This window comes from Dipteris shenzhenensis, chromosome 32 (genome assembly GCF_047967505.1).
Source record: "Dipteris shenzhenensis isolate YYH24624 ecotype China chromosome 32, Dip_SZ_1.0, whole genome shotgun sequence".
NCBI classification, from domain to species: Eukaryota; Viridiplantae; Streptophyta; class Polypodiopsida; order Gleicheniales; family Dipteridaceae; genus Dipteris; species Dipteris shenzhenensis.
The window spans coordinates 45,278,599-45,350,687 of NC_141627.1; the positions used below are offsets into that span (position 1 = coordinate 45,278,599).

Consider the following 72,089-nt stretch of genomic DNA (forward strand, 5'->3'; position numbering starts at 1 on the left):
CACGTAGTCCTCTTTGAATTTTTCACACATAGTATTTTCTACCCAAGAACATGTGATAAGGAATAATGCATGTAATCCTTACACATACTCCTCTACACAATAACTACTCAAGGATCTTATAGGAATCATTGTTTAGCCTTGCAATAGTATCTTGAGTCGAAGACCAATCTAAAAGCCATTGTAGCCTAAAAATACTAATAAACTTGGAAGTTCACTTTAAGTTAGTTGTACCTTGTAGTAGGTAAGATGACGTGTTAGTACTAGCAATCATGACTTCCCTCCTCCCTTACACCTACGTCACTAAATATACCTTCTATATACTCTCTTAAAGTGTACCTTTCAAAAATGCCCCTAATACAACATTACCTCAGTGATTAATGGATAAAATCTTGCATACTAATGGATTTGTTTGCATTGTACTATGAATACTACACATGGTTGATTTAGGCCCTATTCAATTCACAAACAAATACTTATGGGGTAGGTACCATAACACCAAAAACAATGTATTTCATGAATAAGAGGGGTAATAGCAACCATCCACCCTTAAACATAGCCTGTGGCCCATCCATAGTCAGCAACTTCATTTTTACTTTTTTCGATCATGTTTTAGTGCTAGATCAGGCCAGCTTGCTTGATTTTCACGTTGTTATGTAGGAGCTTAAATCTGCTATGTATCATGCTTACCTCTCCCTATCTTATGGCTTCCAAGTTTCTTCCTACATGCATGGTGAGTCCGATGCATCATTATGGCCATGAATCCAACTAGCCCCTTGTATAGGAACCACCTATGTTTAAGTCCCTTTGCTTAGCATGTTTTCTTCAATAGGTTTTGCAAAAATAAGCCTAGCCAAAATGGCCCTGTGAGAGTGCTCCTTCGATCATAAAAGTGGCTTTTATTAGTTGTTTTCCCAATAGTCATAATCCAACCATTTTCACTACTACTCAGAGAGGTACTTAGCCAAAGATTTTACCCTTGAGTTTGTTTCTTATATCATAAGGTTTGGTAAACATCTGACTAAAGTGGGTCCAAATTTCGTTTCCTTTTTTATTAGAAAACCGGTTTGTGAGGCATGTACTGTGATGTTAGTAGTCTCTATTACATACAAGAACTCTTCCTTAGATATCTAGCACATACCTATCTCGTGGTATGATGATCCTCCCATTCTATTGCGTATTTAAAAAGTGATACCATTCAAAAAAGTGGTATATATCATAACATCCTTTAGAGTCTATTGTATGCCATTATTTGTGGTAAACTTGCTACATAGATCTGCTTTGACATATTACTTTATTTTTACATTTCTGCTTGTTTGGTTTCTTTTGGCATAGCATCAACTCATGGTAAGTGAGTATGCCATAGGATCCATGACAACATGTCTGTTTACCCAATTTCTATTGCTCCTTCTCCTCTTATAGAACACCCTATATAAATAGAAGAGTGTAGATTCTCTTATAATTGGATATGAACGTATGAGTTTGCTTTCAAGTTAGTGACTTCTCCATGAATGACTTTAATAAATTATTGTTTAATCATATTTGTCATCACCCTTTCTTCATTATAAATATAATTATTCACATGTTCTTGTTTAAAGAGTAGTCCCTATTTGTTCACTTTTCTCCCAAGCATACAATGTAAATAAATGTCATGGATATTGTTCTTCTCACTCCCCTAAAGTCCTTGTATGGTTATCCCTTAAAATAATTGTAACGAAAGTCATCACGTTTAGCTTGGCTTGTTCTTCCTAATGTGTCCCTTGATTGACTTACCTAGCGGTCAATGAAACCTTAACATGCTTTATACCCTATTAACCTTGCAGCATATATAACTTGAGTCTAGTTACATCCCATAGTCACTCATAATCAAGTGTAGGTTCTTCTTGTATGCGTTAATCTAAATTTATAACTCGTGTGGTACCACATTAGTAGGGTGACCTTGCATCACTGAGCTTGCAATTTTATCGTAAATGTATACATCAAATCTTGTTAATGTGCCAAGTGAAATCTTTTCTATGTAAATAATATGTGCTCTAATAATAGATTGACTCTCCTTAACACAGACAGTTGGATTAAATCTTCTAACGTGTTCTTTGCGCTTGGGGTAATGACACAGTTAGTGAGGTTTTCCTGAGACGCGTCAATTGTTGGTTGAAAACTAAATTATACTTATTGTAACCAATAAATTTAGTTTCATAACTAATTTTTAGACTACAAGCTATAGCAATAATAAGGGTAATGATTACAGGGTTCCCTCCTCACTCTAAGCTAGATGACCATGGCTACTCTTGGTTAATTTTAGTTTGCTTAAACTATATCCGGCTCTTCCACTTTCTATATTATTTCTCTCTATTGGTTGACACAAATTTTAGTTCATCACATTGTATGGTTCAATTATATAGTCCAAAGCTGATTTCATGTCAACCTAAACACCAATCTGTAGTAAATGATCTAGATTGCAAGATGCATCATCCTCTCAAGTAGATGACTTTTTGTCTCTAAATAATTCGTGTTGCAACTCATGAGCCATAATATTTCCAAGCTTGCTTCGAGTTACATACTCTCACAGAAGCATGTATAATAAGATCATTATCTCGTTTTCTCTATACTAGATAATTAAACTCTTTCAAGTTTATTGATTGCTAAGTTCTTAGCCATTTTATTCTTGTTTCTGGAGTGTTGAGATAGGAAACAATTCAACGCAATATGCGTTGACCTATTTTTCTATAGTTTTCTTAGCTACTACTTTATAAATCCATGGATTCTATCTTGATGTTTTGTTTTAGCCTAAACACCCTTTTTTATATAGGTCATACAGGTGGCCTCCCTCATAAGGTGACATCCTCATAAGGTGACCTCCTTTGAGTATGATTGATTCCTACTTTTTGCATAAATGTGCACACCAAGATCTTTTAACCAATCTGTGTTATTGAGTATGACTAATTAGTAGCCATATTTATTGCGATGTGTGATCATCTACCATCTAAATTTCTTGCTGCTATTTAACTAATCTGAGCAATTGAATATGGCTATATATGTTGTCATCGGTGATTGTTTGCCATCAAAACTTCTTCTAGATGCTAAATATAAAACTTCTTTAGTTTACCTGATCACATGGTATGGCTGACGGTCTTTCTTGAATAAAGCCGCTACCACTTGAACTACAAGATGTGATGTATGCACCGTGCCCTCATAGGTTTACTTTTTTTTCTACAAAGTCATATCATGCTAGTGCCAAAGTGTAGATCAAGCACTAATAGTGCATTCCCAAGCACTGAAAAACATTGCCCTCTTTTTGAGCCGCCAAAAAAAAAAACGTGAATACCGCCACTCCTGTAGGAGCTATGGAGGCCTCCACTATTATCATGTTTGAGCAATGTTAAGCAAAGGTGTGCAATTGGTTGCCTCATCTGACAATAGCACAAAATTCGAGGCACAAGGGAACAACATCCTTGATTTTGGAGGCATGTTGGATGGCTTTTTTTTTGTAAACACGCTCCTAGATGTGGGTATGTGCTGTGAATTGTCTTCCTACACCAAGTCAGTTCCTATATTCCTTCTTTGCTACACATGAAATTGTCTTTTTGGGCTACATAAAGGCAAGCAAAGACAAAGACATCAAGCTCAAGTAGCACCTAACTGAGCATTTTCCATTTAGCAAAAAAGGGTGGCATGCAGCCTGTTGAAAGCAGAAAGTAGGTGGAATGCAATCACCCAAAGGCGAAAAGGGGGAAGAGCCTTTCCTGATGCTATGTTCCATGACCAACGTGTTACCTCCCCTCTATTGCATGGTCCTTTCAAGAATCAATTGAATCGCATGGATCACTCATGAGAAAGAGGAGTGATGTCATAGTTGGGAGGAGACTGAGCTGGTCCATGATCGAGAATACTTGTGGACATTTGCCATTACCATCTCTTCTGCTCTCTCTTCAAGCCTCTCCTCTCATTATCTCCTCAATTCTCTCCACTCTCTCTTTTCTTTCCTATCCTCTCCTCCATTTCAGATTCTCCCTTTTCTCTCCTCTCCTCTCCTTCCATCATGCCCCCTAAGCTTCCCTTGTAGAGAGCATCAACTGATGATTTTGACTTTATTTATCTTACTCATAGATTCATTCTTTTTCGTCTTTTCTTTTTTCTCCTTTCTTTTTTTCTTTTTTTCCTTTTTTAATTAGTTGCCTAACTCTAGATCTTAAGTACAATCGTAAGTATATTCTTGATTGCGACAATAGCTAGTCAAAACTTATAAAACCAGAATCCCATTATCAGAAACCCATTTTGCTCATGTCGGTAACTAGGTCTGATGGTGGAATATACTACTGATTTGCTACTTAAAGATCAATCTCTATTGAATCATTCCCAATAAATGCAATAAAGGCTTCTTCAAACACACACACCCGCACACACAATGCAAGCACGCATGTGCGTACGCGTGCACATGTACACACACACATACACACGTGCATGCTTGTGCACATGTACAAACTCACACACACACACACACATGTACGCATCGAGTTGGTCATGTATTTATATGTCAAATAAGCTTTGCATTATTGCTAAATAACATTATTACTACTCAACTGAAGAGAGTGTACAAACCTACCACTATTCAAGAAGGCTTTTAGAGCTCACTCTCAATTGTGTTCTAGTCATGTCTAAGAAACTATCATGCATTACATGAATTCCATAAAATGGTATAAATAAATTTAAATCTGAATTTGTTATAAGTTGTGTGAATTTATGATCCTAAACTTTATGTTCATGTATGTGTGTGTGTGTGCGCGCGCGCGCATGCGTGTGGGGTGGGGGGTGCGTGGGGGGTGGGTGTGGGTGTGTGTATGGGTGTGTAGGATTGAGATTGTGGCAAGGTCACGTGAAGCTACTCCCATAATTCATATTATTAAATAATGCTTCTATCCTATTCTTATCCCACTATGTGTTAAGGCACAAGTCATCATTGCGAGATGGAAGATGCGCACACCGTCCCAAGACTCATATCATGCCTCTAGAATGGCTAATTCTGTATTAGACCATCCTACACCCCTTAGTCTAGGATCGCACTATCTTTTGATATAAAAAGACAAATTCAAAAATTCATAGACTTTAAAAACACTTGTCTTTGCAATTATGGAAATGATCACAAATCAAGTGAGATCAATCAAGCAAGAAATGGCTACTAATTCCAACAACAAAGTCAATAGAGCGGATCTTTATATGTAAAGTAAAAGAGCAAGAAACCAGAGCAAGAAATAAGACAATCTTGCGCATTGGGGGATTGAAAGATGGTTGCATTCATGATGATGAAGAGAGACATTGATGACATAATCATATGTCTTAAGAAGGAAATACCACGAATTGAATGGGATGAGAATGATACATGCAATATCAATCAAAACAGCACACAAGCACAAGTATATTTCAAAGAGAAGTTAGCAAAGGTTAAGATCCTCCAACAAACACTCATTAGAGACTTCAAATCCAAATCCAAAGACTCTCAATGTTAAACTGATGTTACAAAGGCCACCCTATGATAGTATTAAAGTGTAGCTATGCCCTTGTAATAACTCAAGAGTACCTAGCCTTATGCACTCCGTTGACTCTCTGGCTAGCGAGATGTAGTAAGTCGCTTTTTGGTGTTTATACTTTGTCTCATATGTTAATAGATCTCTCTTTGTCTCTCTCTCCTTCAATTTTTTTTAAAGAATGGACCATTTTTCAATGTGCATGTCATCCTTGCAAGGGTGCCATGCTAATCTCTTCTAAATCATTCCAATTTTATCAAATGTTTCCAAAGAGACTCTCTCTCTCTCTCTCTCTCTACAAGAATCATCCAAAAAAACATTTGCTAAGGAATGATATACATCTTTTACAAGTGTCGCTAGTTCCAAATCCCCGTATCATCAACAAATTTCCTTCAATATTTACTAGAATCCACTCCTTTAGGCTTAAGTTGTCTTTTCAAGTGTTTGCAATCTTTCAAAAACTAAGCATTGATGTGAGATACCCATTAGGGACTCCCAAAATGTCTTGATACTTTCTATTGAGTATACATGTTATCATTAAGCGTGTAAATTATTACGTGTTAAGTAGTTATATGTTGTGTGCCCAAAAATATGGCCCTTTTGCAAAACTCCTTGCTTAATTAACAATAGACACTCTTCATGCATTGGAATATTACTCCTACAATGCATCCATAAGATCTACAAACGGTCAAAAAATGCTTAGCACGTGCAAAATATATCATAGCCTAATGATAGTTCATGATGGTTTATGAGTTTGCAACACTATGAAAGAAGAACCATTTCATGTATCTCCATATCATGTATCTGACTTAAAAATAGGGCTATCCTTGAGTATTAGCCTTATGTCTACTTTCAAGTGTCTATATTTCGAAAAAGAGACCCTATAACAATCACAATCACTAAGCAATGCTAGATAGTTCATCATTGTTTACTAGGCTCCTCTACTTTGGTTTTAGACTCGCCCTCCAACATCAGACGTCATTCAAATCACAAGAATTTTAGAATGCGGACCAACGCAGCAAAAATTTGCAAGTGAATGAGTTGCTCACTTTTCAACCAAAAAAAAAAACTTTTTTTCCTTCATTGAAATTAGGCATTCCCATTGTTCGTATTTGCTAATACTAGGTTAAAAGAATGCAAAATATCATGGTCATTATTGGACACATCTATCCAGTGAAATGATTTTTGAAAAGGGCCAAGCTTGAACAATTCTAGCAATGCATATCCCACTGACACTAGCCCTTATTTTGAAATGCTACATTGCAAAAAACAGTTCAGGATTTCAGCTAACAAAATTACTAGCTTTCTAGCAAAGCAAAAAGTCCATTGCTCTAGTTCAAGCACAAAGGGGTTTTCTGTGAAATTTAAAAAAGGCCATGGCCAATTTTTAAGGATGCCCAACATCCTTGATATTATCGCCACTATTTTCCAGATCAACATGCAAACATAGCTAGAAGCTGTTACAACATTTATGGCTTTCTATCTTTGCAAGCATGTCTAGAAGTCATGGGCCATTCCTACTTTATTAGAAAGCCATTGTTTCTAGCCATATTTGCATGTTTAAACCAGAAACCCCAGAAGAGCCCTAACTAAGAAGGCCTACTGTCAAACCAAGAGTGTCCATTATAAACCCAAGAGTTCCCAAATTTAATGAACCTTACGTGAAATACATAGTTTTACTGCCCTTTCATAGAAGAGTGTCCTCCTTCAAGCATTCTTGTTGTCAAGTTGCAAAATCAAGATCAATTTAGTGGAGCCAAGTTAGCACTGCTCTGTGAATCAAAATGGTGATAGACAGGCAGGCAGCCATGTGAAAGAATAATCGTATTGAACTCTCAGCTCATAAAATGTAATATTTTACAGCTGATTGGCCTAGGAACTGCATCATCTCCATTGTCTGCTGGCGTGAAAGATAATAGCCATCAATGAGTAAAATTTTACAAGAGAATGGCTTTCATTTTGGATATCCTTTTAATCCAAGTAGAATAAGGTCACAATTTTGCGGAGGCCTTTGGCTTCTCTACAAGTCTCAAGGAGTAAGCTGCTGTCATGAAAGGCAAAACATATCACTTGCTGGACATGTGATAGGATATCCATATTGCAAATCCTGCGAGAGTTGACACATTAATTTCAAAAGGTGCCACACTGCAAATGAAGGAAAAAGAAAACGACATCAACACAAAAGAGCATTATTGCAAGCAGCATAACCAGATTGAGAGGAAACAAGCACACGACTGCATTTTGGGTCACTAGAAAGATTTCTTCAATCTGATACAAGAGGAACACCTTTGCCCAAGGGAGCCAGTGGACCACATTTTCCCCCCTTATACCCTCCCTTAAAATAGGCGCTCTGAAAATATATTCACTGGAGACATAAAATGTAGTCATTTGTTTCTGAACAGTGACGGAAAGGAATGAAATTCCAAACAAAGGCAGAATTTAAAACCTAATCAGAAACCTGTACATCACACACTAAGGGAAGAAATGCAGGAAAACATTCAATGCAGGATAACAAACAGTAACTCGTTTAATAACAAACTACCACAAGCACCACAGGCTACTGGAACTCATGAGAAGTGTTAAAGTTACATTGCTTAGCTCATTCCACTGGGTTTTACCCCCTCAAATTGAATAATATTCTCAATTTTATTGACATTAGAGCAGCCAATGCCTTCTTCAGTTATACTTGTAAATTCGGGTTGAAAACGATATCCAAGTTGTTGCTGTTGGAATCTAGTATCTGACCACGTACTTTTAGCTCAAGTCCCAGCTCTAGTACCATGTCAGAACACACAGCGCAAAATTGAATCGTCCATGAGATCACACCTGAGAAATCTAGATCCTACTCTGGATGTGCAACACATATATATCAATGTCAACCACGCTCGGATCTGGAATAGACAACCACATATGACAGCCAATACTTGAATAAACGCAACTCAAAATGTATCACAAAATCGTGCACTCACAAACCACACTAGTGGACAACAGGGTGCCGCCCAATAGTTCTTGAACTGAGGCCGAATATTGCCCTAATCTGTTGTCATCTTGCCTGCTCTGCACCTCAGATGAAGTCTTTAGTAGCTATGGGAGAAGCCCAAAACTTCTCTCAGCTTCCCTTCTCACTACCTGAGCTCCCCACAGTGCTACGGTCTGCTGCTGCTGCTGGTGCCTATTGCTGCACAAGTATCTGGGAACCACTTCTGCACGCTGGAGTGGAAGTCTGATTCTCTTCCATGCTGCTGCCCTATGTCTTCCTTATATCTGGGCTTTTCAGAAGGCTGGACTGCAGCCTGCAAAGGACCTGCTAGAATGACCCCCCCAATGAGGACCTTATATAGGGCAGCAAGTAGCCCCCCGATCCTGCCAACTGGTCTCCAACCCAGTCTACACTCTGCTGTCTGGCCAACCAGACTAGGCCCTTAGGGCCTATAAAATCCTCCATTGCCTGTGCCTTCTGTGCCCAGGTCCAGGGCTCATTGTGCCCTTCCAATGGAGCATCAAATATGATGGAGACCTGCCAGTAATCTAAGCCCACATGTGGCCCAACCCATGGCCAACACCATGGCTGTCTCTTCCAGGATAGACCTGCCCTAAAAGGTGGGTTGAATAAGGATAATCAGTATGCCGCCCATGTGGAGCCTATGTGCTGCCCACATGGCAGCCTAATCATCTGTCTCCCTTCCCCTATTTCACCACGGGTCATTCTCCCATGCTCTCCCCACTTGGGGGCTTACATACGAGGAGTCGACTCTAATTGTCTGGACACCCCCTCTCAATGATCCGTTGCGAACCACAGCTTAGTCCTCAAACTACTCCCAAGAAATCCACTGAGGAACACACCAAAGGCGTCTTCTATGTCTGGTCTAAACACCTGTAGATCAAATATTAGCATCTCTCTGGTTGCACGGACCATGTCATCTGGAAACCACTCCGCATCATCCACACTCCACCTGAGTCATACTCGGTGACTCGTCCACGATGTCGCCCTCTCCAAGTGGTCACGACCATCTGATTAATTTCTTCATGGAAATCCCTGTCCAGAAACTCGACTGTCTCCAGATTGTCTCTGACATGAAGTCTTTGACAGAGTCTGCTGTAAAACCGTCCAGCATCACACACCTGGAACCTTTTGGAACAGTTTCTTCGACAACTGACTAACCTTGACAGCTCTGTGTCCTCCAAGGACTCCACATCACCACCTTTCTCAGTCATCGTGCAGGGGGCGTCGCATGCCTCTGCTCTGAAAATACCCCCCAAATTCATGAAAAAATAGTACCCTGGATGAGAAAATAGTATGTTTTTGCAAAGCCAGGCACCTCTCCTCAGTGCTGCACTCCTGTGAGTCTGGAGCCATACAAAGTCATGGTCATGTTGTCCTTCTGTGTGTACACGTGTATCCCCCTCACTGTCAATGGCTCCGTCCTCAAAATCTAAAACACCCAGGCTCTCCTCCACGACAAAATCTGAATTGGTACGCCAGCACTCAATATCTGACATCCTGTGTCTCGAAATGCTTGGGGCAACTACAAAAAATAGTTCTCCTGTCACAACATTTGCTCAGAATGGTCCTCCTTCCTCTTCTGTTGATCAGACTTCTTTGGGCTTAACTTGTCCAGGTTTGCCTTTATTCGCCTTTCCTTTGCTTGCTGAAAGAAGGGTCTTGTCATGTGTGCTCCTTTCTCATACATTTTCTCTCCGTCTTCCTCTTGTATGAGCATTGGGCCCAGCTCCTCAAAACTGAGTGGCTTTGATCGTTCTACAGGGGTTAGTGTCATGACCAAACCCCTAAAGGTCTTGGGAAGCATATGAAGCACTAGCCACACACGTTGATTTGTGTCGACCTTCTCACCTACAGCTGCCAACTGATTTTAAACAAATGGTTGTTTAAGCAAATGATCCTTGACAACCTTGACTTTAATCAGATGGTCACTTATACACACGCAAACACGCGCACACACAGACACACACATTCTTTTGGTGAAATCCATTTGTCATTATATTACAAAGAAAAGTCCCAAAGAAAGGAACAACTAACTACAAACATCAAAAGATGTCATTATATGACAAGAAGATGCTCGGAAGAGCTGGTATTTAGCTAGAGGGGGATCGCAAAACACCAGATGAGTGCGGTCCTTTCATAGGGTCCAAAGTGCCCAATAACGAGCCCAATAAAAAGAAGATCATAGCTCTGCCTCGCAGCCAAAGATTCTAGCCAAAGGAGGCATTGGGGAAACGAGCCTGGAGTCATCGTTGTACGAGAAGGAAGAAATTGTTAGACTCTGGGCAATGCCAAAACACGAGGCATAGACTCCCGTATAGATAGACATCATTGACAAGTGGCGAGAGCATCACACAACGAGCTAAAATCTATCCAAAGGGAAGAACCTCACGCATAACCCGCCATCATAAGAACTTTTGCCGAATGGGGAGTTTTAAAGCCCAAAGGTGCTGCAATCTTTTCCGTCACCACCAAGAGGTGCATCGCATAGACCAAATCATGAAGTGAAGCCTAAGGGGTAGGCAACAAAACCCAATACAAAGATGCCACGACGATATCGGCTAACGGTAATGCACGGCAAACACAATCATCCGATTGAAGAACCCAATCTTTGAGGCGGTCAAGGATCTCAAGATGCGCGCACACAAACACACACACTAGACCTCCTTCCTCCATTTTCATTGTAAACAACCGATTCTAGAGCGCAAGAATCCCACCAGCATTATTTGTCATGTATAATATACCTTTGTAAGACTAGAATAAGTCCAATCATACAAATGTAGAATTTTTGTTGTTCTAAAGATAAAAAATCTACAAAGAAAATGAAAGAGAAAATGAAAGAGAAGAAAATGTTGGAGAAGTGAAAGGAAAGCATGGAGCTGAACACAAAACAAGAGAATGCTTATCGAATGAAGAAGGATGAGGTCCATATGTAGGCACCTCTACATGAGCCACCAAGCTCCACAATCATCTCTTCAATCAGCTCCTAGAATCTCTGAATCAGCCTATGTGGCATCTACCACCACCTAACAATGCTTATGGGCACCTAACTGTGCCTCTAGCACACACACATAGAGCCCAAGGTGTGTCTGGGGCATACACCTTGGGATATCCCAACAAACCCCCCCTCAAGGGAATGCCTCAGGCTATGTCAAGGATACATCTAGTCACATAGTGTCTCAAGCCATCTCATGGTGGTCAAGGATAAATCTATGGCTAGGATCTCATGCTAGCAAGGGTTCCCAAAGGTGTGAAGTCAAACAAAGGGATACATAAGATCCCCCCAATGGTTATCTCCCCTGCATGTACATGCACTCAATGTCTGCACGAGGTACCATGGAGCTAAACACATACACATGGCCTACATCATATGGTGACCAAAGGTGTTTACAAAGAACACAATAGTTTATTCCATTCATTTTGGAGGACTATCCAGGCAGAGTACCTTGACTCAACATAAAAGAGAGATATGGAGCATATGTGGAGCTGGTTCAAAAAGCATAATCATCATAGGGGGCCTCACCTTGTGAAGGCACATCAACCGAAAGTAAATTGGCAGTTTCTAGTTTTGTAGTTGCTTTCTTTTTTGCCTTACAAAACTTTTCATGGTGATTGTTTTTGCCACAATATTTGCAAGGATTGATCTTGAAGCAATCTTTTGAGAGGTGATTGGTCTTCCCACAATGTTTGCAAGGTGGAAACTTGCCCATTTGAGTTTTTATGGCATAGGCTGTGTCATTGCCTCTCCGAAGTTCCTTGTGCCTTTCTTCTTCTTGAAGGGCAGTAATAAGACCTTCAAGAGTAGGATTAGGAAGATTTTTCAATGTGGTGACAACATGATCATAATCTTCATACTTTTCAGCAATACTGCCATTGCATCATCCGTAGTGATTGGAGAGTTGATAGAAGCAAGTTGAGTCATGAGACTCTGCATGTGATTGACATGGGCAGCCAAGGGAGTGCCATTAGCCATCTTCAATTCAAAGAAAGCAATCTTAAGTGAAAATTTTGAGATGTGAGAGCTAGCACCAATAAGAATATCAAGCTTTTGCCAAGCTTCAGAAGGAGACTCCATATCAGAAATGTGATGAATATAGTCATCTCCTAAGCCAAGAGCAATAATGCCATAGGCTTTCTCCTCTTTAGTAGGATCTCGTGCCGGGCGTGTAGGAGCTGAGGATTCTCCAGCATTAGAGGCTATTGAAGAAGAAGTTGAAGCAGGTTTGACAAGCCCCCAGAGGTTTTCCCTCATCAATGCAAACTTAATTTTCATCTGCCATGTGTGAAAGCCTTTACCATTGAACTTATCAATATGCAAAAAGGTAGCCATGAGAGGGTCTAACCCAAAGTGGGCACTGTCTACTCTCTTACAAGGCTAGAAAAAACTGAAAAGCTTCAAAGTATAAGCATTTGGTGTAGAAAAGACTTGTAACCAAATTCCATAATAAAAATCATAGTGAAAATGATACTTCAACTTGCATGCTTCATAGAGGTAGCTAAATGAAAGTATTCCAAGCAAATCCAGGTATAGAAACCTAAAAGAAAGTTGTAGCCACAATTGTACTGATGCTACTCAACACTTTAAAATATTAGAAATGCCAAAGTAGCATCTAATGTAGTACCAAATTCATAATATTGTCAAAACTGTCCAAAACAGAGTCCTGATCTTGGAGGGCTTCGATCTCCCTCTTCAAAGCGAAGGAAAGAGGGCTTTCTAGCTCAAATGAAAGCTCACATATGGGCAAATCTCTAGTACAGAGGTTAGGTGTAATGTCGCGCGGCGTTGCTGGCTGGAACGTCGTCAATGTCGACTGGTTTTTGGCTATGTTCTCCTCGAATATACAACCATTGCTGCTCAAACTTGGATACAAGATATACCTTTGTAAGACTAGAATAAGTCCAATCATACAAATTTAGAAATTTTGTTGTTCTAAAGATCAAAAATCTACAAAGAAAATAAAAGAGAAAAAAAGAGAAAATGAAAGAGAAGAAAAAAGAGGTAAACAAAAACTTTTATGAAAAGCAAAAGAAAGACATACTTAGCAAGCAAAGCAACACTTATGTCGTCATCAGTGCCCAAGCATAAGCAGCTATACTTGGATACAAGATAGTCCAAAGTATGGGAAAGCTTTCCCTAAAAGGAATTGGAAAAAGGTGGAGCAGAGAAGGAGAATATGCGAAAGAGAGCTTCGACAAAATTTGGGGAGTGGCGACCAACAGCAACGATCATTCTCTAGTTCCTTGCATGTGGAAGGTCGTCTATACGAAGGGTCTCCCCAGCCAGAAGGACTCTAGAAGAGGTCGCCTGTAGAAAAGAATTCAGCCCTCCAAGTGGTTGGGCAAAAAGGAGCAAAATGGAGACGAAGGTGGAGGTGGGGAAGAAGATGATGACATGGCATAAATGGGCTCAAGGAGGATCATAGTGCTCTAACTCCATGTTGGAGAAGTGAAAGGAAAGCATGGAGCTGAACACAAAACAAGAGAATGCTTATCGAATGAAGAAGGGTGAGGTCCATATGTAGGTACCTCTACATGAGCCACCAAGCTCCACAATCATCTCTTAAATCAGCTCCTAGAATCTCTCAATCAGCCTATGTGGCATCTACCACCACCTAACAATGCTTATGGGCACCTAACTGTGCCTCTAGCACACACACATAGAACCCAAGGTGTGCCTGGGGCATACATCTTGAGATATCCCAATAGAAAAAAGAGGTAAACAAAAACTTTTATGAAAAACAAAAGGAAGACATACTTAGCAAGCAAAGCAACACTTATGTCGTCATCAGTGCCCAAGCATAAGCAGCTATATTGGGTTTCTAAAGACCCGCGGAGTCTCTTGGGCAAACCTAGTGCTTACTAAAATACGTCAAATAAAAGAAACCAAGTAAGTGACTAAGCGAAAATAAACAAGCAAGTCAAGAAACAAAAACTTCCAAAAAACTCTCTCTCTCTCTCTCTCTCTCTCTCTCTCTCTTATTTAAAACATAAAAAGCTAAATGGCCCTTTACACTTATGTATCGTTTCTACAAAGAGGCAAAAATACATTTCTAACTTAGAAAGCACAAGTATACTCAAACAAACTCTCTTTTGAAACTTAAAAAAAACGGGCAATTCAGCTCCCCGCTTTTTGTTTTCAACTTATGTTCAATCATTCTAAACAAACCTAAGGCCGAAACACCATAGATAAAAGACTTCATATCTAAGAATGTGCGAACTTTTTTCATTCTTTTCCTTGGATTATACCTCTTGTGTAATAGTAAAGTGATCAAATTACTACATTGAGTGATAAAAGACTCCTTAGTTGTACAAAGGCGGGAAGAAATGACTCCATATTTTGCCAAATCAGAAATGTTTGAGTCAATGTGAGGCATTTTTATAATGTGTAAACCACTATATTCAGGTTGTTCACGTTTATCGTATATATCAACCTCTAATCCTATGGTAGATTGAGAAAGTCTAAGATCTAAGAAAACACAAGAATCCCCTCTTGAAGTGCAATTCAGTTCACAAGAGTCACGAGGATAGATTCCTTCTCCAAAAGCTCTAGCGTCTTTGTACATAAAGTCTTGAAAGTTAGGAACATCTGGTACAAATAAATCATCTATAAAACGCCTAACTTGACTAAGCTTATGTAAAATGATAGGGCAGGTATTGATAGAAATAAGATGTTGCATAAACTCAAATCCATAAGTGAAAAGATAAAAGTTTGCTAAAAAGACGGCACAATTAGTGCCCATGGGGATTCCTATAACTTGTTGAAACAAAGAATCACCTATTGTGATGTAAAGATTATCTAAAAGAAAATCTATCCAAGAGCAAACATCTTCTACACTTACTACCTTTGTGTATCTTTTCTTTTTAGAACCTATGTCATGATCTTTATTTTTTAGCCACAAAAAGGCTGTTTTCTCAACTTTTAGCACTTTGCATCTATCTTTGTCAAATCTCAGCTTGAAAACTTCAGCCACTAGCTTTTTAATTCTAAACTTCAGGTCTTCCAGCTCAATCTTTGTGTAAAGCGTGGTAAAATCATAGGTTTAAAGGAGAATAGGAGACTCTTTTTCCTGAATGCTTCGAGAGGAATCAGAGGAATTAAAAAATTTTACAACAGGAATCACTCCTACAGAGTCATTTAAAATCCAGCTTGAGTTCGAGGGGACATCTGCCTCTTTTAATGAGTCCCTCCAAAGTTCATGGACACTAGGCAACATAGCTTTGAAGCAGTCGCTTAGCCATTTAGAGACATTCGTCAAAGTAGTCTCACAAGCAGTTGCAATAAATCTTGGCTTTTTTGGAGTTTTGTGAAACTTCCAAGCAGCACAAAGAAAAGGTATGCTTGGATTGCAAACAAACCCAGAAGACTTGCAAAAACTATGATGTTTTGAGATCAAATCCTTTTGAGAAACTAAGGCACGGGTGTAAGTTTTGGGGCAGACAAGTTCACTTCTCTGAAAAGACATTCTAAGTAAAACTTTTTGCAAATAAAAACAAAGTTATTGGAACATTTGTCCACATAAGAAATGACAAAATTACTATGGAATTTTCGAAGAAGAGTTTCATCTTCTTTAGAAAGATGGTTACTTTTCTTTGAGCAATTAACCGAAGGGACTTCTTCTAGTTTCAAAGCAAGTTTCTTCAAAATCTTCCCTTTCCATTCTGATAAGATATTTTTAACTCCTAAACATTCTTCTAATTGCAAAACAAACTTTGAGATTCCCTTATCAATAGCTTTTAAAAGGCAAGAGTCTTTAAAAGAGTACAATCGAAATTTCAGTCTTTAAAAGAGTACAATCGAAATTTCGTGCCTTTCATGAAAAGGTCTCTTAGGTTACTAGAAAGCAAAATTGAGGTATCAGTTGTGAGTACATGTCCTAAATCAGCATCAATAAAGCTTTTTAGTATGGTCCAAGCCTCCACTAACAACTGGCACCATGAAAATGATCAAAGATAATGCCTCCGAGTCCTCCTCCCCTTCTTCCACGCTCTAGGTTATTTCTCGTATCCTAGAGGACATGCAAAAGGGTAGAGGGTAGATGCATATGTGCATGACACATGGTAAGCAGCCACGTTTCACAAAAGAACCTTCTAGGGAAATCAGGGTATGGTCTAGTCCAGGAGATCATCGATCAATGTAGATGACTGTGTGGATGACTGTGTGGAAGTGGAACTAAGGTCACAATGTCTTGGGTGGTGATCCTGTCTCAATTCCTATTGGTTTGCATGCAGGGGAAGTCACTTAATTACAGCTATAGGTTGTGCTTGCAAGAGGGATGATTGGTCATAACATTTTGGTATCAAAGTCAGCAATCCTAGCTTGTGAGTTGGGCAGGTAAAACTTGATAGTGCATCGACGGAGCACAAATCTATTTCCTTAATAGAGCAATCTTTGAAGCAATTTGTGATTTAGCCATCATCAACACTTGGCTGCGCCAAACAAATGTGACCAGTAATCATAGAGGCTACTGTGGTCATGAAACGTAGCATAGGAAAAGGTTGCAGGTCTGGAATGTGTGATTGATGGAGATGAAAAAGTAAGTAAAGTGAACACTCAGGAGCATTAGTACTTGCATTGGTGTAAGCCAAAATCAGTAGCTTCCATACAGAGAATTGATGGCAGCTCATCTGATGCACATTAGCCATCTTCCAAAAGCAGCTAACAAGCACACTATACCTGCTTAAAGGAGGTTGACAACAGCCACAAAGCAAATAAGACTTGCATAGCACATCACCATCAGTGGCAACAAATTGACACAGCTAGCACCTGAAGTGCACACTAGTGCTTTACACCCTTTGCCATCCATGCAAGATAGCTAGGAGTTGCCTGCCACACAGACCAGGACCATTAGCAGGCGTCCGCACCAGCCTGACACCCAACAACTTGCTGAAACAGCAAGTAGTCATTGAGAGTTTGACCAAACAGTACGACCACACATTGGGGTGTACAACACACTGTGATCTGCACTATTTTCAATCCATAATATTGTTTGGGGGGTAGAGAGAAATCCACAATCTTGTGCATCAAGCTGTTCTGTGAAACTCTTGTACAGAAGCCTTTAAAAGTAAAATGCTGTCGTAAGAAGGGAAGACGTTGAGACGCATCATCAGAGAATGGAGCTACCTGAACATGAGTAGCCACCTCTTAATGCCTTGCCAAGCTGATAAGCACTCTCTGATGAGACTGGAGGCCCAGTCCATCAACGCCTTAAGCATAATGGACTAGCAGATGAGCCAGCCTTAGACATAGCCCGAGAGTAGGCAAGCCCAACATAAGCCTGAGTGCTTCAGCAAAGAAGCCAACACCGCTAGTTCTAGGAGACCTAAGCACAGATGTAAGATCTATCATGGATCTATGTGAAGCATCTATGAGGAGCCAACACAATGGAGTACTTCAATGATTGCAAGAAATGCTGCCTCAATGCTCACCAAATACACCGACTGACTCACAACAAGTGTCCTGGAAGAAGATATCTATTTCACAGCTCAACTATAAAAAAGCATTACATATTTTGAGGCCTACACATGTAAATGTCCATACTGCCAAAGAAACGATGGTGAAAGACAGGAAAACTACTTCTGCAGACCAGCATCCAGTTCAATGACAGCTCTACTTTTCATAGGACCTGCCACATTGGGCAGTCAAGGTCAACATGTAGACATCTTATGCATATATGGCCATCCAAGCTGCCAGGAAGGTGAGAGTTTGAAAGAAAAGCATTCCTCAACCTAATCAACAGCCTTGTTGAGATTGACTGTTAAGCTGTACAACTTCCAACTAGCACCTCTGTCAGATAGATAATTTCCTTGCTTTTCCTTGTGCACAAATATAACAACAGAATCAGATTGCCAAGTCCAAAACAGGGCTTGCTGCCACATTACATTTCTGGAGTGTTGTCCACTCTTCCAAGGTAATTAATCACTATCTCACAACCAGGCAGCCAGCATAGCCCACAGCAGCTAACAGCCACAAGTAAATTGCTAAAGCAACAGACATACAACTACAGAAACTTGGGCTCAAATGCCACCTGCTTGTAAAAATTTCAAGAAGGCCCCAAAAGTAAAGAAACTCAGGCTCACCTGCTAGCTTCAATGAGAGGAAGATGATCGTTATGGGGCATCTCTATAACGTTTTGAACCTATCAGCAAGAACACCAGAGAGCAGGTGAGATTTGACAATTGTTACAAAAAGGCATGTTGTCAGAAGGTGATTCCACCGAATTGTCTCATACCTTTGATAGCAATTCTTGGCTTTCAGGTGGTTGCTTCTTCAAGCTCTGTGGTAATATCACAGTCAACAGGTCTGGTCGTTCTGCTCTTAATGCTCCCCGAATAACTGCTGCATTTGTACCTGAAGCTCCGGATGTGTATATATGATTTTTCTACAGCCATTGAGAAAACACAGATACAGTAAATCACAGGTATCTTCTTTCATTCCAGAAACGTGACCAATACACCAATACACTCTGTGATCGCTAATACAAAAAGCATCCTAGCTCAAAGATACACTATGAAATTTTAGCAAAAGATTTATAACAGTCTATGATGCACCCACACACCGTGATAACCATGGCATAGCTGAGAACTTCAATCAATTGCTGGTGGGTGAATCCCATATTTCTGGTGCCAAAAAACCCAATGGCAGTTGGTCCTTGTTGTTGTATTGCAAGAAGCTCCTGTTAAAGAAAAACATATAAAAAAATGTGCAAGATAATTCAATAAAGAAATACCAGGATAAACTCACTAACTCATCAGTAACACATGAACGAAACCCCCTGCACCCCAAGAAAACACCTGATTGATCTCAATCAGCAAAGCTTGCCATTGACTTAGGTGCACCAGAAGGCAAATCCTTACTACGCATGAGAATACACCAGCATATTATGTGCTAACCATACTTCATTATACCTATGAGTTAACCACTATATACCCTCATCCTTGGCCAGAATATTACATGCTAATCCAATGTCGTTACTGCTCTGATACCTTTGTCTTTCACCAATACTTTAATACAAACAAATAGTGGCAAACTGTAAAATGCTACCATTTTACTTGCAGGCATTTCAAACTTCCGACTACTGTATTATACAACAGAGAGTACTTGGGAGTTTTTGCTTAATGTGCAATTAAATGCCTTGACTTTCATTGTGCATGATCACCTTTAAGCACTTCATAGGTCAAATCCTAGGGGCTATCCCATGGGTCAGTCGCAGCTCTACTTCCCTGTCCAACAAAACACCAATTTCATCTTAACATATCCTTTTAGCTTTGTTGCCACCAGTCGATTACTATGGTAATCCACTTTGGGAGCAGGGGAGACTGCAATAATTGGACAACCATCTTATATCAATGCATTTAACTGGAAGGTTGACATTCCTTCAGAGGGACTGAAAACAAACTTGGTGGTGTGAGAGGAGGGTAGGAACACCTACGACACATCATAGGTGTTTTTCATCCACAAGGTTTGATCCTTGAAATTCTCTCAAAACCTTTGATAGAAAATGAAAAAAAATTGAGTGAAAAGAAATATGAACTCATACATGCTTAACCAACATTGATGCCTTCAAACAGTTTCAAGGCATGGCTCAACACAACCTGTACAGTCAGTCCAATCCCTTTCACATTCCTCAACCATTTCTTTAAAAGGCTCTACATATGGTCAAAACTAGTGAAGCAAAGAAGGACTAATCAAGCTTTAGCATGGAATGTTAGCAGAGGTAGACATTGGAAACATGGGTTAGCATGTATTACATGTCAGAATAGTAGATGTGAGAATAATGTACTATACATTTCTACAATAGCTAAAGCACCTATAGTACCACACAAACCAACCATGAGGTGAAACATGGAAGCATTCTTTATATACCTTTGTAAGACTAGAATAAGTCCAATCATACAAATTTAGAATTTTTGTTGTTCTAAAGATCAAAAATCTACAAAGAAAATAAAAGAGAAAATGAAAGAGAAGAAAAAAGAGGTAAACAAAAACTTTTATGAAAAACAAAAGGAAGACATACTTAGCAAGCAAAGCAACACTTATGTCGTCATCAGTGCCCAAGCATAAGCAGCTATATTGGGTTTCTAAAGACCCGCGGAGTCTCTTGGGCATTCTTTACGCTGAAAAGAAGCCTGAGTGGCATGACAAAAAGGATGTGCAACGTTGCCATCCCCTGGATATCCTATTTAAAAAAAAAGCCCTACAGACCAACAAATACAAAAAAATTCACAAAAGCTAACAATGTCACGAAAATCAGGCCATCACCAAAAACAAGAAAGGTCCAACTTCTGCTTCAAGTGAAGAAAGACATCATCCCTTTAAAAAGGGATGTATGCAAAATGAGATACACTCAAACAGCCAAGCTCAGCATGATAGCATACATGTAATGAAATGTGTTTTCTATAATTTGCAATAGATTATTTGAAACTTTTGCAAGCATTTGGGTTTGACAACACGTTTTTTATTTGCACCCTTTGAAACCAAGTGTTTAAACCCTTTCCTAATTTGAAAATCTAGATATATCATACAATGGTGCTCACTGCTGTCTGCCTGTTGCAGACTGCCTTGCAAGATTCTAGTGTTTACATGTTCCAAACTAGCAAGTAGGATGTAAATGCTACTTTCCATTTTCTGCAAAGTTGAATCCTGTTAGGTATCAATTATCGCTCATAACTGAATCAGATTCTTGGGGTGAGGCCATCACAATGCTTTTCAATGTTCTTGAGTGTTCCTAGGTGCCATAAGTGCATGAAAACATGTAGTTAAGGACCCATGCATATGTTAGTTTGAGAAGGCATATATTTTTTCCTATGCTTCAGGCCTTGGAAATTTTTTGAATGAAATGCATTATGAAAAGTTCCAAATGTTTGGAAGCGTTTTCAAACATGTTTTCAAGCGTGACGTTTCAAAAATAGCCGGTAGGTATTCATGATAGTAGATACTAGAATTGCTAGATGATGAAGAGCAGCTCAGAAAATATTGATATTACTCACTAGGGCAATGGGCAATCTTAAAGGTCTGACCATGGATGCCATCTCCATTTTCCCTTTGGCCCTAGTCGCAATACACAAGATGTGCTCATGCACATGAAATTACAAACTTTATGTAGTGAGTACTTGTTGGCTAGCTTATGTGCTAGACCCAGAACCTTGTTTCGATGTTCCAATACATCTTTCAAGTAGCTTCCTAGCTTTTTGGCTGGCTGCACCTACACATTTTTCAAATTGTCTCTTATGGTCAGACCCAGGGAACTTCTCGGAGTCTTATACAGGACGAGACATAGTCTTTTACACAGAGACACACCAAAGCCCAGACCGTCCACTACCGATAGTCAATGGCTACACATGGGAGTCAACCTTCAGGGATGAGACGAGGTATACAAGAGGAGTCCGAGGATCAGGCGGGGTCGCAATATTGTACAGGTCTTCCCTCGCTCGAGCCATCTCCATTGAGAGGAAGGACGCACACTCCTGATTCATGTCCGACGCACAAACACCCATGACCTTTCATAGCAATATGCTACTTCCTGCCAGACACCTCCCACTTCGCCAGAGTGGCACGAGAGGAGGGTGAGACATCACCATATGCACCCTTACATCAGGATATCCCAAACCTTTCAACCCGCGGGGAAGTTCTCCTTGTTGGGGACTTCAACACCAGGACGAGCACGCACCAAGCACCACTCTTGGACTTTCGAGAAGACTCTATCATGCTACCAGACATGGACGTAGACGGAGCACGTATGACCAAGACCTCATCGGACCGACACGGGCCTGTTTCACCATATGGACACGCGCTCCTTGATCTGGGCAAGATACATGATCTCATCATCTACAACGAGCTTGACCTATGGCCCTCCTCATGTGGTTTTACTTGCTTCCTACACGGGAGGGGCACTAGTATAGTAGATTACATCATGGGATCCCCTACCTTCACTTCATATATCACCGCCTTCACTATAGCACCACTCCCTCCAGGAGCTGATTACACATACCTATTCTTCACTATCGCCACCCCACGCTTAGCCACACCACACACACCACATAGAAAGCATGACACCTACCACGACATACACTTTGATCACAGCCTCTCACCGGCCTACTTTGGACGCCTAAACAAACTCTTAACCTACATCAATCACATACCACTCATAGAGGACCATGCTGCCCTGAATAGTCGCACACTCCACGAGGCTGCCCTCCAAATCTTTCCCCACACCACACAGTCCACTAGACCACCACCTCTTGGTTCTGTACCCTGCAACAATTGGTACGATGCAGAGTGCAAGGCTTATCGCCGACAGCTCCGACTTGAAACCAGATGTCACCTCCCAAACACACCAGACATGGTACGCAAGTATCGACATCTCGTACGTCGAAAGAAGCAAGCATTTCTTCGTCGAAATGAGGAGGAGCTGCTGCACATCTTGTAAAGCAACAACTCTAAGGATTTTTGGCAGAGATTCCTTGAGCGTAGGTCTCCATCACCCCTCACCGACACAAGAGTCTGGCAGTAATGTGACCCCTTTGTGAGCTCTTGTCCAGGGACAGTCAGGCACAAGCTATGTAAGTCAGTCTCTCAGTCTTAGGTCAAGTTAGAAGATCAATTCTTGTTCACTCGTATCTCCAGTAGGTTAGTGTTTCCATCTTAGGTTTAGCGATAGGTCTAGGTCCAGCCTAGGATAGGAGCCCTTCAGGCCCCCTCAGGGCTATAACATATGAGGGAGTGGGCTGGGGGAGGGCTGCTTAATGCCCTGCACCCCACCCAAGGTGGGATTTTATGGGGAAAAGGGCTGCAAAGCCAGCCCTAAACAACCAACTAGAAGTCTGCCTGTTTAGGGCAAGTTGGCTCATAGCCCTATCCCCAGCCCCCTATTTAAGGGGGAGCCTCTTTCCTCTTTCCTCATTCAGTTTCCTCAGAACTTCAGCCTCCTACAACTCCTCATCAGCCCCCTCTGAACAGCGTGAAACTAACCCCCAGTGGCCCTCTGACCAACCTCAGCCTTTGGCATCAGTTCAGCCCTCTGGGAAGGTGTTCACGGAGGGCATCAAACGGTGAGTCGGGACAGCGAATGGAGTAAGGTTTAGCATGTACTCCTAAGATATAGAGCTTACGCTCACATCAGAGAAAGATACGAGGGCAGCAGAAAGAAAGAAAAGAGAGAAATTTTATTAAAGTCTTCGAAAGACCGATGGGTCTATGAGACTGAAAGAAAACCTGATACAAATCACAGTAAGAGTGAAGCTACTGAAACAAGCATCATCACCGTGCTGAATCCTAAGTCTGATCATACATAATCAAATACATCTGGATGTAACAGTGAAAAGAAAAGGACTGGAGCGGAGCAGAATTCTTCGTATGTCATGTCGCCTTGGCTCGTGCATAGCCGGTGATGGGACGCTGGCGCTCGTCAAGGGGTGCTATGCGTCTCGGTCACCTGGACGAGACTTGACGCAAGATTAGAGCCACCATGACTCCCATGGGACGTATCCTGGGTCTAAACAATGACGGGAGGTCTCCTAGAGTGATTTGTGTATCCCCTCGATGTCTCGTGTGTCGTGCTGCGATCGTCGGGTCGGGATCTCTGTCACGTCCGCGACTAGAGACTGGACGATCAGTGTCACTCGATGGGAAGAACTCTGTAATCTTGCTCTGAGAGATGTCTGATGATGTGGCCAAGCCCCGTCGCCTGAGTAAAGTACTCTCTATGTTGGATCCCTCGTGAATAAAGGCCGCGAGAGGCATCTCTGATCTGGGTAGGCGAGGAATCTGGAAAGGAGCCTGGAGCCATCTCTGAAGAGGCAGTGGTAGCGACCTCGGAATCGTAGTACATTCGGCACCTGAAAATAAAATGCTCCTCCAACTTAACCTTTTGACAGTCGCACAATATGCATAAGCGATGCTCCCTAGGAATCCCCTCTGCTCTGTCGCTCTCTATGCGAAGGCGGTGTGATGATACCCGAAACTGTCCGATGGAGATCCATAGTGAGTGAGGCATATGAAGTTCAGTGTACTCCGGTGGTGTGATGAATCCCTCCTTTGAAATACGAAGACAGTAATCTCTATAGAAACTCAGTTTCACTGGAAGCTCCCTCGGCTCCAACCAGGTCCTAAAGGTGTGTAGTTGCAGAAGATCATCTCGAATGACTTGATTGGTGTGTGGCCCGATCGGGATGGTGGGTGGGAGTACTGGAGAGGCATCTAAACTGTACTGAAAAGGAGGTATTCTATCGATATATAACCCTAGTCTCACAAACCATTTGTGAGTCCGTGAATACCAGCATCGCTCGTCTCCCTCTGTTGCCAACCTCATGGAGGAATCGAGAGCCAACCATGGCAACCTATGTCTCCCTGATGTGCAGTCCCCATATGATCTAACCTAGTGTAGATATGTGATGGTCTGAAAGGCTGCATCTAGCTAGAGTGGAGAAGCACCAAACTCGGCCTGAATGATGTGATGTGGTACAAACGGTTTCCCCCGGATCATCTGTGAGAGCATGAGGATCTGCAGGCGCTCCACCCGTGTCCACTCTATCTCTGACATGTCAGGCTCCCAACAAGGGCTGTCATACATACCGGTTGGTCGGACCAAGGAGTCGAAGAGAAGAGCCTTGGTCCGAGGGTCCTGGAAGTGGGAGTGGAAGCATTGTCTCTCTAGCTAAGCCAGTGAGGCGTATCCCCTACTCAGTCTAGCCTGCATTGCTGGTCTCATTGTGAAGATCGGCTCGGAGAAGATGACCCCCAAGTAAGTGTATGAGGATACAATCTCAACTGGTGACCCACTGAAAGTGAACTGCTTCCGTTGCATGTTTGCTCGAGAGGTGTTAAAGATCATGACCTTGGTCTTGCCAAGGTTGACCTCCAAATCATGGGATAAACAAAAGGCCTGCAGTGCATCCAAGTGTCGTTGGAGCCTCTCGGGTATGGACGATAAGAGTACCACGCCATCTGCATAAAGAAGAATCCTGATGATGATCTCGGCAAGTGAGCAACCGGTCCCTCCGAACGTCCCCATGAAAGTCTCAAGATCATCGATGCAGAGGCCAAATAGGATCGGGATAAGGGACAATCCTGTTTGACCGCTATGATACTCAAGATCTCATTTGTCCAACCTGCGCCTGTCTGAACTTGGCCTGAGACTCTCTCATAAAGTGCCATGACTGCCCAGATGATCTCCTAATCAAATTCCAATGTTTGTAGGCGTGCGATGAGACGAGCTCGAGGTACTATGTCAAAGGCTTTGCGGAAATCCACAAAGTAGCAATATATATATGACATTCCTGAGTGTGAGTATGTGATCCATAGTCCCATGGTCTCACCTGAAACCGGCCTGACCCTCTGCTTTGAGCCCTGTGATCTCTGTGAACACGCTGACCGATGTATCTAATACAGCTGCATAGATCTTGGACATCACATGTCCAATCATGATAGTCCTGTAGTTACTCGGGTCCATGGGATCCCGTGCCTTGTGGATAGGGGTGATGGTGTTAAGTGTCCAAGTGCGGAGGAAGCCAAGGCAAACGGCGTCATTGAATAGCTTTGCTAGGATCGGGACTAACGTGTCGATCCCATATGCGATAAACTCAGTGCATAGCCCCTCGTGATCCTTAGTTTGGCCATTGTGCAGTTTCAATGTCGCTCCTTGACTCCCCCTCTAGTGAACAACGTGCAAGTGGTGGGACGAGGTGTGTGTATGAGATCTGGAATGGGCTGGTGTGGGACATCATAAAGATGGTGTGCCACTTGTCGATGTAGCCAGTGTGTCAGTTTGCACCCAAGTGCACGGGTGCATGTGACATTCCCTCCTCCTTAACTTGGCGGTAGGTTCATTGCTTCCTAGTAGTGCGTCAATATCTTGGGAAACTCTTGGAAAAGATCTTCCTCCAACCACACTACTTCATGGGTACCTTGATCATGGAACTTGGTATAAAACTCCCGGATCCTACGTCCTAACCCATGCTTGAATTTATGAAGAAGGATCCGTTCAAGCTGCAAAACTTCCGCTCCATCAAGAACTTCAGGTTGTTGCTCGTCGAAAACCTCAAAAAGAGGAGGTCCAATATTTGGCTTCAACCAAGCTACATGAAACACATTGTGCATAGTCCAACTATCTGGAAGGCGTAACTTCATTGAGACATTGTTGATCTTTTGAATAATAGAGAAATGGTCTGAAGCTCCTAAAGGACAGCTTAGAGCATCACTTGCCCACATGCTTCAATCTTTGCTTGATAATGTGTACATACACCCCTTGACCCTCTTCATACTGGACATCTCATCTAGATTTGTTAGCATGGCACATATGCGATGCTTGAGCTTTGGCGATGCAGCTTTTCACGGACTCTGTAATCTCTACCATTGATTCGGTGGTTGTGTTGGCTTCAAGAGATGGAGACACCATCCGGGTGAGGAGTGATGTAAACTGCCATCCAAACGCCACGCCACCAATACTCGAAGAATAGCTACAGTTCAGAATGGCCTACACAAGCGAAAGAAACCGTTCCCACTTTCCCTGAGCATCATGGCAATATGATTTCAAAATATCAAACACCATACCATTATACTTTTCCGTCTCGCCATTCGATTGCAAATGGAAAGCACTAGACATATGCAGCTTAGTACCAAAATTATCAAACAAGGCTCACCAAAAGTTAGACGTAAGCTTGGAGTCCCTGTCGGATGTGATGGTCTTTGGCAACCCTCAAATGGGATACCAATACTTGATAAACAAAGGAGCTACATCTTCACCGCTGGCCATTTGTTTGCAGGGAATAAACATACAATATTTACTATAGCAACAAACAATAGTAAGACATTGAGTATCACACTTACCTACAGATGCTGAAAGTGGCCTGTTACGTACATTTCCTAAACTACTACTGCAGATCACGGGAGTAGCACCAACTTAGTTCCACCCAGCCAACTCATGTTGAAGCGTGAGAGCTCACAAAGAAATCAAAATCGAATCACATCAAAGTTATTTCTCCTTCTCTCACTAACTCCAACAAGCCCCATCTCCCTAGATGGGTCTAGAAGCCACATGTCATCATCATAGGGCCTTCCTAATGCATCTTTTCACCCTCTCTTGGGATACTTTAATTCCAATTGCCCCTAGGCACATTGCTTGCATTAGGCCCTTAGCCTTAGACCCACCTAGTCTGGTACTATCAGCCCTCACCTAGGACCTTGACATTAATTCCCTCACGATCATTTACATGAAGCACAAACAGATATATTACAAACATAGATCCTTTAAGGGAAATGTCGACTGATTCTTCCGAGGTCATGCTACCTCGGCTAGAGCGTAACATTCCTTCCCTCTTCAGACATTAGCGTCCTCGATGATAAAATCTGGGAACACTCTCCGCACCTGGTATACGGATTCCCAGGTAGCTTCTAATAGAGGCTGACCATGCCATGCAACCAACACCGTGGGTATCTTCCGACTTCGCACTTGCATTGTTCCTCGGTCCAAGATTCTTGTTGGTTTGCGTCTTGCATTATCCTCTATCTCTTGAAACAAAACCACACCTTCGATTAGTGAGTCACCAGTATGCAAAAATTTCTTTAAACAAGAAACATGAAACACTGGGTGCACCTTGCAACCTTGTGGCAATTCTAATTTATAGGCTACCTTGCCTATTCTCTTTAGAATTAACCACGGCCCACAATATCGAGGTGATAACTTAGCACACTCTCTTGAAGTTAACGACTTCGAGTGCGAAGGAACTCTGAGAAAAACTTTTTCTCCTTCCTTAAATTCTCTTATAGACCGGTTTTCATCCACATACGCCTTGGCTCTATCCATAGCCTGGCGGATATTAGCTCTCGCAAGTGCTAGCATCTCCCGCATCTGAACCACAAAGTTTGCGGCACTAGGTACTCTCTGAAGCATTCCAACTGCAGTTGGATTTGCTGGTCCATAACCATAATTCAATTCAAACGGACTAAACTGAACCACAAAGTTCGTGGCACTAGGCACTAAGCTCCGTAGAGGAATGTTTTCTATCATTGTAGGCAAACTCTAACAATGGCAACCACTTGTCCCATGTATGTTGCCTCAATGACACATATGCCCTCAGCATATCCTCTAAAATCTGGTTGACTCTCTCCGTCTGACCATCCGTTTCAGGATGATGCCCACTACTCATTCCCAACTCAGTCCTTAGTGTCTCAAATACCGCTGTCCAAAAATGACCGGTAAATCTGACATCTTTGTCTGACACAATGGATCTAGGCAATCCATGCAGACGAAATATATGTCTAATAAACAAATCCGCCACTTGCGGGACACTAACAAACTCTCTAGTCGGAATGAAGTGAGCCATCTTGGTTAGACGATCAACCACCACAAGGATAGAATCATATCCACCTTGTGTCGTAGGCAGCCCTACAATAAAGTCCATGAAAATGCTCTCCCACTTACTTAGTGGTATCTCCAAGGGCTGTAAAAGTCCAGGTGCCTTCACCCGCTCGACCTTGCTTACCTGACACGAAAAACACCATGTCATATATTCATGAATATGCTTTTTCATCCTTGGCCAAAAGAAATCTTGCTTCAAAAGATCATATGTCTTCTCGACTCCTGGGTGTCCTGCACATGGGCTATCATGGCACTGTCGAATGACTCTCTGCCTGAGATCATTCTGACTAGGTACTACAACCTTGCCATTTCTTTTCAGCATACCATCCCTTATGGTATATCTTGCATATGTTTGGCCTTTTCTGGATGCCAGGTCATCCTTTTCGTTTTCCCCAGGTTTTAACACATGAGCCTTAGCCCAAAGGCTCTGGACAAACTCGTCCACCTTTTGAGTTTCTCGAATCTCGATCATTAGAGCACTCTCTAATACCGTGAAACTCATGTTATGCATAATGCGAGACACCACATCAGCAACTTTATTATCCTTCCCTCTTCGGTACTGAATCGACAAATTAAACTCCTGCATGAGCTCTGACCACCTAGCTTGGCGGCCCCTCAAGTCAGGCTATTTACAGAAATATTTCAGAGTATCATGATCCACATCCACATAAAACTCTGAACCATACAAATAATGCCTCCATGTTTTCAAAGCATGGATAACAGCATAAAACTCTAATTCATGAGTTAGCCAATTCCTTTGAGAGGGAGAAAGCTTCTTGCTTTCAAAGGCTACTGGCCTTCCCTCTTAAAGAAGAACTGCTCCTACCGCAATGGCACTTGCATTAGTTTTCAGAAACAACGGTTTCTAAGGATCAACTATTTTTAACACCGGTCCTGTGACCACAGCTTGTTTTACGGTGTTAAAACTTTCTTGTTGATTCTGTCCCCATATAAAAGATACTTTATCTGAGGTCAGATCAGTCAATGGCGATACTATTTTGGAATATCCTTTGATATGCCTTCTATAAAATTGGACAAATCCCAAGAATGATCGAAGCGGTCAGACTCTAAGGGATTGGCCAAGTCAGTATCGCAACCACTTTCTTTGGGTCCGTTTCTACCCCCTCTGGAGTAATTATGAATCCCAAATATTCAAGTCTAACTATACACAATATAGTTTTCTTTTTATTTACATAAAGACTGGCTTTCCTCAAAGTACTAAACACTATTCTTAAGTGTTCACGATGCTCAGTAATACTTTTACTGAACACTAAAACATCGTCAATAAAATGTACTACAAACTTTTCGATATATGGACGTAGTAAATTGTTCATAAGCATGACAAATGTAGCTGGAGCATTGGTAAGTCCGAAGGGCATTACCAAAAACTCATAACGACCAAACTTGCTTTTGAAGACGGTTTTATGCACATCCTCGGCTCTAATCCGGATCTGATGGTAGCCACACTTAAGATCTATCTTGCTGAAAATCACGGCTCCATGTAATGCATCTAGCAAATCATCAATCCGAGCCATCGGATACCTATGCATGACAGTGATATTATTCAATGCTCTGTAATCTATACAGAGGCGAAACATATCATCCTTTTTCTTCTTTAATATCACTAGCGAAGCAAAAAGTGAGAAACTTGGTTGAATCTGTCCCAACTTAAGGTATTCTTCTAGTTGTCTACGCACCTCCGCTTCTTCAGTAAAACTCATTCTATAGGGAGGTCTATTTACAGGTTCTGCCCCCTGGGAGGTCTATTTACAGGTTCTGCCCCCTGGATCAGTTCAATCTTATGCTGAACATTCCGCTCTGGAGATAACTCATCCCTAAAACATTCAGAGAACTCCTCTACTATTAGATTAGCCAGCTTGGCCATCTCACCACTTCGAACAACATCAATGCTAGCCGAAGAATCATCAACCGGCTCTACCGATGCCGTACAAAGGAATAAAAACTCTTCTTGAGCTTTTCGGATTTCCATCACGGAAACCAACGGTCCCTGAGGTATATCTTTTTCACCTCGTAAGACATAAAGCACATCATTCATCTTGAATTGATATACGTGCTTTTTCCAATCAATGGCTGGATTCTTCCTAGAATGCCACGCCATACCCAAGGCTATCTCTGCATGAGCAAGCTTAGTCATTTCAAAATCAAGCTTCTCAACATAGTCCTGAATACAAAGCTCCAATTGGGTAACCCTTTGGTCCCATACTTCAGTTGAACTTCCATCTACCATCCTAACTGTATACGCATAGTCAGATGGACTAGTCTTTAACTTCAGCCTCTTCATGAGCTTGGAGTTAATTACATTGTGAGTTAACGCCGAGTCAAACAACACAATGACATCATGATTGGCCACTTGCTCTTTCATCTTAATTAACTCCGTATCATTAAAGGCTATATATCCCGTTGCTGCGGGCTTAGATAAGATGTTATCAGATGCACTCATTACTAGCTTAGCAACAGACACACATAACAAACAAGCTACTAACCTCTGAGAAGATCCTGCTAGCTGAATCTGCAACTGTTCCGCTCTGAACTTCCCTCCATTTCCACGTCCATTCTGAGACTACCATCTCAGCCATCCGACGATCCTTATTTCGTGGACAATCCTTCCACTGATGAGGCTGAAGGCAACCAAAACACAAGCCTTCTCTCCTCGCTTTTTCTCTTTGCTCTGGTTTAAGGGAGACTTAGACCAAGCCCGGGCTGCCATTGGTGTTACTTTCCTCTTCACTCCAATTGGTGGTACTTGATTTAGGAGTTTCCGCTGGTTTCGCCTGCTTGGCTTGACCACTCGGCTCAGAACCACTCCCTTTACTAATCCACTTCTTCTTAAACCCAAATTTCTTCTGGTACCCATACTGGGTTCCGACCTGTGCAAACCCACTTGGCCTGCTGCCCTTTGCATCTTCATAGTTCAGGGCTATGGCTATTGCATCATCCAACGTGTTCGCATACTTAGCCTGAACTTCCATTTTAATCCGATCATTCAATCCAAATATGAAATCTTTCACTTGGATTGATTGAGGTAGGGGTTCATCAACCTTCATTACGCTCTCTCGAAACTTATCAGTGTATTCTGCCACTGACCAATTTCTCTGACGAAGGTTTCTATACTGATCCCAAGCTCGGGATGCTTCGTCAAGAGGTAAGAAGTGTTTTCTGAATTCTCTTTTAAACCCCTCCCAGGTAGTGGATGCTATACCATCTTTCTGTTGTTTAATCCATTACCAATCCACTGCCTCACTAAACATGTGGGTAGCCTCGCGGATTTTCTTAATATCATTTCTAATTTCACAAATGGCGAACGCCTCATCCCATTTGTGTAACCAGGTCTCAATGACATCAGAACTACGGTCATTCATCCGACCAGAATACTTTTCCGGCCTATAATTGGCAATATTAGGTACTTTTAGCCTTCCTAGACTCCGGTTCCATTGGAGCCTTTCCTTTCTCATCTCGAGAAGGTCTAGCAGACATACTGTGTATCACTCTTCTAAGTTCAGACTGCCCTGCATTTGCCTCTAACTGTTGCGCTAATAACTGCTGCAAGGCATCCTCAAGTAATGCAATCCTGCCAGATAAGGTGTGAGCTATTGGGCGCGACACCTCCTGGGTCGGCCGAACTCCTGACTCTATAGGATCCATCTTCTGCTTCTTCCATTCAGGTCAATGGGTGTTTTGGTTTTCTTTCTTGTTTTTAAAAAAAAACACCGCTAGAACACTGTATTTACAAACTGACAAAATTCAGTACACTAGCACTCTGACACAATTCCCTATTCTAGGGAATACCTGCAATCCCACATGCACACTGACTAAGCATTTGACACAGGCATATATCACAATATACCCCAAACCACTTTCCCTATACTAGGGAAATTCTTGCAAATCAACTGTGACTGAAGCACAAAGGCATAGTCTCAAAGACTGTCCATCCCAAGTCTGCTACAACCACAAAGCCTAATATGTTTCTAACAAAACAAAAATGACAAAAACAAAGGGGAGAATGGGTAAAGTGCTCCCTGGTCTTGCTCCTGCCACCCAATTTAATACCCCTGGAGTCTTCACGTAGCGCAAATGTCCTGAAGCCTTCTTCTGCCAAAGCCTTTGCAAGCCTCTAGGTTTTTGCAAAACTCCTAACTGGACCAACTCGCTTTGGTTTGGTGAACAGATTGGTACCACCAATTGATACGCTCTTCAACTAGAGTTTGCTGCGCTGACGACTCCTGCCGTCACATGTCTTCCTTCATAGGTGGAGTTTCGCTGATGAAACAAATTCAAAACTCCCACTACTGTCACAAACCCCGTGCGTCACCCATCGCAACGTATAGCCTCAATTTCGTAGGTCTTTTAATTCAACGCTGTTTGTGTAGGCCAGCGCCGATCAAACCTCTCCATCAAGCCCACGAACAGTCCCGCACCCCTTGTCTGCGCTCTGATCTTTCGATGGCCAATCGTGCCACCCTGCACTCCAAGTCTGCTGTCCACTACCAAAGAGCAACTGATACGTTCTTCAAAGTCTTCCTTCACCAGGGATACACAGCAGTCCTGATAGCAACTGCGGGAGGGCCACCAATATCGATTCGTCACCCTTGTACCCAACCGCTTCAGATTACGCTGCCATCACTAGTAGCGTGCGCTTAACGTGCGCTTAACATACGCAATTCTCCGCCCTCCACGAACCATTCGTGCTCTTGCTCTCACGCTCACGATGCGCTTCACATTCCATCCAATCAAACAGATCCCCTCTCTCACCTAGCCTGGGCTCTGATACCAAATGTTACGTACATTTCCTAAACTACTACTGCAGAAAACGGGAGTAGCACCAACTTAGTTCCACCCAGCCAATTCCTGTTGAAGCATGAGAGCTCACAGAGAAATCAAAATCGAATCACATCAAAGTTCCTTCTCCTTCTCTCACTAACTCCAACAAGCCCCATCTCCCTAGATGGATCTAGAAGCCACATGTCATCATCATAGGGCCTTCCTAATGCATCTTTTCACCCCTCTCTTGAGATACTTTAATTCCAATTGCCCCTAGGCACATTGCTTGCATAAGGCCCTTAGCCTTAGACCCACCTAGTCTGGTGCTATCGGCCCTCACCTAGGACCTTGACATTAATTCCCTCACGATCATTTACATGAAGCACAAACAGATATATTACAAACATAGATCCTTTAAGGGAAATGTCGACTGATTCTTCCGAGGTCATGCTACCTCGGCTAGAGCGTAACATGGCCCCCCGAAATCCATACCTATGTCCTAAAAAGGACCGTCGGGGATTGCCAATGGCATAAGTACGCCTACCGCTTTCTTGTGGAAAGCCTTGCATTTTGGCATATCAGACAATTTTGAACATAGCCGTATACGTCCTTCCATATCTTTCACCAATAGAAATAGCGCTCTAGCTTCTTCAAAGTAATATCTTTGTGACCACCGGTAAGGGCGTCATGGGCATCATGAAGAAGCAACTGCTGTTTGTCTTTGAGTACACACAATTTTTTCTTATATAAAAGCCAACCGTCCTCTAACGACTAATCGCTGACTGAAACTACGTGCCAAACTCTGCTCACTCCACATATAGTACCCTCATGCTATCAAGATCCTTTCCTTTGATTTCGAGCACAGTGGCCTGCTTAATGGTCTGGATGAAACCTTTCCAACTGCGAGCATCAGCAACGGGGTTGTTTTAGCCAAGAACGTACCAGATCATTCTCCCAAACCGCAAGAATATCTAGCTCCACCGTTGTTGCCGATCGCTCCATTGTGAGCTAGGCATTGTCTAAAGCCATCTATCTTAACCATGAAAGTCCGTCCACATAAGAAAGGCTTCTAATGTTTGAATGCCTGGATGACACCGAGGAGCTCTCTATCATAAACTAAATAGCTCTTTTCGGCATCATTAAGCTTTCTGCTGTAATATGCCATGGGCCTATCTTCTTGGTGTAAAACTACTCCGATGGCGACATTGCTAGCGTCTAAGATTACCAGAAATGAATCATCTCAAGAGGCGATCTTTATAACTGGTGCTGTCGTGGCCAACCATTGCACGTCATGGAAGGCCTACAAAGCTTTGCTTGTGACTTGAACTTTTTGTCTGCGTGTCTTTACCCCCTTGAATAAATCTGTAAGAGGAGCTACGTATGTCGAGAAACCATCCATGTGTGAGTTGTATGCTTGACGCAAACCCACAAAGGATCAGATCTCCTGAGCCGTCGTGGGACAGTCCAACTTGTGATAGCTTGAATCTTCTCTGGGTCCAATCGAATCCCTTGAGCACTAATGATATAGCCCAAATACTGAATTTCTAGCATTTCTTTGCGTTGAGGTATAGCTGGTTATTACGTAATAACTGCAGGGCACATCGCACATCCTTGATATGTTGCTCGGATGTAGCTAAAAAAATAAGGATATCATCGAGAAAGATGAACAGGCACTTCCTGATGACGAACTCCTTCGGAAAGCTGTCTTTGGGATGTTAGCTTCAAAATTACAAACTTGATGGTAGCCACTCTTGAGGTCAATCTTTGAGAAAAAAATTGCACCATTGAATCATTTTAAGATGTACTAAATGCGAGGAAACTTGTTGCTCACTATAAGCTTGTTGAGTTCTCTATAGTCGACACATAGTCGTGCGGACTTATCCTTCTTTGCCACAAATAGAATGGGTGCAGCAAAAGGCGAAGAAGAAGGTCTAATAAACCCTACGCGCTATGATTGAGATAATTGCTACTCTAACTCCCCCTCCATAGACTTGGAAAGTCAATACGGGAATTTACTTAGAGGTGTCAAGTCCGGAAGTAGATCAATGCGATGGTCTTCCGCTCGATTGGGAGGAAGCTCGGGTGGCACATCATCCCGAAGCATGATATCTTGGAACTCTTGGAGTAGATCCACTATTGCTTGCCCCATCGGAGAAGCGACTTGAACTACAATGATTTGGCACTGGACATAGACAAGTGCACACATGGCATCCTTGCGTGCGGAGCGACCTACTTGAACATGCGAGATTAACCAAATCCCAAGTATCACAACGGGCTAAGTAAACCTTCCACAATAGTGAAGGTGTCCTACCGCCAATCAAACGTTGATACATGCTTACGAAACCACAGAATCCCGAAAATCATGTCGCATCCCATCAAAGGAGTCAAAATGTGAACCTCTCCACTACAAGCTCGTGAGGCACCAAGGTGCACCCCACTGTCTTGGCAAGCTGAGGGGAGATGGCATCTTCTCAACTCCCCATATCGAACAAGACAATAAACGGATGCCCATTAGCTATGCCATACGCTCAAATGAGCGCCTTCTTTTGATCTGAGACATCACTCTCCTTCGTACCTTGAAAGACCACCATGGGAACAGCATTCAAAGCAGGGAAGGTGGCATTCGTAGCTGAGGATGGAGGCGGGGCTGGAAGAGCCAATACATTGGCAACAGACGAAGTAGGCGCTTTCACAGTCTTCTCAACAAGCCACTTTGGACAATCCTTCTTGCCATGCCCAGCTATGTAGTGGCAATGAAAGCAGCGATGTTCTGGGTGATACCGCTTCTGCTTGTCAGGCTGTAGAGAGCCTCCCATAATACCCGCTTTAGCCTTCTCATTCGGAGTCATCTTTGGCTTGGACTCCTTTTGACCAGAAGCCTAACCGTCTTTCTTTTGGAACTGGTTGTCCTTCTTCTTATCCTTATCCGCTATGTTGTTTGACTCCTACGGGGCTTTGGAATCTTTCTGAACCTGCTTGGGCTTTCCCCTATTCAGCATCATCTCTTGATTATGTGCAAGAGTCAGTGCCCAGGCAGGTCAAAGTTTCGAATGGTACAACGGATTTTGGTGTCTAATCCTCGAATGAATTGCTTCATCTTGGCACTCTCCGTCACACCCAACCACTGTGCCAACATGATGACCTTATTACTTTATGTCAACACAGGCAAACCATTCTGAGAGAGACGAGAAAACTCATCCTTCAAGTTAAGCATGTATTGGGGTGGGAGAAAATGGGCTTTGAGGTTGGCCACAAACGTTGCCCAAATGAAATTCATCTTAAACGTTGTTGGGTCAATATGCTTACTAGCCCAATGTTGCCACCAGGTCACTGTCTCACCCGTAAGATGAGGGACTGCGAGGTGGACTTTATCTTGCTCATCTTGAATCCGGGCTAACGAAAAATGAGCTACAAACTAATGAATAAATTGCAAAATTGTTGAATGGTCACACTTAACACCATACTTAACAAAATTTGGAGTGGACCGAGTGAGTGGTGTTACCTTTGTCGATGACGAAGCTGTGGCGGTGATGACTTCTGCGCTAAAACTTACATGCACAGCGGCTAACATCTCTTTGTGTTGGAGAAGCATCGCCTCTCGGTCTAGCTTTTGTTGTCTCTTTGCTTGGTAGAGCTCTGCGCATCACAGTGCCTCCTCATTTTTACGTTCCTCATGCATCAACAAGAGAAATTTTTCAAAATCTATGGTTCCTCTTTCTTCCAGCGGCTTTTCTACTTCTTTTTCCTCCAGATGTTGTTTTACCTAATCCATATGTCTTCTGCTTTCTTCTAGCTAGGATGAATGCTCTTCAAGTTGCTATAGGAAGACCCGATTCTGCTCTAGAAGGTTCGCCATCACTTCTTGAGCACTTGGCGAATGCAAATCTTATTGGTAGTCTTTCTTCTCTTCACAGTCTTCAAGGGTGACTCCTTTCCTTGACCCTTCCATGGCGCTTCTTTGTGTGTCCTTTCCCGATCTCAACACAACCATACAATCAAGGTAGTCAAGCTGGATACAAACCGGAACTCTGATACCAATGGAGCATGTAACGGTAATCTGATCGTGTAATTCGTAGCAAGACCTTTAAACCTTTAGCGAGGAATTAGCATAATCCACCATAGAGAGAGAAAGGAGACAACGGTAGAGAGAGAGTAGAGTCGACCACCGATTGGGTCCTTGTGCCCACTAAGGGCCCCCTCCCCCAATCAGGGGAAAATTTGCTTTATACTTGGAGAACTCAGAAATACAAAGAACACTCTTCGAGAGAGCACGAAAACGCGCTTCTGAAGAGCTCACTGTGCACACATTTAGCAGACCCAAAGACCTCAGAGGCAACGCCGACCAATACCGAGACCTTGATGCTGTCCACATTGACGATGTAGAACGCTTCTGCAAGGCAAGGGAGAGGCTTGTGCTGTTCACCGGAATGCAGGGTTACTGTGTGAGTGAGAGAGTGAAATCTAGGAGTGATAGATCCTAAAAGAGAGCTGAGAGATGGAAAAGTATAGAGCTGAGAGTGAGCTGTGTAAAACGGCAAAAGATAACTGAAAAGAGCTGCTGAAATAGACCCCAAACCTTACTCCGTTCGCTGTCTTGACTCCCCGTCTGATGCGCTGCGTGAACACCTTCCCAGAGGGCTTAACTGATGCCAAAGGCCGAGGCTTGTTAGAGGGCCACTGGGGGTGAGTGTCAGGCTGAGGATGAAGTTCTGAGGAACTGAATGAGGAAGGAGGCAAGCTCCCCCTTAAATAGGGGGCTGGGGCTGAGCCAACCTGCCCTAGCTTTGCAGCCCTTTTCCACATAAAAGCCCACTTTGGGTGGGGTGCAGGGCAGCTTACATAAGCAGCCCTCCCCCAACCCATTCCCTCTCATATGTTCCAGCCTTGAGGGGCCCAGAAGGGCTCCTATTCACTAAACCTAAGATGGAAACACTAACCTATTGTTCTCCAGTGGGTACCAGTGAACAAGAACTGATCTTCTAACTTGACCCAAGGTTAAGAGACTGACTTACGTAGCTTGTGCCTGACTGTCCCTGGACAAGGGCTCACAAAGGGGTCACAGCATACAATAAGATCTCCTATTAGGGGACTATTGCGCACTTGTCGATGTAGCCAGTGTGTCACTTTGCACGCAATTGCAGGGGTGCATGTGACAATCATCTCTCTAAGCTGGAGACATAGGAAGTAGCAAAGCAGGTTTAGGAATTGCTTGAAAGAATTACATCCCTGGTTACATCTCCATTTTTCTTTGCCCGAGCTTTGGTGGAGGAGGATTGACACTACCTTATGTGAATAGATTATAAAGATCTCGAACAACCTACGTAAAGCAATTTGATCACAATATTCGTGACTCATTGCATAAACTTTAGGGTTCTTAGTATTCACCGAAATATTTAAGGTTAGCATACCAGTAGATCAGAATCCAAGAGTGAGTAAGAATCAAGACAGCCTTTCACACTGAATGAGTTCAAGTGATGCTCTTTGAAATGACTAAAGTACTAGCTACATTTCATTACTTGATGAACAAAATGCTGCAGCCACTTCTATTATAGTTTGTGCTGGTTTTCTATGGCACCCTCGTTCATAGAAAGAGCTAATAAGGACACATCATACATGTCAGACAAGTGCTCGAAATTTTAAGGTTGCATCCATTTATGCTAAGACAAGCAAATACACCACTAGGCAAACAAGGTTGAACATATTGAGTGCATGGGAACAAATTGGACCCCTCAAAAATGAAAGGTTGAGCGAGTGGCTGCAGATCTCAAGAGAGAATTTCGGATCTGATCTCAGTCAACAAAGATTCGAATATACAGCATTTTCTGCATAGAGCATCCTTCTCTAAAAATGTCTGGAAAAGATGCTTTCTTATGGTCAAGTGACGCATAGGCCATCTTTGAAGGCATTAGAGTGCCTTAGACACATGCCTTGATGTTACTTTGCCTATAGAATAAGGAAAATCATTGGGAGGCAAGAGCATAGAGTGACAGCTTCCAAGAGCAGAAACTCAGATGGAAGAGAACTTCGCTTACATGTGTGTGACCAAGCAATGTTGGCAAGCCTACATGCCTTGAGAAATGGCACAACTATATGTATGGAAGAAGGCACACGACTCACTGATACTCCTCATGTAGCCTGACTTCACTTAAGCAGAACAAGATTCTTGATTTAAATGGAGTTTTGTGACTTTGCTACTTGTGGGCTCAAGTAATCAACAAACCTGGCGCAATGTATTTCATCAGAACCACTTTATCAATCTCTTTGCACTGATTCTATATTTCAACAAACCCGGCGCAACATTACTTGTGAGCTCAAATAATCAACAAATGTCACAAATAGCAAACACTTCCACGCAATAATTTTGCAATATTTCACAAGAACTTCGTGATAGAAACTGGAGAACACAAACTGAAATCTGAAAATCAGAATTGCAGCACTTATCTCAAAGATTCTTCACGATAGAATAGAGGGAGAGAAGGAGGAGACGCAGCACGCGCAACACAAGTGCCCAGAAATAAGGGCTCAATCCCCCCGAAGGTCTATATTGCAATAGAAAGTACTTTGTACAACTAGCTCTAAGAAGAGCATGAAGCTGAGTACAACTCTTCCATCCATCCATAGTTCCCACGAGTTTCAAAAACGGGGAAACGAAAACAGGCGAGAAACGATGTTTCGGAGTTTCGGTCACCAAAAGAAACGGTGGAAACGGAGTTTTGGTTTCTAAGGCTAATAAAATATATATTATATCTATAATTATCATTAATACATATGTCATACAACAAGGCCTAAGAGGACAACAAGGAGAAGAGGAGAGGGCAAGGGCTGAGGAGAGCAAGGAGAAGAGGGCAAGGGCTGAGGAGAGCAAGGAGGAGAGGAGAGGGCAAGGGCTGAGGAGAGCAAGGAGGAGATGCTGGAGAGGAGAGCAAGGAGGAGGGGCAGCAGGCAGAGAGGGGAGCTGTAGGATGCAAGGAGAGCAAGAGGAGAGGCTGGAGAGGGAGAGTTATAACTGCCCTACCCGCCAATGGCATTCTTACTCGGTGGTTGAGGCGGGTGTGTGTGTGTGTGGTGTGTGTGTCCTAGTACTTTTGCTTCTATAGCAAAGCATTGGTGTCTACAAGCTCTTACATTGCTGCTCTATATATATATATGTTTCCCTAGCTAAGCTCCAGAGGCACTACCACCAAAAAAAAAACATTGCCTTGTCCGAAACGCCATTTCTAGTTTTGAAAATGGCGAGCCATTTTGGGTGCCCACAAACGCCGTTTCTAGGCACTATGCATCCATTTAGGAGCCTTGAGGCCCTTCTTTTAGACTTGGCCTACTAGTGCTTTTACACAAGCTAAACCTGCTTTTTAGGCTACTTTTTACATAAAGCTAGCTTTATTGCTTTTCTCCATTTTTTGTCCCATGTGGGGTGCCTTTAATAGACTTGCTAGCAACTAATGGGCCCTCCATACAAGTAGAGGCGCCACTTTTTAATTTTTGCCTTGTGGAACTTGCTTTTTGGCACTTGCCCCTTGAATGAAGGCCCTTTTTGCATCCTTCAAGATCCAACACACCAAAATAAAAAAATACCAACACTTTAACCCATTAGAGGTTAGCCAAATACATGCATTCTAATCTTGGACTAATAGTCTCTTGTGGGCATTCCCACTGTTCTCTTTTACCAATGCAAAACAAAAGTTTCTTCGAGTTCACCAAAGTAAACTTTCTTGACCATTGTCAATGCAATAAAGATTCCTCTTTATGTCTTGGGAGAAGTACCAATTTGGTGACATCCCCTCGGCTTCTAATCAATTGTCCTCAACTGAAAAGATTCTTGATAGAACTGTAAAACTTGAGGATACCTCCTTTCTTGGCATCAATTGCCTAATAGTTCTGGTACTTGACAAGATAGGTATCTACATATAAACTTGCCTTTAGGTGCTTTTCTTCTTTGTGTGGTATGCAGTCTATTCTTGTTGGAGGATCTCTTCCACCTCAAGTGAATCTTGGAATCTGGTAACTTCCGATCGTTGATTTAGATCGGTCTTGTGGCATTCTCTGCTCCTTTTGGCCGACTGGCCTTCCAAGGCACTAGGCAGCCACACGGCCCCTCTTTCTGTATCTAAAACACTGACTTTCCACATGGAGTTTCTTTGGCATATCTTGCTCTTTAAGATCACTAGGCAGCCATAGGCCCTTCTTTTTCTCGGCGTCTCCTACTCTTCAAGAGCACTGCCAGCCATAGGCCCTTCTTTTTCTTGGCAAATCCATGTCCTTGTTTCTTGTGGAGTTGATGGCTTTGCCTTTCACAAGCCCTAACTCCAAGGCATTTATATTGGTGGTGGAAGGAAAGTGTTCCAAAACAGTCATAAGACTCTAATAATAGAAATCCATCAATTTTCCAATACTTTGCTTATCATCTTCCTTGCAAATAACCTCAACAATTCTGTAATAAGATGGGCTGCTTCTTCCAAGGGCTTTGTTTTCCCCTTGGCTTCTTTGGTTGCAACTGCACCTATACTTGAGCGCATCAGGCTCTAAAGACTTCTCATTTACGAGTAGTGTTTCCTTGAAACAAATTTAAGAAAACAATCCACTATTCTCACTGCATTGCCATAAAAGGGTTAGATCTTCCTAAGGCAAACTTTATCAACATAAAAGAGATACTTAGCCTTAATAAAACTGTTTCTTGGAATATTTCTATATCCTCTCAAATCTTTCTAAATGAAGTGATAAACTCCATACAGATACTCGTCCAAGTATTGTAAAGCTCAACTTGGAAGTTCCTTTGGGAAGAATTATGCATTGGAGAATATCTGCAAGTCTATTCATTGATCCAGTTCTTCCTTATACATAAAATCCCTTGCTGCCAAACAATTAACGTGCTGGTCAGACATAAACTTGGAGGGTTCTCAAACTTTCCAAAAGGACATACAACTCATAGATGAACTGAAAAACTATGTCGCTTTGGCCATAATAATCCATGAGAAACCATGAGAGTTCCTGTATAAAACAAATCCCAATGGAAACTATTGAATAATAGAATCCTAAAGAAAATATTGGGCCAATAGTTACTAAATAGAATCATGTCATCTTTAAAAAAACTGGTTCTTGAATATATCCCAAGAAGGGAACTGTGGAATGATAAAAATCTTGACTTGGTCAATGATTACCATATTCAATATTGTTACATAGAGAGCTGGTACTTGAGCATGTCATGCTCCACAAGAAAACAACAAAACTGAATTTCATAACTGAAACTCCTCTGGAACTGAGATAATATAACTTGGAACTGAAATAGTTGGTCAATAATTACCACATAGAATTCCACCATAAAGGATTTGTTACTTGATCATCTCATCCTCCATAAGAACATAACTGATTATTATGATTAGTTATCATAACTCAATTCCCTAATTGAAGATCATAAAATTACGCTCATGACTATGAACTTGCCAACTTTGAACATACTATCCTCAAATATGGTCTGATCTTCAATCTGTCATGGATCTAACTCTTCAATTCATAAAAGATATACAAGTAGTCTCTGACACTTCTCCTCTTTGGCATAAGCTGCTCAAACTCATAAACTGGATATAATAGCTTTGAGATTCTTTTATCTTGGTACTATGTATACAAATTTTTGTTTAGACCATACAAATAGTCCATAGCCTTGACCACATAGGTCACAGAAAACCGGTTCCATAATAGAGAATATATCACTTGTGTACAATAACTTGAAATCCTCCAAAAATAAAATATAACTCAGAATAGCTAGCTTGTCCCATCAAGGAATGCTTTAGGACTACATATGTATGTATAAGCAATCTTGTGTGGTTGGCTTTTGATTCCTTAAAACAATCAAGGAAACGACACACTTCTTTCCTTGTAATAAGATACAAGGGTTAGATCTTTAAATAAAAATTCATTAGATGTCCCATAACATATCTGAAAGCACTTTGTCCAATGACAAGCTTTCACTTAGAAGTGATTCTTTCTTGCTTTTGCTGATTCAGCCAATAGTTCTCGATATGAATCCTCATCCTAGGACCTTCTTCCCTTCATCTTGCTTAGGCACTTGTACTTGTGAGGGCTGAGAGGCCACAGCCATGATGAGAAAAATGAAATAGCAATTGCTGGATTTTGCTGCTTTTCGTTGGTTTTTGCTAATTGTACTGCTTTTTATGCCATCTAAGAGGAGGGGAAAAGCACATGTGCACAAAAAGTGGTTGCTTTTTGTGACAAGCGGGTGCTTTTGGAAAGAAGCAAATGCATTTCATGAAATGCAAGTGCTTTTCAATGTGATAATTCTGAGCAAGAGATTGGAAGCACGTCACCAAGGACGACAACAAAATGAATGTCCTTCCCACTTGATAGATCACAGAGAAGAGAAGAAAACCGCCCAAGAGATAGGGCGATAGAGAGAGAAAAATGTCCAGCTGAGACGAATCTGTGCCTCCTAAAAGATGTGCCTCATCTCCTAATGCCCCAACGAACCTCCAACAAGCATGCCCCACCTTCGTGGATATGTATTAGTTCACAAACAGGAGCGCCCCACCTTCTTGAGCAAGAATCATGTCACAATTGGTGTGCCTCACTCTCCAGCACTTGAACTGATACAAAAATAGTTGTGCCTCACCTTGATGTTAGAATTATAGATATAATTCAGCACTGACCAATGTAATTTAATAAGCAAGTTAGGGGCACTTTTCCCTCTTTAAGAGGTTTTTCCCCCTAACCGCAGTTAGTTAACTAACTATGGTTGGTAACTACTAAGGTTTTGTCACTAGGACAAAACCTTATCCCTCACTCTTTCAGTTGTACTCTTTTACACTCTTCTATTGCAACTCAGCTCTCAAGCTCACTCTCTCTTGCTCTCTCTCTCTCTCTCCCCAAACTCTCACATTTGGTATCAGAGCAGGTTGATCCTGCTCCCTGCTCCTTCCTCGTTCAACTCCAGCCTACAACCCACGCTCCTACTGCCGCTCCTGCTACTACATCCCATCCGTACAACTCGAATCAAGAAAAACAATTGTACGTACAGTCCGTACGACTGTACGAAATCCGTACCCTGCACGTACCTTCCTCTGGTAGTGCGACCACACCTACATGTACCATACTTGCTACGTCTATACCTTCCGTACCTACAGTTTCGTAGTACTACGCGACCGTACGACTGTACAGCTCATCGCCGTGCAGCCCCGTACGTACCTGTGCCATACGTTGTATCGCCGTACCAGCCCTGCGCCATATTCTGTACATCTGTCACGTACCTGCTTTCGTACAGCTCCTGCATCGTACCTGCTTCCGTACAGCTCATGCATCGTACCTGCTTTCGTACAACTGCGTACAGATATTCCGTACCACACGTGTGGCACCAACCTGCATCGACCGTACAGTACGGACATCCGTACTCTGTTGTGCAGTCACTGTACCAGTAAATCTGGTAGTGTTTGTGCAGACATTTGCAGTCTTTTGCAGTCATTTGGGTATCTTCGGGTTCGTAGTTGCTTGTGAAGCAGACATTGCAAGCAGATTCAGATGTTTAGCCCAAAATTTTGGGGCTTTCTGCTGAAATTACAAAATTTGGGGCTTTCTATGCTTATGCCCCTTTCTGGTTGCAATTTCAAGCTCGAAATTTGGGGCTTTCAGTTTTGCAGTACAATTTCTTGCAGAAATTTGGGGATTTTGTAATTACACTGCAATTTTGCAGTGAAATTTGGGGCTTTTGGAGACAGAGCGCAATTCTTGCAACATTTGGGGCTTTAAATCAATTTGCCTCTTTCTGGTTGCAATTTCAGGCCTATTTTAGGGCTTTGGTATTGGGAGAGCAATTTTGGAGATTTCAGTTCATACTGCCTTTCTTGAAGTGTTTTGCAGCATTTTTGGTAGATTCTGGAGAGTTTTTTGATGCTTGGACAGATTTCTGACAGTGCAAGTGCAGAAATCTGAGTTGCATTTACAGCCAGTGCTTGGCTGTATTTTTTGGGAGTTGTGCATTTCATTCCCAATAAGGGAATTCAGTTTTGTATCTGCTTAAATCTCTTTCTCAGATATGGCCCAACAAAATCAGAATGACTTCCAATTCGGTGGTCTTTCACAAGAAGACAAGTTGGGGTACCAACTACTCCCTCTGGAGTTTTATGGTACGCAATATTCTGATTTCTCACAATTTATGGGTTTATGTGAATGGGGGTGAGATCCGACCAGCAAGTATGGCACCTAATACCCCTCCTCAGCAAGGAGGTGGAAGAGGTCGTGCACAGGGTGCAACTGCAGAACAAGTTGGTGGTGCAGCTATAGCCACTACTCCAAAGCAGAAGAGATGGGATTCATGGGATGCCTTAGCTTTGTCATGCATCTCTCTTTCAGTGAAAAGATTTATCATTCCGCATATCCGGTCGTGTAAGACCTCGAAGACAGCGTGGGATATTTTAGAAAGCATGTATGCAGCCCGGAATGATGCAAGGGTATCTTTCTTGAAAAGAGAGTTAAGTGATACACATATGGAAGAGGGTGACTCCATGTCAATCCACCTCACAAAGCTACAGGATCTCAGAGAGCAATTATTGAACATAGATGAGATTATTCCTAATTCAGAGATGATTACTACCACTCTGAATTCTCTTCCTGAGTCTTATCTCAGCTTTCATACCTTGCTGAACTTATCATTGAGGGGGGGTGCAAATCCTCTCACTTTTCATGAGTTGATAGGACTTCTGCTTCAGGAAGAGCAGACCAGGAAAAACTTGGCTTCACGTGCAAGTGAACAAGCTATGCTCTCAAAGTTTAAATCAAAAACAGAGGGACAGGCAAAGACATCAGTAAATCAGCCTTCCAGTGGGTCAGGACAGCCTTCACAAAAGGCTAAAAACGATGCAAGTAAGCCCAAGAAGAAGGGTTTTTGTCATTACTGCAAAAAGCCAGGTCATCACATTGCAGAATGCAAGAAAAGGCTTGCAAAAGAGAAGAAAAACAGCTCCAGTTTGGCTGTTTCAGATTCAGCTCCTCATGCATCTGACAGTGGGGATGCTGCAACCAACTTTATTGGACAGGATTATGCCATTTTATCTTGCATTTCAGATTCTAGGCTGGCTGCTCCAGATGCTCGGGATAGTACAGCCACTTGTAATGATGCTACATATGCATTTTTGACTTGCAGTTATGACTCTTCTACGGATGCATCTGCTTTCAATGTCAATGAAACACTGAACACTTGGTATTTTGACAGCAGTGCATCCAAGCATATCACTTCTAGGAAGTGTCTTTTTACTTCCTTGCATCCACCTCCCATTGGTAAGAAAGTCACTTGTGCCAATAACTCGTCATATTCAGTACGTGGCACAGGAGAAGTTGAGCTTACTGCCATTGATGGCTCAGTTTTCAGACTTTCAGATGTCTTATATGTGCCTGGTATCACCAAGAATCTTCTTTCAGTGTCCACTCTTAACAGAGCTGGATTTCAGGTCATCTTTGAGGATGACAAATGTGCTGTCCGAGACAGGGAAAATGATTATGCCTTAAGATTATCTGGTACTCTGCTGCATGGGCTTTTTCAGCTTGATCTTTTTGAGAAAAGAGCAGCCCATGCTCTTGCAGTTTCTACCCCTACTGCTACCATGCAGAATGCAGAATTATGGCATGCCCGATATGGCCACATGCATTATAACAGCTTGATGACACTTCAGAAGCACTCTATGGTTGATGCATTGCCACCTCTTGAGATACCTCCTCCACATGCTTGTGAAGGGCGCATTTTAGGCAAAATGCATAGATTCCCCTTCAAAAAGGAAGGTTCAGTTAAAGCTGTCCGCAAATTACAGCTTATACACAGTGATGTCTGTGGTCCCATTAGGACTCCATCATTGGGTGGTCATCTCTACTTTGTTACCTTTATTAATGATTACTCCAATTTCACTTAGGTCTTTGGGCTGAAGCGCAAATTAGAAGTGTTCATGGTGTTTAAACACTTTTCAGCCATGGTTGAAAATGAAACCGGACTCAAGATACAGACATTGCGCACACATAGAGGTGGGGAACACTTGTCTGCAGATTTTGATGCTTTTCTGAAAGGCAAGGGTATTGTGCATCAGCTCACAGTGAGGCTAACCCCTCAGCAAAATGGCAAAGCTGAGAGGAAAATAGAACTCTTATGGAGATGGACAGATGTATGCTGAAAAGCAAACACATGCCTCACAAATTCTGGCTTGAAGGTCTAATGTGTGCCAATTACATTTTAAATCAGGCTCCCACTAAGGCTTTGAAAACAAAAACTCCCTATGAGGTCTGGAATGGGAGAAAGCCTTCAGTGGATCATTTCCAAGTCTTTGGATGCCTTGCATATGCTCATGTGCCAATTGAATTTAGGCACAAGTTGTCAGATAAGGCAATTAAGTGCATATTTGTTGGGTACAGTGCAGAAAGCAAGGGGTACCGTCTCTACAATCCTGCTACACGCAAGATCATTGTCAGTAGAGATGTGATATTTGCAAAAAATTCAGCTCACACTCAGGTTGGATTTCATATGCCTTCTTCTTCAGAGGATGTCTTTGAGGGGTTGCTACCCATTGCCCTGGGTTCCCCTGCTGATATTTCTGATGCAAATCAGAATTTACAGCCACCTCCCGATGCTTCAGTTCAGCCACAAGATGTCTTGCCACCTCCACAGGCAGTGGAACAGGTGGTGCAGCAAGAAATTGCAGACATACATGCAGCAAAAACAATCCCAAACTGGCTGTTATAGACTCTCAGGGAGAGTAAAATTGATGCTCCATTACCTGGCGGGACTCACAGTGCAGCAAGGCACATGGAAGGTGCTTATTCAGTGGAATCAGCATATGCAGGTACTCTTCTTGATGAGGAGGAGCCTGCAACATTCGAAGAAGCAAAGGACAATGTGCATTAGATGAATGCCATGCACGATGAGTTGCAGTCCATTGAAAAAAATCAGACGGGATGTTATAGACTTGCCACCAAGTAAACATGCCATTGGCACACGATGGGTTTTCAAGGTCAAATGGAAACCAGATGGCTCCATTGACAGATACAAGGCAAGGCTGGTTGCTAAAGGCTTGCTCAAAAAAAGGGCATAGATTATGAGGAGACATTTGCTCCTACATCCCGGATGACCACCATCCGATCTGTTATTGCAATGGCTGCACATTTTGAGTGGAATGTTCATCAGTTGGACATAAAAACAGCCTTCTTAAATGGAGACTTGCTGGAAGAGGTGTATGTCAAACAACCTCCAGGCTTTGAAATTACAGCAAATGCACTTCAGGTATGCAAGCTAAACAAAGCTTTGTATGGGCTGAAACAGGCCCCTCGTGCATGGTATGCCAAGATTCATGCCTTTTTGGCCAGCAAGGGGCTGCACAATAGTCCTACTAAGAGCACCCTCTACATCAAGCTGGATGGCGGGGAAATTTTAGTCATCCTTCTTTATGTCGATGACTTAATGCTCACACGGTCCAATGAAGATAAAATTGCAGATTTCAAAGCTGATTTGCAGACCACCTTTGACATGTCAGATTTGGGGCTGCTTCACTTTTATTTGGGGATCTAGTTCTCTCAAGAGAGACGTGGCACTGTTATGTCTCAGTCCAAGTATGTGCAGAAACTCTTGGACAGATTTAACATGCATGATTGTAAGCCCATAGCCACTCCCATGGAGCCGGGGCTGAAACTCACAATGCATGATGCAGGAGAATCAGTTGATGCCACATCTTACAGTTAGGCTGTTGGATGCCTCATATATCTCTGCAACACTAGACCTGATATTCAATTTGCAGTATCTCAGGTGAGCAGGTACATGCACAGCCCAAAAACTATGCATTGGCAGGCAATTAAGCGCATCTTCCGTTATTTACAGGGCACGAAGTCTTTTGGCTTGTTATTTCCCAGGGGAGGTGACTTGCAGATGCATGCCTACAGTGATTCAGATTGGGCTGGTGATTATGACACTAGGCAGTCCACTAGTGGCAATTGTTTCTTTTTGGGTAAATCTTGCATTTCCTGGCTGAGCAAGAAACAATCTACAGTGGCTACCTCATCATGTGAAGCTGAGTACAGGGCAGCTTTCACAGCAACAATTGAATGTGTCTGGCTGCGACATCTATTTGCTGATCTTCATATGTCTTTGGAGGGTCCTTCTCCAATTCTCACTGCTAGTCAGAGTGCCATTGCAGTGGCAAAGAATCCAGTGTTTCATGCTCGCACGAAGCACATTGAGGTTCACTATCACTACGTCAGAGAGAAGTTGCATGCAGGAGAGATCAGTATGATCTTTGTGTCCACACATGACAATGTTGCAGATATTTTCACCAAAGCACCACCACGTGAAAAGTTTGAGGCATTTCGCAATGCCCTGAACTTATATCCGTTTGGTGATTGATCAGCCTTGTACATGACATTGGCACTGCAGGGGGGTGTTAGAATTATAGATATAATTCAGCGGTGACCAATGTAATTTAATAAGCTAGTTAGGGGCACTTTTCCCTCTTTGAGAGGTTTTTCCCCCTAACCGCAGTTAGGTCACTAACTATGGTTAGTAACTACTAAGGTTTTGTCACTAGGATAAAACCTTATCCCTCACTCTTTCAGTTGTACTCTTTTACACTCTTCTATTGCAACTCAGCTCTCAAGCTCACTCTCTCTTGCTCTCTCTCTCTCTCCCCAAACTCTCACACTTGATTCACAGCTGCATGCTAGGCTTGGACCGTTTCCACCAAGAAAAGTGGAAATCCTATGCTCTGATATCACTGTCAAAAGTACCAAACACTTCCACACAATATTTTTGCAATATTTCACAAGAACTTTGTGACAAAAACTGGAGAACACAAACTGAAATCTGAAAATCAAAATTGCAGCACTTATCCCAAAAATTCTTTGCGATAGAGATGCAGAACGTGTAACACTAGGCCCAAAAATAAGAGTTGGACTTATAGACTTGGCCTAGCTTGTGCTTTTCCAAAAGCTAAACCTTCTTTTTACTACTTTTTACATAAAGCGAGCTTTAACTGCTTTTCTCCATCATTAAAGCGCTTTTTGCCCCATGTGGGGTGCCTTTAATGGACTTTCTAGCAACTAGTGGGGCCTCCATACAAGTAGGGGTGCCACTTTTTATTTTTTGCCTTGTGGGACCTGCTTTTGGGCACTTGCTCCTTGTATTTAGGACCTTTTTGCACCCTTCGAGGTTCAACACACCAAAAAAGTAAACAAATACCAACACTTTAACCTATTAGAGGTTAGTCAAATACATGCATTCTAATCTTGGACTAATCCTAGTTCCTTGTGGGCATTCCCACAGTTCTCTTTTACCAACGCAAAGCAAAAGTAAAACAAAACTTCTAGTTCACCAAAGTCAACTTTCTTGACATCATCAATGCAATAAAGATTTCTCTTTATGTCTTGGGAGAAGTACCAATTTGGCGACAACAAACCTGGCGCAATGGATTTCTTCAGAATCACTTTATCGATCTCTTTGCACTGATTCTGTATGTGATGTGCCATGGGTCCAACCATGCCAATGCCATTAACTTCCATGTAAGAAAAGTAGTCAAGGAGGAGGAAAATATGAGTTATGACAAGACAGAAAATTGAGAAAGCTGGCCATGTGCTTTATTGACCTCCATTCTAGAGTAGGGAGAACCTGCTCCACACCATTGACACCTTACATTTCTCAACAAAAGTCAAGCCTTGGTTTCCGAGTCCCTTTTTTGCAAGATAGTGTTTCTGCTGATTTGTGTGTGTCAGACTTTCAATTTCCTCCAGCATTTGCTGCAATTGGAAGAGTAGGATGTGTTTGAACTGCACACTGTATAGGTGCATGGCTGAGTTCACAGTTTGAAAGTTTGTGGGCTCTTGGAAGTCAAAATCCTATCAAGCACTGAGTTTGGCATCCCTGTCAAGTTGCCAACCATGAAACAAACCAATACTAACTGAAAGCTTGGAAATTAAGATACACAAACAACCGACTTTCAGAATGAAACTTCTTTTCAACTCTGCTGATGTCGATAAAAAACAATCTCATTAATGCTTGTACATACAGCTATCCCTTAGTGTTTAAAGGACAGTGAAAATATTGGGAAGTTTTTATAGACTCTCGAATGATCACAACCAATGCATTGTTTACAACTCATAAGCAACTATGATTCCCTTTCTTGCAGGCTTAGTTGCAAGTGTGTAATGGAGGTATAATGATCAATTTAACCTCTAGGCTGACTTTGTACGACATAACAGTTCTAACTCCACTCACCTTCATTGGCCCTTGGTTCAGACAGAGTTGGAATCATACCAGGCATTTACAAGCCTCTAAAAGGAAAATTCTGTCTCCCAAAATCCTCTAAGATAATAGGTGTAAGTATCTGATAAAATCATCAAGAAAAGAGGGAAGATCAGGTTTAGTTTGTCAACTTAAGGATCTGTAACAACATAAAACTATGTGGTGCACTTTGGTTTATATATGAAAAGGTTGCAATCATGAGACTGCAGATATAAACAAAGAAGGCAGCAAAAAAAAATTTCATGAACTCCATCTTACACTGCATAAAAGTACGAGATGAAACGACAGCAAAATAACTCATCAATCGCCAACTGTGAACTGATGCACACCCACATGAATTATACAAAACATGCAAGAGGGGTAACTGCTAAAGTCAAGATTATACAAGCAGTAATAAAGCAACGGCATACCTGTAGATAATCCAAGTCTGGAATGGATTTGTACTCTAATTCAGCCACTGCAGCACCAAGGACAATGGCCTCAGTCTGAGAAATAAGCTCGTCTCCAAAACAGCGCACTCTCCATCTGTTTGTTGGACCACTCCCTCTGTCAAAAGCACATTTTTCACACCTGCTTCCCTTGCTCAAACTGCCTACACTCCACTAGACAAAGCACATAAGAGTGTTGCCTCAGCACACCGCTTCCATGATGCAAACATACATGTTATAAGAGAATAGTTGTTAAACGGGATGCAACAGCTTAAAAACCAGACAGAAATTCTAGGTACAGCCCAACAGAGGCTTCAAATGTACTTTACACTTTCTTCCCTCCCATCTTCATCATTTCTTCCCATAAATCCTAACTCAACAAAGAAACCATTGTACTACATTACCAAAATAGTGGCTGGGTACAACAAGAAAGACTCACAAGCAACTTTTAGCTCTATCAGAAAGACATGTGTACCACAAATTTGACAACCCAAAGTTTGGAACATGCAGATAATTATAAGTGTGACGACAAATTACAACAAGAAATGCATGCTATAACCAGGAAGAGACAAATAAAACTCATAAGACATCACTACAGACAGGGAAAACCTGACAGGTATACAAAATTTGTAACAGACCTACACATCCTTGAATTAACACATCCTTGGATTACATTTACGGATTATTCATGGATATTTATTTCCATTTGCTTCCTTTATTATTATACACACGTGGATTTCTCTGCATGAGTTCTTGTTATAGGACTCACCACCCTAGCTGATTATCTTCTACAGCAAATCCTATGCATAGGTCATCATCAGGTTACCTCTTGTCATGGCTGACCATAATCGGCATCTCCAATGTGACCATGTAACTTTTACTACAATCTTGTCATCTTTAATATGGCTTTACCTTCTCAGATCGGTTTTATGTTCTACCATCCTTCAGCATGGTTCTACTGTCTTCAGCATGGTTACACCATCTACAGTATGGTTTTGGATCCTAGTATTCATGATAGTCACACCTAGTGACAAGATGTTAGAAATGGACTTCAGGTCAATGAAGTTATGAGTCATTTGCCTACTCTTAACAAGAACACCTACCAATATTAAATTATCAAATGCCACACGAGACTGATGATGCTTAGCACATCCACAAGGGTTCCTACACCTGTATGATCTACAGACTACAGTACCATTACTCTTCCTGACACCATTAGACTAACTTCGGGGGTGAGCCTCGGTATGTTGGGCAATGATGCTTGGCGTAATAAGGACAGATCAAGATAACATAACCTTTACCTATGAGACAGATGTAATCTTCAGAACAACAATCCTTGTGTGTAATGGATGCCACCTTGATCACTCACATACACATTAGTTAGAGCATGTTCCTAGATTCATCTAGATGTAAATTCACCTCGTGAGGTTTCATATTGGAATAGTAGGTTTAATGCCCCCCCGTGAGCCCCCATATAAGAGCTTGACACCTTCCATAGGCATGAGTATCGTTGGAGGGCATATATTGTAGATGCCATATGGACACATGTAGGCTGCCATGTGGCAGCAACCAGGCTGCCACATGGGCAGCAAACAGTAATTCTTTTTAGAGATATTTTAGCGCAGCCATGTGGGATACCCAGGCCAGCAACTGGGGCTAGCAAGGGTTCTGGTTTAGGGCAGATCTGCCCCTGGAGTGGGAAGATGGGCTGGGACCTTGTCCCAGCAATAGGCGCCAGAAGCAGGCCCTTATATCATAGTTGCCAGGGAGCCCCGTTCCCTAGCTGTGGAATGCTGGAACAACGTTCCCTTCAGAAATGGTTATGGAATGCCAGACTGTTGAAACAGCTACGGAACACTGGAGAACACCTATGGAACGTCTAGGGAACGCATGCCGTTCCCCAAATTAAATCTTGTCTATCATTAGGATTTTGTTTATGTCCTAATTCCCTCGCTCCAAATTTGGAGTCCTGAGTCATCTGTCATTAGCATTTTATATATGTCCTGACATCGTGACTCCAAATTTCATCCAAAAGCAGTTGTGCAGATAGTATGTTTTTTAATGAGTAGGATTTTGGTGTTCCCGTTCCCTAGGGGGTTGGCGTTCCATTGGCGTGCACGTTCCCTAGTAATTATGCCTTATATAGGGCACACAGACGGCCTATCGTTGACAGTTTGTGGAGATTCTGGTCGGCTGAGGGGCTGGTTGGCCAGATCTGGGCTGTTACGACAGGGCCCTATGCCCTACAAGAGCCCCCTTGGGGCAGCATTCCACAGTTCATTCTACAATGCCTTTGAAGATAAGTATTTCATTTTAGTCTCTCCCAAAGAAGCTTTCTAGCAAAAAAACTTGCACCACTCCAAATAGGAAAAATTATAGCAAAATCAGCCGAAATCAAGATAAAAACTTCACAAGGTGAAATTTGAATGTTTGCTAAAATGGAGTACAACATAAATCTAGGTGAATCCATAAACATGCCCAAACTCATCCTCAAGAAACTGCACTTCTAACCTCATGACAGTCACCCACTATGACCTTTCCACCGCCCTCATTAGTGCCCAACAGTGGGTGTAGACCATAGCATAGACATGTATGCTCTCAAACATAGGTAGAAATGTAACACACATGAGCTCATTTACACAGGGCTTCTTAGTGAGTTTCTGTCTTCACTCTAGAGGTGAAGGGCAGACCCGCTCGAAAGGAAAGATAGTCTAGATACTCTTCATACAAGCTAAGACAGCCTACGAAGACAATCTCTCCCAAACAAGCATTCAAAATAGTGGATAGGGCAATGCACTGCTGTAAATAGAAAATATTATAGCAATAGCAGCAAGTACCAACGCTATTTGGACAACAACTGCACAGGGTGAAATTCGCATGTCCACTGGTTCAGCAAAAGACATATATCTAGATGAATCCAGGAACATGCCCAAACAAATCCTATGAAAACACAACAAATAGTGCAGTTCTCAGCTCATTACAATCGCTAAAAATCACAAAGTCCATCAAGCATACCACTATAGTATCCCCACCAACGTCATCACTGCCAAATGGTCGTGTAGACCATGGTATAAACATATGTTCTTGCACATATCCATATATCTAAACTCTCACTCTCATATGAGAATCTGTTTGTACAAAGGCTTTATACTAAGTTTGAGTCAGCACTGGACAAAAACCTCAGAAGGTGAAATTTGGATGTCCACTGACAAATTTGGCAAACTACATAAATCCAGATGACGAAGGACATGCCCAAACTCATTCTCTAACAACAAACCAAATAACACAGTTTTATCCTCATGAAAATCACTCCAAAGGTTTAAAACCATAAGCAGGCTCAGAATATACCTTTGTAAGACTAGAATATATCCAATCGTACAAATTTTAGATTTTTTGTTGTCCTAACTTCTAAAGTCCAAAATGTGCATGTCCACTAGTACAAAAGGATAAGGAGTATGCATAGCCCTCGTCCAGAATGTGCACTTTGCCTGACTTACCTAAATCGCACAGGGCAGCAGCAAACAGATTCTCATGTTTTGCAAACCCCATATACCAACATCACCCTAAATCCAGGTTGCATATCTGATATTGTGATTCCATACCTTCCTAATTAGTTTATAAGAGATACATTTCTCTCCTACAGAATGCACGTCTCAAAGATTTCTACCTGGACAAGTGTTTACAAGGGACATGATCAAAATTGAAAAAGAGGAGGATAAGTTGCCAGCTGGATTTTCGCAGCTGCAGCCCAAGTGAGCACAATACATGACCATGGACTTCGTTACAGGGATGCCTTTTGTCATAGCAATTTTGTTGCGTTGACATCGCACCTACAATGGCAGGTGATTTATTTCATAAAAAGGATCCATTCACGATTAGCTCCAGAATTTGGAAAGACTATAGATCCTGCAGCAATAACCAATCAGCCATCAGCCGTTACAGGCCTTAGGAAGAGGTTGAAATTGATTAAAAAAATTATTATCATCTTGACTATTTGAGATACGTATCATCTCAACAAAAATAGAGGGCAAGGCCGCTATGGGGAAGAACAATGCAGTCCTAGATGGCCAATAAGGATAGATACTTCCACCATCAAAAGATTAAATAAGCCCAAAAATGTGTAGTTTTTGGAGTTAAAAACGGAGGAGCATAAAAAATTAACAGCTGGCGTAAAGATCCTCAAAATTCGTAATTCAAGTTGGGCAGGCCAAGCCTGGCGCTTGCTTAAATAGCATGGCATCAAACTGACGCTTCACAAACAAGTAAGCCACATAAGTCTACGATAAGGTTCAACGCCAGAAACACTATCATCCAAGTTTGGCATGTGGTGGGAGCTCAGGTGGAGATACCTGAAAGTCCTCGTTTTCACCCATAGCTGCAAGCCTCATAAGTTGTGATGTGACTGCAACTTGTGTCTTGACGGGCTGACCAATGAATAAAACAGATGGCAGATCCGTAGCACCTGCCGGTGTGACCCTAGCAGATGTAAAAGGTGGAGCGCCCTTCTTTGCGGCTTTAGTAGCGAACTCACTGTAATGTACAGAAACAGTCATCCTAAGCTACTCAACAGCGCTGATCCTGAATGTCCTGCGACGAAACACGTGATGATTGTCATACTCACCAAGAAGGACCTTCTACCCCCTTTGCAAATCTGTCGATGTAGGCGGGAAATCCTGCAAATCTGGCGCAGCTAATTTCGAAAGAGAAATGTGATGTGTGAAAGGAAGACCAGGAGGAGACGTGCAATCTGGCAATGCAAGGCTGAAGAGTGAAGTGGTGGGAGTGGGCTGAGAAGCAGAGATGGCGTGGAGCTGCCATTGCTGCTGCTCTGCTCTGCTCTCGATGCTATTACCATTTGGCACCCACCCCTTCCTTATTACAAGGCATGCATCATGGATGGATGGATCATGGCACCATCATCATCATCATCATCATCTAAGGCAAGTCTCCTCATGCCGCCCGTTGTGTGGATGCTCGCCCAAAAGGTGGACCAGCCACTCCTACCCAGCCACTCCTAACCATATGTGTTGTATACGAATGTGCATGTGTAGTATGTGGTGTGTGTATGTGTGAGCCATCACTAGTCTAAGGGCCGTTTGCACACCCTGTGCCTTTATGTACACGTGCATATGTGTGTACTTGTATGTGTAGGATGTGTGTGTGCACATGCATGTGTGAGTATGTGTATGTGTGAATATGTGTGTGTGCTTTTGTGTGCATGTGTATACATGTGCACATATGCATGTGTATATGTGTGGTGTGTGTGCGTGTGCCCAAGGATAGTAGTCCAAGAGCTTGTGGTAGTTCACGAGTTTATAAAAATGCAAGAGTCCAAGGGTCGTAATCCCTAAGGTAGTGATAGTCCAAGAGTCTAAGGGTGGCACCTACCAGCATTTCCTAAGCTCTTCTCGTGTAAAAAACCATCCGTATTGTTTTTTTCTTTTTTTGGGGCAGGGGGGGTCATGATAGTAGACTAGATGTCAACTCGCATGCTTAGCCGTCACATGCACAACAAATTGAAGTATGGTAAACGATGGCACCCCTCTGTTCAACCATGGACAACTGCCCAAGATTGCCTCAACTCACCACTCGGCAAAAATAGATCGCCATGTCAATATCAATTGTTCCATGATTGCCTTGTGAAAGTGGCCACCCTTAAAGTTGAGGTGTTCTCATGTTGGTGTTTGATTAGTTTTCTAATCCTACACTCATGACATGGAGGTCTTTTTCTAGTTTGTAGTTTAAGCTAGTTTGATGTTCATTAAATAATGTTTTACTAACTTGACTTCAAATTTCAATTTAGGAGAATGCTCCATTAACAAGTTCATCATGATCCAAGTATGGGTGTTAAACCAAGAAAAGTATGGGTTATTATTCAAGTGATCGAGGTGTAGGTGTTGGTGCCAAAAACAATTGTTGATGTATGCTTGTGTGCAATAACCTGAGTGGTGGACTAATCACAATGATCCCTCATGCTATTATCCACCCCTCTTGTACATGTGGTTGAATGATTTGATCCAAGAAAAGTTATTGGATAGCGCAATGACGGCTGACTACGGTTCTTACCGCATTTTTGTAATACCAGACCTTGCATTATGTATATTGAACACAAATTGCAAAATGCAATGCATCCCAACCAAAAAAGTACTTCCAACATGCTAGAGATATTCTAATAGCTCATACCAATACAAGAACATTCTAGCTTCATTCCACTTCCATAAGTAGAAATCACAAAGATAATAGTAGTTAACAAACATTCATGCACAAGCAATACCTTGTTACACCATAGATGCATCTATCTATTTATGACTACGTTCACCCACACACATGCCCACAACTATGATCGTCTTTCCTCTAGATTGTTGCCTCTATACGGACTGAAGAGCCTTCCTTACATGGATTCAAGATCTAAATTAACAATCCTATAACTAACCATTCTAATGCATCGAGTTAATCGCTAGATTCCAATTTACAAGTGCATGTTATGATTATTGGCACCTCTAGTTGACATAATTGACCTCAAGAACCTTGCTTACATGGATTCAATATCTTAGTTAGCAATCCTCTAACCAACCATTCCAATGCATTGAGTTAATAGCAAGATTCCAATTTACAATTGCATGTTATCATTATCGGCACCTCTAGTTGACATAATTGAGAGTTGGTAGCTTCTTTCTAACATAACATCATCTAGCTCAATACCCATCTCATTCTCAGAACTTCATCCTACACTTGAGTCAACATCTCACCCAAATAGTAGCTTCAACCATGTCCTCAAAGTGTGAAACCAAAGGGGTATTTATGGATCGCTACAAGCCATTGGCACAACCACAATAGGGGTCGATGAGGAGTATTTAGTTCATGGGAATGTCAAGGGTGAGCACTCGTAGGGGTCTACTTGGCAAGACCCTTACCTTGAGACCAACAACATCTAATTTGTTCAAGTCTCTATTGAGATCTTTACGACTTGAAATGTTTATATATATAATATGAGTGGTTTGCTCTATAAGTGTCATGGAGCTTGAGATTCCATGACTTGACACTTACAAGTATGTCAACATATCATGGATTATTTCCTTAAATGTCGATAGCTTTTGTTTTATGATAAACTATGATGTCCTAGTTGTGTAGAATTATTGAAAGCATAAAAAGAATTAATAGGATAGGACTGATTGCAATGATATCTAGTTAGGTTCGTGACTATAACTTTACTCAGGGAACATTAATCGTCTTTATAATTCCTATCATAATCTTTTATTATTACAAATCAAGCCATGAAGTGAATGCATATTATGCATTTATGAGGTATCACTCATGGCGGATCTCTACAATAGCATACATAGAATACCATTTTTTATCTTTCCCCTAACCTTGTTTTGTTGGTCTTCATCTAGAGTTATGTATGAATATACTAAGCAATAACCTAAATACTTTGAAATATTGAGCATACTCCTTCCCATTTAAATTCACATTACCACACCGAAGTTTACTACTTTCATGTTAAATTTATGTCATGTCCTAAACATAATCAAAAAAAAAGGTATGGGACGAATGCATAGCTTGATATGTGCATGGTCAAAATCATTCACCATAGCTTTTATGTGTCTACCCTTATACCATCACTAAGTCTCAACATAGTCTTCTCAATCTAAGCCTCCACTTTGAGTAATTTTGCAAATGCTTTGACAAAGATCCTTTTTTCTTATGTAGTATGCTATTCGAGTCCATCAGTTGTTTGGCTTGACGCAACAATGACTACAAAAAATTTGAGGGACAACTAGACATGTATGTTTGAAGTGAGAATAAATAAATTCAATGCTACTAGCTCTTTTATTTCATTAGACTGCTGGACCATCAGTGTTGCAAGTCCCACATAATATGATCAACTTTTTATATCATTATGGACACTATAATAGGTGTGCATTGCAAACAATTCTTACTTGTCAATTGATATAAGAGAATCAACTAGAATTATGTCAAAAAACCTCCTCATTGCAAAGTTTTATCTGTATTAAACATCACTAAGCCACCTTGAAAGTTACGCTATTAAAATTTTGGTGCTTTGTGTAATATGACATTACCATTAAAGGGTTTTAAATAATTGGAATGAATTCCAATGCCATGTGGTGGGGCTTTGCATGTACTACTAATTTGTGTGTGGTATTTATTTATGTCGAAGCCCTTGAGGAAGAAGCTTAGTCCAAATCTATGTGCTTACCCTATGGAAAACAAGCTAGTTGTGAGGATAAGGTGACAAATGTCGCATGGAACTGTAGCTTAATAATTTGTATGGTTCTAAATTGTCTTTGATCCTTGCATGTGTTTTTACTGTAGAAACTAATAGAGATTGGACTTTCTATGGCCTAGCTCAATTTGCTCATCCACTATATATTGATGTTGGGTTATAGAAATATTATAGGTCCTTATGGTCTAAACCATATCTAACAAAACGACTATTAAAAATCAAACCAAGGTGATTATAAAGGCCATTTGACTAAGCACATGAACCTTGTAAAGAGCATACCCTACCATGCGTAACAAAAATATAAGCACAAGTAAAGTCTATGCCACTTGAAAGGGATCCTATACTAGAGGTAAAAAAGAATGTTGATTTTTTCATTTTCAACATTTGTATTGATGTTTAGGGTCTATGGTTGTTATTATGATTACCCTATTTCGATGGTTTTATTAATGTTCAAGGCTTTTATCCATCTATATCAACCTTTAGGATATTTTTTATCCAGTTATATCGACATTTAGGGTTCTTTTTGTTAGTTTTGTGGAATCAAACTATATTTTCAATGATGTGTTTTGTTTATTTCATAATAAAGTTTCATAGGATTAACTTTATTGAATTGTAGATGTCGCCAAACATCTCAAATATGGGAGAGCAATGCTAAAGTCATTTGATCATATGCATGAGAAGACATTATGTGAATGTGCACGATTTAAGGGTGCCATAAGTAGACAAGTTCAGATAGCTAATCAGCATATTGAAGACTTTTAGCATTTTGAACCGCAAGCACATGCGCAAAACAATGACAAGGTATGAGCATGAGGATTTGTACTTGCCTAAATCATTGGCCTTCTTTGACATTTGATATTTATTTCAATATGTGGACATTCTAGTTTAGTTTGATGAAGAGGAGCAAATGAAAGGCGATACTCTGCATTGCATTTACAACCCCATGAATCACAATTGAATTGGAACTATCAATGTTTGCTAAAGAAGCACAAGAAAAGAGGAGCACAGACATGATGGAAGGCCAAGAATATGAACATATACCAAATGAGATCAATTATGAGCAAGATGATGCAATGCATGACATGATACATGCATATTTTGATCCAAATCCAAGCAATGAACATGAGATAGAGGATCTTATAGGAGATGGAGAGCAGTTAGAACCATACCTCATGAGTCCTAAGCTGGTTATATTAAGAGATAAGGAAAATACAATGTTATACCAGGGTCTAACACATCTCATCTCGCAACAATTCTTCTTATATTGAATCTATAGGGTACCTACACATGGTCTAACATAAGTGGCACCTCTCTTTTCTAGTAAGGGACCATGTGGAGTCGTATTCAAACACATACACTTATTTGACATTTGCATTTTTGCACAGGTTGCTTCATACATTGCCTTCAAAGGGTACCACTATCCTAGCATCCAAGAAAGAGGCAAAGCAAGTTCTTGCAACATTGGGTATGGACTACAATTCCATTCATGCTTGCCAAAACGAATGTATTCTTTACGTGGTGCATAGGAGAATGCCATAGTTTGTTTGAAATGAAGAGGACCACGATATAGACAAGATACACAAGGGGATAGCATATCAAACAAGTGTTGCGACGTATACATATTATACCTAGGCTAAAACACATGTTTTATCAAAACATGTGACTTGTTAGAGGTGATCAATCTCCCACGCTAATGAAAAATGCTATCCATCAAATAAATCCATAAACTAATTTCATTAATCCCATCAATTCCAACATATCTCCCTAATGGAAGGAAATTGTCCTCAGATGCAATACCTCAAACCCCATACCTTTGCATATCTAAGCAACCATGTGCAATACCTTAGCTCAAATAGCATTTCATGACAAATAATAATTGCCTTGTGTGATACCTTGATTCGATGACCCTCACACATATGAATGCCAAATTCCAATAAAAATTGCCAATTGTGTCATACCTCAATTTGGTACCTTCACACGATTACACCGGTCTCACAAGCATAATATTTTACTATAACTATCTATGAAAGGAATCAATCAAGGTAAAAAGTGTGCAACAAGGGCATCATTTGGAATCCATTGAGATTTTTCTATGGGATGATTTCGATATCTGACATAGACATTTTTTGAGTTGTAGTTTGCTCACAACTAAGAATTGCTTCAAGGACTAAAATTTCTATAGCTGCTCCCTCAGGAGAGGTGGTTCATCCTGTTAGATATCAATGCTCCACTCTCATGTAACTACGTGAGAACTAGCTAACTCTACTTGTAAGCCCCCCGTATGAGGAGAAGGCATTTGAGTAGCTAGGTTATCCGGTAGGTCCTGGTTTGGACACCAGATGGCGGCCATGTGTGGCCTGATGGCTGGATGGCTTTAGATAGAGTTGGCACACTACCAACTAGGCTACATGCAAGTGTGGTAAGGCATCCCATGACTGACCGCACTGAGGGTAGATGGAGCATTTCCCGAGGTAGCCCACTCTCGGGCTGCGGGGCCCGTTTGGAGCCCCAGATGATTCCGGATGGCTTTGGGCCGAATGAAGATTGTAGGCTAGTTGCTCTATTCTGCACCACGGTTCTAACGTGTGGTCAATGGCCTATTTCGGGACCGACCTCCAGTCGACTGTTTTGGGCCGATTGGGTCGGTCTCCCAATTGGGTCTAACTGACTATGACTGGTGGCTATATAAGAGCAAGCGTGTGAAGCCCATTATTATCATTGGCTATAGCAACCTTGATTCCTTAGCATCCAACCTCCATCCTGTACTGTTTCCAGCACGCCATCAAAGCTTCTCACAGAGGAGCGCACGGCTGGGAGGCAGCACCATCTATTGTATCAGTTTTGCAGTAATCAAATTTTTTATTCTCCATATTATTTGCTTTTCTCTCTTGCATATGAGATCCTGTTATCTGTTGAGTACAGACGTTGTATTGTTTTCTTACATGGTATCAGAGCTTGGGCTTTAGCAAGAAGATTTGGTAGCGTGTTTATGTTTGCAAGCAGATTGTGAGAGATGGCCCAGCCCGCAAGATTGTGAATCCCACCATTCGACGAAAGTGGAAAGTTGGACGGCACTAACTATCCACTCTGGAAGTTCAAGATGAAGACCCATCCTAAGCGCATACAAGCTTTGGGATACTGCTACTGGGGTGGACGTGAAGCCAGTTGCGAGACCAAATCCAGCCAATGCAGGACAATAGATAGTACCAACTACAGATCAAATTCTCATGTGGACAAGAAGAAATGCAGATGCGTTGTGTTCTATTGTCTGCACTGTAAGTGATTCTGTCATGGCATTAATTCAACATGTCACCACAGCGGAGGAGGCATGGATAGTCTTGAAAAATCAGTACGAGACCACAAATCAGACGCGGATTCAAAATTTGGAGACTCAACTCGCGAACGAGAAACTGTCTGAGTTTGAAATGGTAGAGAAGTTCATCACCAGGGTGAAGAATCTGCGCGATCAAATGACTGCGATTGGCATCACCATCACCAGCGAGAATCTAGCACAAAGGTGCATATGGATTCTCCCACCAAAGTACGATGGTCTTGTTACGACGCTGAATACGCAAAACAGAAATCCGCCCCTCAACTTTGAGGATTTTAGTACGATGCTTGTGAAGGAGGAGATGCGTCAAAAGACAAGGACTGGAGAAGATTCGGCTTTCTCGACTGGATCAAAGAAAGGTGAGGGTAAGGACTCTGGTAACCCATCTTCTTCTTATGATAAAAAGAGAAAGAAGAAGAAGATCAAGTGCTTCTATTGCAACAAGGTAGGGCACAAGCACAATGAGTGCCGGAAGAAGATTGTAGATGAGAAGAATGGAGTAAAGAAAGAGTTCAGAAACAGCGCGCAAGCAATACCAGTAGAGCTGTTCATAGCAATTGAGGAGATTTGTACAGAGGCAGTTCATGTACCTGCGGATGAAACTTGGATTATTGACAATGGTGCATCACGCCACATGACCAGTCAGAAGGATTGGTATACCTCTCTACATCCGATAGGGAATGACATCCTAGTAGTAGTCGGCAATGATGCAAAATGTCCAGCAAAACAAAAAATACGATTGCTCTCAAGTCAGATGGAATTGTAAAACAGTTGTTCGATGTTCTTTATGTGCTAGATATCAAGAGGAACTTGTTGTCTGTTTTTGTGATCACGAATCGGGACCTCAAAGTTCACTTCGATAAGAATGGCACACAGATTTTGAATCTTCAAGGGAAGGTCATTGGTAAAGGTATATGGTGCAACAACATCTACGAACTCTCAGCTTTCAGTGCTCAAGCCGATGTGAGCAACACTAGCTGTGGCATGAGAGGTTTGGTCATCTAAACCTTAGTTCTTTAAAGGAGATGCATAAAAGTGGAATGATTGCAGACCTACCAGAAATTACAGATCTGCCTGATGTATGTGAAGCTTGCATGATGGGCAAGCAGCATCGGCAGCCCTTTCCTAAAGAGGCCAGCAGGGCAAAGGCTCCTCTATCGTTCACATGGACCTCTGCGGAAAGATGGAGACGGAAGCTTTGGGTGGTTCCTACTACTTCATGACACTGATCGCGACGACTACAGTAGAAGGATATGGATATACTTCCTGAAGACTAAAGATGAGGCTTTTAGTAAGTTCGAAGAATGGCATGTAATGGTCGAGAAAGAAACGGGGAGGAAGGTGAAGAAGTTGAGATCAGATAGAGGTGGAGAGTTCACATTAAGTGAATTCGAAAGTTACTGCAAAAGTCACGGGATCAAGAGGCAGAAACCCCCACCACGTACATCACAGTAAAATGGAGTAGCAGAGCACAAGATGCTCGTCATCTGCGAAATGGGCAGGAGTATGATGAAAGGGAAAGATTTGCCAAAGACTTTCTGGGTTGAAGCATGCAACACGGCAATTTACATTTTGAATCATAGCTACACGAAGGCTGTGAACGGGATGACTCCACTGCAGGCCTTTTCTGGTAAGAAACCTTCAGCTGCACATTTCAGAGTTTTTGGATGTGACTGTTTTGTGCATGTCCCTGATGCTAATAGGACCAAATGGAATCGAAGAGCCAAAAGTGTATTTTCTTGGGTTACAGTGAAGAGGCAAAGGGTTACCGTCTCTATAATCCTGTTACCAAGAAGGTAATAGTAAGTCGCGATCTGGTCTTCTCAAAACACTTGCATCAATTGAGGGAGGATGCTTCCTTCCCAGACAACTAGGACCAGGATATCCATCCAATACAACCACCAACAACAGACTGAACTCCCCCAACGGTGCTTGGGAGGATTCAAGATAAGGAAGAGGAAGAAGAGCCTATAGAACCACAACGGCAACGACCATTCTTGAAGTGGGTAAAGTAGCTTTTGGACAGCAGAGAACCTCCAGCCATTGAGGAGGAACCATCCAAACACCGCCGGTCCAAGAGATTAGAGGAGTAAAGAAGGGCGCAATAACACTTGGTCAACTACGCTTTGATGACAGAGGTGATCCGTGCTGAAGAACCCAAGTGTCTTGAAGAGGCACAAGGTGATGATAGGTGGATGGAGGCTATGCAGTCGGAGTATGGCTCCATAATGAAGAACAACACTTGGGACCTTGTGGACCGACCATTAAAACGCAAGGTAATCGGCACCAAGTGGGTATACAAGACCAAGTACAAGTCCGATGGCACATTGAACAAGTACAAGGCTCGGCTCATGGCAAAAGGATTTGCACAAGTACATGGTTTTGATTATCAAGATACTTTTGCTCCCACACCTCGGACTAACCACAATTTGCAGTGTTTTGTCTTTAGCAGCATAGGAAAGTTGGCCCATGTTTCAGATGGATGTAAAATCTGCCTTTCTGAATGGAGATCTCAAGGAGGAGGTATACGTGGAGCGTGGCACCAGCGGATTGATGCCTACTTTCTGCAAAACGGGTTTAGGAGGAGCCCATCTGATGCAAATTTGTATCTCTACAGAGAAGGAGGCAGGTGTATGATCGTGGTCATAACAAGGAACCATGAAGAAAAGATCTCGCAGACAAAGCAATTGCTAGGAAGAGAGCTTGAAATGACAGACCTCGAACTGATGCATTTCTGTTTGGGGATTGAAGTTTGACAAGAGCTAAAACAGATCTTCATTTCACAACTGAAGTATGATGGAGAGATACTGAAGGCATTTGGCATGGCTGAGTGCAAGATAGTTGGCATGGCTGAGTGCAAGACAATTGGCACCCCTATGGAGGTTGACGTGAAGCTCTCAAATGAGAATTCATCACCACTGGTTGACGAAGCGAAGTACAGAAGGCTTGTGGGCAATTTGATTTACTTGTGCAACACGCGGCCGAACATCAGCTTTGCAACTGGTGTACTAAGCAGGTTTTCCAATAAGCCCCTGGTGGAGGGTAGGGATGCGGGTGCTAAAATACATCAAAGGCACACTTGATTATGGCATCACCTATACCAAGGGCAACATCTTGACCAGATTTTGTGACTCGGATTGGGCAGGAGATGTGGATAGCAGGAGATCAGTGACAGGTTACTATTTCTCACTTAGATCTGGAGCTGTGTCATGGGTTAGCAAGAAGCAACCCACAGTTGCTCTTTCTTCTACCGAGGCTGAGTACAAATCAGCATGTTTTGCTTCTTGTGAGGTAGTGTGGTTGAGGAGGATTTTAGGGGACATGGGTGCAGTGCAGAACAAGCCTATGCAATTATCATGTGACAATCAAAGCTGCATGGCAATTGCAAAGAACCCTGTGTTCCACACTCGCACAAAACACATTGAGATTAAATATCACTTTGTACGCGAGCTCATCATGGATGGAGAGGTCGACTTGGTGTACTGTCCGACTACAGAGAATGTTGCGGACATCTTCACGAAGTCTCTTGGAAGAGACTTGCTAGAGAGGCATCTTCATCGACTTGGCATTGGGCTGAAAAAGTAAGTTCACTTGTAGGTGGACATTGGGGGGGGTGTTAGATATCAATGCTCCACTCTCGTGTAACTACACGGGAACCAACTAACTCTACTTATAAGCCCCCCATATGAGGAGAAGGCATTTGAGTAGTTGGGTTATCCGGTAGGTCCTAGTTTGGACACTAGATGGGGGCCATGTGTGGCCTGATGGCTAGACGGCTTCATATAGAGTTGGCACTTTGCCAACTAGGCTACATGCAAGTGCGGGAAGGCATCCCATGACTGATCGCACTGAGGGTAGATGGAGCATTTCTTGAGGCAGCCCACACTCTCGAGCTGCAGGGCCTGTTTGGAGCCCCAGATGATCCCGGATGGGCTGAATGGAGCCCGTAGGTTAGTTGTTCTATTCTACGCCACGGTTCTAACATGTGGTCGGTGGCCTATTTCAGGACTGAGTTCGGCCATTTTGGGCCGACTGGGTCGGTCTCCCAATTGGGTCTAACCGACTATGACTGGTGGCTATATAAGAGCAAGCCCGTGAAGCCTATTATTATCACTGGCTACAACAACCCTGATTCCTTGGCATCCAACCTCTGTCCTCTATTGTTTCCAGCACGCCATCAAAGCTTCTGACACAAGAGCGCACGGCTGGGAGGCAGCGCCATCTATTGTATCAGTTCTATAGTAATCAAATTTTTGATTCTCCATACTATCTGCTTTTCTCTCTTGCATACGAGATCCTATTATCTGTTAAGCACAGACATTGTATTGTTTTCTTACACATCCTAGAGTAGGGTAGAATACCATTGATGGACCTTTAAAAATTTCAAGTATATGAAACCATGCGCCAAACATTTAAAAAATCAAGATCTCTAAAATATATATCATATATATCATGCAAACAATGAATATCAAGCATTGAAACATTGGCATTATAAGGTTGACAACTAAGTGCATCAGCCACTAGATTCTCTCTATGAGGTTGATACTGGATAAGAGGATGGAAACTCTTAATAAAAGGTGCCCACTGAATGTGGCAGTTTGAGATAAGCTTTGGTTAAGAAGATGCCTATACTCTATTGGGCAGTCTTAAGCGTAAACTCAGAACCTATAAGATAATGGTTCCATGTTCATAAGCCATGTACAACACCTAATAAATCCATTTATAGATACTCTACTTAAGGTTAGGAGGGGTCTACTCTTAGAAGCTAAAGTATGTCCATCCCACATAAGGACTGCACCAGTTCTCATGAGCCACTAGAACTAGTGACCATGGAAGAACGGTCAAGTAAAGTATAAGAGTTGAAGCATGGGTGCAAGAGTCAACAAATACTTGAGTCTATCTATTAATTTATTTTTATTTTCATCTCATATGAAGACGATGCCTTTCTTAAGTAGCATGGTCAAAGGAAGTGCTATCAATGAAAAATTATGAGTAAAGTTCCTCCAAAAGCCAATTACACGAAGAAAAGATCTAAATTCTTTAACACATGAAGGTTTAGGCCATCTTAATTACTTTGACCTTTTTTGGATCTACTTTGAAACCTTTGCCCAAAACTATGTGGCCCAAGTACAAAATTTTATCTTGGAAAAGCAAACTTCTAACTAGATTAGCACAAAGGTGATTTTATTTGAGAATGCTAAACACTAATGCAAAATGCTCATCATGCTCAATGTGATATTTACTAAAGGCAAGAAATCAAAGCAAAAACATTGACATGCTTTTGATGGTTAAGAAATCTATAATTCATCATGTGTGCAAAGGTAGCAAGTGCATTTATTAAAACCAAAGGCATAACAAGAAATTCATAATGAAGAGTTTGCAAAAATTCATATTTATAAATATCAAAACTAGCCATTATAACTTGATGATAGCCAGCTTTCAATCAACCTTGCTAACCACAGAAGCCCTTTAAGTTTGTCTAACAAATCATCAACAAATCTTCAATCTTCAGTAGGACAAAAAGGACACCTATTGGATGACCTATTTAATGACACTTGTAGCATATAGGCACATGGCCTCATTGACCAAACTTTTAAAGACCTAGGGTAGGACACATTTTGAGTAATGCACATTCCATAAGTGGTTAAAGACTTCCCTTCAAAAAATGAAAATTTTGTCGATCAATAGAGGGAAACCATGTCATCTTCATTTCCTATGTTCTAAAATGGCACTTCAACTGATAATGGACTATTGTTCTTCTTTTGAAAGGAGGACTTTTGGTTTCTTTGAAATGACATGACAATCAACGAGACTTCTTTTCATTGGTGTCCTATTTGTTGGAGAACATCTTTCAATGCTAGGAGGAGAGTTCAATGAAAAAAATACTAGGGGGAGAGCAAGATACCAGAGATGCATATCAAACCAAGCCTATTGCTCGACACACTCTTTAGAGATTCTTATCTCAAGATTGCCTTCTTTTTTTTCATGTCATCCAACATTGTTTTTTTTTTCAATACACACAACAATCTTTGCAAGACAAGAAATGCTCAATTCATAATCATCCATAACATATGATTATCAAATGAGTGTGACAAACGTTTTTATTTTAGTCTATCATTAGTTAGAATAGTATGTTTAAGATGTTTCTCAACACTTGAACATGTGATTGAATAAAATTAAATTTGTAATAACACCATGCAAAGATCATAGCTTGCTATGCTATAAAGACATAGAGTCTTCACAATGCGAATCGTCCACATCAAAACTTCTAAAGTCAATACTCTTCCAATGAAATAATATGCATATGTTTACAATTATATAATCTACACAATTGATACAGCCTACATCGTAGTATGTAAAAGTAGCTCTCACTCAATGAAATAAAATGCAATAAATAACATGCAATAGGGGATGCTTTTAACATTTTTGAAGTAATTTCTCTTTGATATTGCAATAATTTCAGTCAAAAGTCTTTTGAAATATATTTCAAATTGGAAGATTTTAATCAAAAAGTTTCTCTCAAACACAAATAATGTTGAAAACCTAACTCTAAAAAATTGTGATCACAAGTCAAAAGGCTCTTTGAAATTTCTAGCAAGACATATCATTAATATTTTAACATGCTCCTTAAAATCAATAGCGAATCATCAATAGTTATTGCAATATATCATGATTTCAATAACAGAACATAAGAAATTTACATATATCAAAGTTATATATTGATTTAAATGATATAAGCATCACCAATGACATACAACCCATAGTAAAAGTTCAAAAATAATGACTCATCCCATGCCATACTATCAAAGATTTCAAATATACTTTCCTAAAGTGAGAACATTTCAAATGTTTTTATAACACTTCAAATGAGTTGTTTACTTTCAAAAGTGGAATAAAGATTTCAAATATACTTTTAGAAAGTGAGAACACTTAAAATGCTTTTATAACCTTCAAATTAGTTTTTTACTTTCCAATAAATGCTAAATGTCAATTGAAGAAGGTGATAGACATTTGTATTCTCTTCATATAGAGAAGATATAGTCTTAAAGCAAATCATTGGAAAATGTATTTTCCATATAACTTGAAAGGTTGGTATTGTTGCAAGTCTTCACCAGCAATATAAAACTGTAGAGCTTCCTACAATGTCTTTTTACAAGAAAGTGTATCTCAAATACAGTGAAAGAGATATCCAATAGTGAATGAAAATGAATATATTAGAACAACAGACTTTCAAACGTCATATGATCACACTTACAAAGAAAATTTATGGAGTCTCAAAGATTCAAACTTGATGTTGAATATTCAAGCCTAAAGGTAATCAAATCTAGCAATAAAATTCTCTCATACTTCTAAATAAATTTGAAACACAATGAAAAGAACTAAAATAGTTCACACAATCATTATGAAATTGCAAAAGCAACAAACCTTATCAATTATTAGAAAATTTCTCTCATAGTTAGAAATTCAAACCACAACACACAGCTATAGTGCAAACCAACAACAAGTTTTTCCACTGAAAAGAAATGGCACTTAGCAAGAAATTTGAAATACAAGACATAGTTGTAGTGTATTCAAAATGGAAATGTTCTCATACCAAAAGAATTGAAATATTTCACACAATCATTATGGACTCTAAATGGCAAAACTAATCAATTGCAAAACAACAACTTTTCGTACTATAAAGAACTGAAATATTTCACGTAATCATCATGAAATTCAAATAGCAAACCTAATCCATTGTGGCCAAGAAATGTAGGGGGTTCAGCTATAGTACAGGAAAAATATCAATGTTTTCTTTCTAAAAAGAATTGAAATACTGAACATAATCATCATGAAACTCCAAGGAACAAACATAATCTATTACTGGGAAGTTTCTCTCACAGTTAAAAAGAAATTGGAAACACAATACACATTTATGGTGTAGTCAATATAGCAATGTTTTCCTACATAGAAAAGAATTGAGATATCTCACATGACAATAATTATGAAACTCCAGACAAACCTAATCCCCAAGAAATGTAGGGTGTTGCCTCTACCAGACAGCTAACAAAAAAATTCAAGACAAAACACAGCTCCATTAAAATCAACAAGTGAAAGTTTCCTGCTAAAAATTTGGCCATAAAATGGGCTAACACCCTTATGATCAATTTCCTACTATGATATA

General features: G+C 41.5%; 1 protein-coding gene and 2 non-coding genes across 3 annotated transcripts; 1 reads left to right on the forward strand and 2 right to left on the reverse strand.

Annotated features, from left to right (window-relative positions):
* The first annotated feature begins 2,086 nt into the window (after positions 1 to 2,086).
* On the forward strand, positions 2,087 to 2,222 carry LOC147880837 (U4 spliceosomal RNA). Its single transcript, XR_015540615.1, has one exon. It is a non-coding gene; the product is annotated as a U4 spliceosomal RNA (small nuclear RNA).
* A 3,472-nt stretch (positions 2,223 to 5,694) lies between these two features.
* Positions 5,695 to 5,795, reverse strand: LOC147880838 (U6 spliceosomal RNA). The gene has a single exon (XR_015540616.1). It is a non-coding gene; the product is annotated as a U6 spliceosomal RNA (small nuclear RNA).
* A 1,535-nt stretch (positions 5,796 to 7,330) lies between these two features.
* Positions 7,331 to 57,292, reverse strand: LOC147880839 (uncharacterized). The gene is made up of 7 exons (XM_087370881.1): positions 56,971 to 57,292; positions 56,699 to 56,879; positions 52,332 to 52,523; positions 19,077 to 19,193; positions 18,750 to 18,899; positions 18,598 to 18,656; positions 7,331 to 7,626 (listed from the first exon to the last, which is right to left on the reverse strand). The coding sequence occupies exons 1-7, from the start codon at positions 57,165 to 57,167 to the stop codon at positions 7,491 to 7,493; spliced, it is 1,032 nt and encodes a 343-aa protein (XP_087227007.1). The 5' UTR covers positions 57,168 to 57,292; the 3' UTR covers positions 7,331 to 7,490.
* Between the last annotated feature and the right edge of the window lie 14,797 nt (positions 57,293 to 72,089).

Excerpts from the sequence above, each read along its gene's own strand:
- LOC147880839 (XM_087370881.1), bottom strand. The coding sequence starts at position 57,167 with ATGGCAGCTCCACGCCATCTCTGCTTCTCAGCCCACTCCCACCACTTC. Across the intron at positions 52,524-56,698 it reads GTGAAAACGAGGACTTTCAG|TGGAGTGTAGGCAGTTTGAG; the intron begins GTATCTCCACCT and ends TGCTTTGTCTAG. Across the intron at positions 18,900-19,076 it reads GCTATGCCATGGTTATCACG|AAAAATCATATATACACATC; the intron begins GTGTGTGGGTGC and ends CAATGGCTGTAG.